The sequence below is a fragment of the Wyeomyia smithii genome, chromosome 3 (genome assembly GCF_029784165.1).
Source record: "Wyeomyia smithii strain HCP4-BCI-WySm-NY-G18 chromosome 3, ASM2978416v1, whole genome shotgun sequence".
Taxonomy (NCBI): Eukaryota; Metazoa; Arthropoda; class Insecta; order Diptera; family Culicidae; genus Wyeomyia; species Wyeomyia smithii.
The window spans coordinates 196,427,396-196,499,119 of NC_073696.1; the positions used below are offsets into that span (position 1 = coordinate 196,427,396).

The 71,724-nt window shown below is 38.8% G+C and overlaps 9 protein-coding genes and 2 pseudogenes across 9 annotated transcripts; 5 read left to right on the forward strand and 6 right to left on the reverse strand.

The window, feature by feature from the left end:
- Positions 1-7,174: 7,174 nt before the first annotated feature.
- LOC129726812 (histone H1B-like) lies at positions 7,175-7,831 on the forward strand. Its single transcript, XM_055683935.1, has one exon. It carries the CDS (start codon positions 7,175-7,177, stop codon positions 7,829-7,831), a length of 657 nt encoding a protein of 218 aa, XP_055539910.1.
- A 1,362-nt stretch (positions 7,832-9,193) lies between these two features.
- Positions 9,194-9,846, reverse strand: LOC129728980 (histone H3-like; annotated as a pseudogene).
- Positions 9,847-9,998: 152 nt separating this feature from the next.
- Positions 9,999-22,360, forward strand: LOC129726809 (uncharacterized; annotated as a pseudogene).
- Positions 11,259-14,094, reverse strand: LOC129726811 (histone H2A-like). Its single transcript, XM_055683934.1, has 2 exons — positions 13,734-14,094; positions 11,259-11,786 (listed from the first exon to the last, which is right to left on the reverse strand). The coding sequence occupies exons 1-2, from the start codon at positions 14,092-14,094 to the stop codon at positions 11,416-11,418; spliced, it is 732 nt and encodes a 243-aa protein (XP_055539909.1). The 3' UTR covers positions 11,259-11,415.
- Positions 12,027-12,753, forward strand: LOC129726814 (histone H2A). Its single transcript, XM_055683937.1, has one exon. The coding sequence runs from the start codon at positions 12,043-12,045 to the stop codon at positions 12,415-12,417; it is 375 nt and encodes a 124-aa protein (XP_055539912.1). The 5' UTR covers positions 12,027-12,042; the 3' UTR covers positions 12,418-12,753.
- LOC129726816 (histone H2B) lies at positions 14,331-14,721 on the forward strand. Its single transcript, XM_055683938.1, has one exon. The coding sequence runs from the start codon at positions 14,347-14,349 to the stop codon at positions 14,719-14,721; it is 375 nt and encodes a 124-aa protein (XP_055539913.1). The 5' UTR covers positions 14,331-14,346.
- LOC129726818 (histone H4) lies at positions 15,784-16,132 on the reverse strand. The gene has a single exon (XM_055683940.1). It carries the CDS (start codon positions 16,112-16,114, stop codon positions 15,803-15,805), a length of 312 nt encoding a protein of 103 aa, XP_055539915.1. The 5' UTR covers positions 16,115-16,132; the 3' UTR covers positions 15,784-15,802.
- Positions 17,817-18,473, reverse strand: LOC129726813 (histone H1B-like). The gene has a single exon (XM_055683936.1). The coding sequence runs from the start codon at positions 18,471-18,473 to the stop codon at positions 17,817-17,819; it is 657 nt and encodes a 218-aa protein (XP_055539911.1).
- On the reverse strand, positions 21,223-25,828 carry LOC129726819 (histone H3). The gene is made up of 2 exons (XM_055683942.1): positions 25,817-25,828; positions 21,223-21,645 (listed from the first exon to the last, which is right to left on the reverse strand). Exon 2 carries the CDS (start codon positions 21,631-21,633, stop codon positions 21,223-21,225), a length of 411 nt encoding a protein of 136 aa, XP_055539917.1. The 5' UTR covers positions 21,634-21,645; positions 25,817-25,828.
- LOC129726817 (histone H2B) lies at positions 23,379-23,789 on the reverse strand. The gene has a single exon (XM_055683939.1). The coding sequence runs from the start codon at positions 23,787-23,789 to the stop codon at positions 23,415-23,417; it is 375 nt and encodes a 124-aa protein (XP_055539914.1). The 3' UTR covers positions 23,379-23,414.
- LOC129726820 (histone H2A) lies at positions 24,030-24,416 on the forward strand. Its single transcript, XM_055683943.1, has one exon. The coding sequence runs from the start codon at positions 24,042-24,044 to the stop codon at positions 24,414-24,416; it is 375 nt and encodes a 124-aa protein (XP_055539918.1). The 5' UTR covers positions 24,030-24,041.
- Positions 25,829-71,724: the final 45,896 nt, after the last annotated feature.

The following is a 71,724-nucleotide window of genomic DNA, read 5'->3' on the forward strand; positions in this document are numbered from 1 at the left end:
CCCAAGAGACTTTGATAAGAAGACAGGCTTTCCTTACTTCTGTTCAGCCTTGCGCTGGAAGATGTTATGAAACGTACGGCCTTTGACATGCGGGAAATGATTGTGGGATATGAGTCGGGTTAAAATAAATTGGTGTCTCTTCATGTGGCGTGTAGAATGTGTTAACATTAATTCGCTATTTACATAGTTCGAAGTTCGTGTAATGCTATCGCAAAATCGACAAAGAGTGCGGTCGTGCTATTCAACACGAGCGTTAACGAGGTGCCACTGAAGAATGTCGTCATCAAGAAAACTTTTACAAAAGAGCTCTTACAAAAGTAAAGGAAAGAGAGAGTGCGTGTGAGAGAGAGTGAGAGTAGCGTTGAAGAACGGACAGTAGTGTGGAGAGTGTACATCTGCTGATGGGAACAAGATAAAAGCAAGAGAAAGCGGAATGAGCTAACAGAGGATATACACACCAGGTAGAATGATCTTCTCTTCATTCTGTGTTCGAAATTTGGAGCGATCAGTCGGGCTACGCGAATTTGGGAAACGCAACAAGATGGCTTCTAAGCGTCACGACAACGATCTCCAATAAAGCTAGCTGATGACGTGAACCTTATCGGAAGGACGTTCAAGGCGGTTACTGAATAGTTCACGAAGCTGAACGTGAAACAGAAAGGGTTGGATTGAAGGTGAACACGCCGAAGACCAAATATCTGCTAGCAGGGGTCGCGATAGGGCTTGCATAGGCCGGTAGGGCTCTACGGGTATAAATCATGGACAATGCTCGAGGAGGACTTGTCAGGACTGGTCGTTTTCGAACGACGTGTGCTTAGATCATCTTGGGCGGAGTATGTGAGGATGGCGTATGTAAATAGATTCGAAAAAAGTTTGCAAGCTATGCAAAAAGTAACAACAAATATTTGCAATTTGAAAAAAAAATAAAATCGGCCACGGACTCTGAAAATCTGCATTTCACAGACAATTCTGTAAATCTGGTATCCCTGTTTCGTGCTGCCTTTTAGTTGGTCTAACGCTTGCATTTTTTTGCCCTCTCTGAGTTTTTGGTTTGCGATACAATTTTACGATTATCGGAACACTCACTCACAAGGTGATTCAAACCAAAGATTTTCGTTCCATGGCTCGATCGGATCGGGAGACGATAATGAATTACCGATTGGAGCAAATGAGACAATCGAATCATCGTATTAACGAGCGCCGATTATCTCGCATGCAGTTAACAGGCTGTGAAGTTCACGGAGCATTCTTTCGGCAATTTATTTGTCACTAGGGTTGCCACCTGATACGGATATCTAGCCCGGAGATTTTCAAATTAGCGGTAGAGGGGGTGGGGGTGTATGTGCATTGACATGCTTGTTGTGATTTATTTCTACCGAATGATGTACACTATTTACTTAGAGTATCGAACGTCTTCGTCAGTGGTTTTCTTCGTATCTCAACCTTTTATTGTCTCCGTACCCCTTGACGATATTTTCCAAATCAATTGTACCCCCTGGTTCGGAATGTTCTCGCAGAGTGGAAGAGCAGTGGTAGATCATGTTGTGGTAGTCTAATTTAGGTTTCAAATTGAATTCTGATTTGTTTGATTGCTGCAGTCATGTTTTAAGAGCAAGTTTGCGCAACAAATGAAATATTATCAAAAAATTGCTTTGTCAGCCATTACTGTTTGTTCTCTTCGAGTACCCCCTGAAGGCTTTCGCGTACCCCTAGGGGTACGCGTACTCCAGGTTGAGAACCGCTGCCCTACTTTATTTATTTTAGCAATTCTTAGCAGCCGATCGAATTCGGTGATTTTGGTTACAATTTCAGTAAAATATTTCAATGAAATTTAGTCAACGATGAAGATTCACCGTAAACTCGACAGTCTTGAAATCTCCTTTGGAGAAATTCTCAAAATCAATCCTGAAATAACTTCGCTAAATTTCGTAGGACTTGAAATTAAATTGTTCAATTTATGGTTCCAGTGCGAGTTGTAAATAATATCGCTAGCTCAGAGAAATTTCGCTTTCACCCAGAGACCCGGAAATGACCTCCAAGACCCGGAGAAAATTCGCGTTCACCCGGAGACCCAGAGATCACCTACCAAACCCGGAGAGGTGGCAATCCTATTTGTCACATTGCTTTTCTTCACGAGAGACGGTACAAAACATCGCGTATTATGCGTGATCAGAATCCAATAGGATTTTCTCATGATAATTCTCTGATACGATTTTAACCATCCTTGGTCTGATGTACGTCTCCATCATCTTCTTAAAGGCTCGTGCTACGATATCGATGTCATCGACGGGACTGAAAAGCTCCTTCTGTGCTACCTCCTCCTCCCAAATTTTGCCAATAACGCAGTGTAGCGCCTTATCTAGTGCTTTGCCATCGCATTCCAACGTTCACTGACGCGTCGAAGTAATGATTCATAGAAAATTTCATTCACTAAGATTGTTTAATGAAAATGTATTCTTTGATTCAACAGTTGCGTTCAATAATTTTCGCTCGCGTGCAAGTTGCTATACAACTCTGCCGATTGTTTTTACCTAAGGGGAGACAACTGGGTATAGATTTGCATCCACTTTGGGAACCACTCGCTGATTGGTTGAAATTGAAAACCCCGAGTGCGTAAAAATTTATCATCAGGCTTGCTGGCCGTGTTGCTGAACAACATGTTTCGTTGTGCCGTGTCAACATGTTTCGTTGTGCCGTGTCATATTGTTGTAAATAAAAAAAAAACCATGTTTCATTGTTCTGATTTATGTTTTTTTATGATGTCACCTGTTATTATCTAAATTATTATCAAGTTAGCAATTAAAATAAAGTACAAAGCGTACAAATACGGGTGAAGTAAGAGATACGCCTTGGATCATCACTGATATTAATTACCAAAAGATCTAAAAGTGCGCAAGGAGCCAATACGGTTTTGCATAAGAACAGCACCGCTGCTCAATGTCGGTAGTAAATAGTGTAGTGTAAGTTTATTCCTACTTTTGAGTCCGTTCTGGATTAAGTTTGAAACATAAAAGGCATATTGCTTGTGCGGAGAGTACAATTCAGATGGGTCAATGAATGAATCATAATCATTGATGGATGGCACGTTTGATTTTAAAGATGCAGATTCTCCGGTAACCCCAAGACGGTAAAACTATCGCCTGCAGGGGGCATTGTGCATAATACTGATAAAAAGCATTAAAAACATTCAAGTATTTTCCGAGTTAATGGCATCACTTATAAAAAAACAACAGGGATCATCGAGGTGGTTAGGAAGAAGAGTAAGAAGCCAAATGTCTTCCCTTAGGTTTTTACCCCTGATTGCTATTAAAAACCATAAAAAGACACTGAATGCTTCAGACACAATAATATCTGTTGTAGCCAAGTTCACTTGCGTTATCAAAATCGCGAGATTGTTTGCGAGAAATTCGTCAGTGAGACAAAATTATGAATGTAAATGAACAAAACTCTGGTAATTTGCCTTAAATTTAACATTGCTTTGCTTGAGCTTGTCCTAATTTTACCGTATAATTGAGAACTTAATTTTGACTGACCATTCATGGTAGAAATCTCGCAACCTACCGCCAGTGTCAAAGACGATTAAAAGAGAAACGCAACGATTGGTCTCTCAGGACGGTATCGTACCTCACAGCCAACCGAGAGGAAATAAATGTTACAGTATTAGTCGTCAGCGTAACGTGCTTTTAATTCTAGAACAAGTGAGTAATGGTTCCCAGGTGCACAGCACCCACCGTTGGGTTTTTATGATGCTAGTGACCTTTTAATAAAGTTAATGGATTGTGGTTTGAATGTGCATTAAGATTGATTTTCAAACGAAAGAGTCTTAACGAACGGATATAATCAGAGGAGTCGCATATTACGTGAGAACCAAACTACCATGCGCTTCCACCAGTTGTTACCACAATAGAAATCAAAATTGAACAATTGGTATTTACGATTAAATTTATAGTAAAATTTATTTGAAGTTAAGTATCCTTACTCATACTAAAAGAGTTTTCCGTACCTGCCATATTTGCCAATCAGCGTCTTCGAATATAAAATGTATAAATATATTGGATATCGTAAAGTTGCCGTTATTGCGCATTATGTTATCATCCGTCGCTTCAGTGTGGCTCCGAGTTTTTTTTTCTATTACTCGTCTCAATCGATGACTAAACGAGATACAAGTTCAGGCGTTTCAAAATACACCTAAGAGAGCTTAATCGAATTTTCTTCTTATGTGCCGCGTACATTATTGTCCATTATCTCCTGTATACAGCAAATAAGGCGTCATTCGGAGATAATCTCGTAAAAAATCCTTGCCGGGAGGCCAATTTCATCCCATTCACTATCTATATAATCGAACTAGTCATTGGATCGTCAGAAGCGACAAGTGAGCAGAATGAGGTGCCACTGACTGCTACTGGGATCTACATACATACTCCTGGGCAGACGATGCTGCTGGTTGGTATTCCAGCGGTCGGAAATGTACAGGATGCTTCGTATCGCTTGCAGGAAGGACCCCGGATCGACCGAAACCAGCCGTTGTTGTCGCGGAGAGTCTGCATCGAAAGAAGAACGAGTGGCTACATGTAGCCGATGTAGCCCATTTCGCATCGGGTATGGCATTCTGGATACTAAATTAGATTTCCGGTGGTGAACTGGGTCAATGGTTTTACACTGCTGTACGATGCGGGATTCTAATCAAAGCCAAGATTTGTTTGCATACAGCAGAGAGCAGTCGAAAATTCAGTCACTGTATGTTTGGATATGATTTTCTCTCTCTTGCCGATAAAAATTGGCTTTTTTTTCAAGTCTGAATTGGTTTTAAATTGATTGACATGGCGGATTCAATTTTTCGTGCTTTTCACTGTGCTGCTGCTGATGTCAGCACTGGTATTAAACAAATCCCTACATTTAAAGACAGAGCATTGAATATTGAGGGTCGTTAAAAAACTTTTTACTATCGATTTTGATTGTCAGTGGAATTTAAATTCAACTATGAAGCTTTCTAATCCCAGCTTAACTTTCGATTCCTTATCGTTGTCATTCCCGTTATACACCGGTTGGCAGCTTTGTCACACCGGAATGCGTGAATATTAAATTAGTTCAATTCGCTTGCTCCGCCACAGGTTGCGAACATTCCGGGAAATTGTTACGTGATTTTGGATAATAAGCGTAAATTTGCAGTAATTGTTATTGTTGCGTGCTGCTAAAGCGACATTCAACGGTTAGGATAAGTGATGAAGGCAGCGCTAAATTAATTAGTGAGACCGATTTGTATGACCATTGAATGGGATTTTAATTGATAAAATACGTTGATACGTAAGCGCCATATCCGGATGAAATGACTTTTAAAATACATTCAACTAGTGTACTTTGTATGATGAAACTGACGGTATTGATTCTTTACATTTTCTATGAAACCAAATAAAAAGTGTTACTACGAATAAGTACCTATGTAAATTAAAACATAGTTTGGCAATGTGTTTTGAACTTATTGATCATTCGATTTTTAATTAACTAATGATAATTGTTCGCAAGAAACATGTCATAAAACACATTAATTAGTGTCATTTCGGGTAGCATATTGTTTCAAAAATAATTAAAAATAAAATAAAAGCAACTGCTTGCATAATTGGCACAAACTATATTGCATGTTGTAGATCAATCTGTTCAATCTGTTACTAGTAACAAGTTACAAAATTATATCAATGTATCAATTCCGGGCCAACCAGAGTTCCATAAAATTCACTAGTTCTTCACTAGTTCTTATTGTTTTCATGATAGAATAGTAGAGTTATAGTTCAATCAGTTCAAATTTTTCGCCTGTGCATTTTAAAACGCTTCTCAAAATTATCACAAGCCGCACGCACCAGATTAACGATTCTCAAAAGTGTTCTACTTCGCCCAGCATGTACCCCCGATAGATTCAAGCCGGTGAAGGATGCGGGTCATTTGTAGGTGCTGAGTAAACACGATCAATTTTCTTTGTACCATTTCTGCACAACAGTGCCTTATGCGCATTGAAGATGGCAATAGTTACTACTATCTGTCAAAATAAGGTATTGATAAAATGAAAAACAAAAACGGTATGAACTTCTGAATAATTTGATATTTTCACTCAGATTTTTTTGAGTATCCAGACACAGTTTGGATAGACTTTTTTGAAACAGCAGTTTAGAGTCAAAATGAAGAACTAAAACGTTCTCCTTATTCAAAATGAACAACAGTGCAAGGTTTCAGCGACCCCAAACATAGTTTAACTGTTCATAGTTATTGAGAATAACTCTCAGTTATCTGCATTGAAAAAACACACATAAATCATGTAACCTGGACAAACTATTTGTGTTTAATTTGAAAATCTTGTTCTGGAGTATTTTTGATGCTATCTGGAAAAATAAATAATAAAATAAATAAATAAATTCTTAAGTCAACCTGGGTTTTGCTCAATTAAATTCCCAAGTACCGTGACAGTGCAATTTATGCACTCAATACTCTGATTTGTTTAGAATTAGTAAGCAATATTTTTTATCAACAACTGCATGTAGCAACACCACCCGAACAGGTTATAACAACTTTTAGAATTCAGTTAATTTATATTTTATTCAATCCAATTTCGTATCGGAAATAAAATGAGTTTTTTATGACACATTTTCCAAATCAATCAGTATAGCGAGGCATACGTGTGCTGCCAATAACGATTTCGAATTCGGATGGGTATAGCTTCAGCATAACATTATATATGTGAAATATTTACTCACGAAGGATGCAAATATATTCATTAATCGAATGACAATTACTTAACTGGCAAATAAATTGATAAAATACGAAAAAATAACTATTTTTTTACAACACTCAAGTTGCTGTTTCGGGATCAGTTACTTACAAGCAATTTTTCATGACGACCAGAACAAAACATTCATTTTTTTATTCAGCTATAAAAAGTTTTTGAAAGCTAGAAGACATATAGCGATTAAATATATTCTATAATAGCATATCTTCTAACAATTAAGGTGTTTTAAATAGCAATATCAGAAAATGGTGTTCTACGTGTTCGTAACAGTTTTTCTACCTATGTCAATGCTTTCCCTAGCACGGACGACAGAAATGTATAACTATTAAACTAAGGGTGAATGATTCATAATTCGTTCTTCATCACACTTTCGTAAGATTTCGTAAACTTCAAAGCATAATGGCTGATACTGCAACTGCTGCTGCTGCTGCTCCGGTCGCTGCCTCACCGGCAAAGGCACCAAAGAAGGCCAAGGCATCCAAGGGAGACGCCAAGAAACCAAAGAAGCCAGCAACTCACCCTCCAGTGAACGACATGGTTTTGGCCGCCCTCAAGACCCTCAAGGAACGTAACGGATCCTCGCTGCAGGCCATCAAGAAGTACATCGCCGCTAATTACTTATGCGATGTTGCCAAGTTGGCTCCGTTCTTGAAGAAGGCTCTGAAATCGGGTGTCGAGAAGGGTACGCTAGTCCAGACTAAGGGATCTGGTGCGTCCGGTTCTTTCAAGGTTAAAGCCGATGCAAAGAAACCAGCTGGAGAGAAAAAGGCCAAGAAACCCAAAAAGGAAACCAAAGCCAAGAAACCTGCTGGCGAAAAGAAGGTTGCCAAGAAACCAAAAGCCACCGCTGCCAAGAAAACCGGTGAGAAAAAGGCCAAGGCAGCTCCTGCTAAAGCGACCAAGAAGGCTGCTGGAGTGAAAAAAGCTGCTGCTCCCAAACAGAAAGCCGCAAAACCATCGAAGACCGCGGCCAAGAAACCGAAAACCCCGAAACCGAAAAAGGCTGCTGCTCCGGCTAAAAAGGCTGCCCCAAAAAAAGCCGCTGCCAAGAAATGAACATCGAATAGAATTACCAGAATTCAATACAATCAGTCCTTTTTAGGACTACCAAAAAAGTACTTGAAGAAGTTAGTTTGATTTTACTGCACTGCCCATAAAAGCATATCTGTTCCAAACGGAAAAACATGGAGGGTGAAAAAATGCGATGCTTTAACTTTCATCCGTTTGTCAAGGTAAGAATTATTTTACTTTGTTCGACGATAATAATTCATTACCTTCACAAATTAACTATGAACCTACTTTGATTGTGAAAATTAAGAAAATAGCTTCTTAATTCATAATTTTTAAGACGGGATTGTTATACATTAATTCGCACACACCAGCTGCAAAATGAATGCATATCAGTTACATAGCAATAATTTTGACCGATGTTTTGCACACGGGCTTGAAAATACAACATTTAAAGTTTGTAAGTATGAAAAATTGACAGAATTATTGTCTTATTAAGGCGTGGTTGGTAACGTCTCCGCCAACCACGCTCGACGCCTGGGTTCGTATCCCACCGCCGACATAGGTGTCGATGGTTGTGAGGTGGCGTGATCCACTCACAACCAACCCAACTGGTCTAGATTAAATCCTAGCCGACACCGGGAGATTTTCTGAGGCGAAAAATCACGGATCACGCCATCCATCGCATGAGGAAGTAAAGCCGTTGGCGCCGGTCCGTTAATAAACGGGTCGTGAGTTAGGGTCCTGGGTGTGGAGTCGCCTCCCTGGGCGTCGGTGATTGGCCACAACAGTGGCGGAACTAGACCGACGGAAAATAAGCGAGAAAAAAAAATAAAAGGCATAAAATAAATTTTATCGTTAAAAAAGAGCCAATTTATGTTATCGTCGGTTTCGTGCAACACTGGCACAACTCGAAAATCAAATTTCGAGAAAAACGCGTTGGAAAATTAACGTCGAGAAATTATTTTTAAATTTTCAAGAAAACGTTGAAGTTTAGGATTTCCAATCTATATCTAACACTTTAAGGTATGTTATGCACATATTATGAGCACGTTGTACAAGCTAAAACCTTATTTTCACTAACTATATAGTGAAATTTTGATTTGTGCAGCAAAGGCACTTTTACTCATAACTCTGGATTTTTTGGGAATTTTAAAACGGGGTTTCGTGGGAAGAAACTTAACAATATTTGGCATCGTTTGCCACCAAAAACTCAAAAAGGCAAAATATTGAGTTGTGTCAGTATTGCACGAAACCGACGATATCAATATTTTGGCAGCAACAATAACTATATTTCCTTTTTCAGATAACGTCAGTTGAATTCAAGCATATCTTCATTCAAACAGTTTGTGGCCCTGAGAAGGGCCGTTTGTTATGTAAGATGAGATCAAACGAAAGCCGATAAACGCCTTAAGCACGTTCACCACGAATGCGACGAGCCAATTGGATGTCCTTTGGCATGATGGTTACACGCTTGGCATGGATGGCGCACAGATTGGTATCTTCAAAGAGACCAACCAGATAAGCTTCGCTAGCTTCCTGCAGAGCCATAACGGCAGAGCTCTGGAAACGCAAATCGGTCTTGAAATCCTGAGCAATTTCACGAACCAAACGCTGGAACGGAAGTTTGCGGATCAGAAGTTCAGTCGATTTTTGGTAACGACGGATTTCACGCAGAGCGACCGTTCCTGGACGATAACGATGAGGCTTCTTCACTCCTCCGGTAGCCGGGGCACTTTTACGGGCTGCCTTTGTGGCCAGTTGTTTACGGGGAGCCTTTCCTCCAGTGGATTTACGGGCGGTCTGCTTGGTACGGGCCATGGCGAGTAAGTTTTACAACTTCGGATAGCTTTGCAAAGCGGATAAATTCAAACTGATGATGCCAACGCAGGCAACTGACCCTATTTATAGTCCTAACAGTAACGTTTTTTTCGCACCGATTTTCAAACACATCTGCTATCCTTTTACATATACTAATGTGATATAGGGGAACTAGAGATAGTTTGCCTGTATGTATGCATAAAACATACACAAAGAACAAAAACTACTGTAAGCTGTAGCATTATGGGGAAATGGGATAATGCTGCCTGTATGTACGTTACAATACAAAGAAACAAAAACATAACAGGTAGTTGAAAATGTTGATTTGAAAACATATAAAAGCTCAACCAAACTTTGTGCTGGCATCTCAGTTTGAAACATTCATTGAAGAACAAACTAACTCTAGCTAAAAATGACTGGTCGCGGCAAAGGAGGAAAAGGACTCGGAAAAGGAGGCGCTAAGCGTCATCGCAAGGTTCTTCGTGATAACATCCAGGGTATCACTAAACCCGCCATCCGTCGTCTGGCGCGCCGTGGAGGAGTGAAACGTATCTCCGGTTTGATCTACGAGGAAACTCGAGGTGTGCTAAAGGTTTTTCTGGAAAACGTAATCCGTGACGCTGTCACTTACACCGAACACGCCAAGCGAAAGACCGTCACTGCCATGGATGTCGTCTATGCGCTGAAACGCCAGGGACGCACTCTGTACGGTTTCGGAGGTTAAATTGATTCGACTTAAGATATTCCCATAAACGGCCCTTGTAAGGGCCACCAAATGAATAAATGAAAGTTAGTTGTTTTTCCCATTTTTAAACTACGGCGTTGTATCACGATCGGAACAGAGCATAATCGGAACAATTTTTTCATATTCGAGATTGCTCCACCACTCAATGAAAAGTTACTTCTAATATTTACCGGTATTATCAAACAACTTCTGTTGATGATGTCCAAAAAGTTTCACTGAGATTTTTTTTAATTAAAAAAAGCTAATAGAAAAGTTTTAAAAAATTATCTATTTTCGAGCACAATTAGCCCTTACGATTGCTATCACGTCTTGTTTTCAAGTAGTATTAATGGAATTAAATGCTCAAAAATTCGGTATATTTTTCCGTAAAATGCTTTTATAATATCTAAACTTTATGCAGGAACACTTATTGTGCGAAATACATTTTTGCTTTTAAGTTGAAATTATTGGTGGAATACGAATTCCTGATCTGTATCATGACCAGAACACGTTACTTCTGAGACTTCACCGCTCCACTTTTCCTTCTGTTTATATAATGATGAATTTCACATAGGTACAATTAACAGAATAGTTTTTGTTATAAAAACTTTTTTTCTTGAGTGTTTTTATTTTGAAAGGTCAGAATAGTTTTAGACAATTCAATTGTTTACCTTAAAATACTTCATTTCAAAAGGATCTAAAATAAAATCCGATCATGATACAAGTTCTTGTAAACACAGGTTTCGCCCTAGAACACAAACTAAAAAAAATGAAAGATTATGACTTTTGAAAGCATTCTTATGATTTTTGTGTCACTAGCAAAGATAACTTTTTCAGAGACATAAATGAGTTTTCCCGTCAGCCAACGCAAAAGCGACGAACCCGGCGAGCAATTACTCTGCGGCCTTTTGACACAATTTTACAGGAATGGTTAACAAGCTTTGCGGCAACATATTTTATCGCTTTTGTCATCATAATAACAATGATGAAATAAAATAAGAAATTCAAATTCTTCTTCGAGTATCATTTGTTGGCCCTTAAAAGGGCCGATTGGTGTACGATAATCAATGCATGGCATCCGAAACATTTACTTTGAGCTAGTGTACTTGGTGACAGCCTTGGTGCCCTCCGAGACGGCGTGTTTGGCCAATTCTCCTGGCAACAACAGACGGACAGAGGTCTGAACCTCGCGAGAAGTAATCGTAGAACGCTTGTTGTAGTGAGCCAAACGGGAGGCTTCAGCAGCAATGCGCTCGAAAATATCGTTAACAAAGCTGTTCATGATGCTCATGGCCTTTGAAGAGATTCCGGTGTCTGGGTGGACTTGCTTCAGGACCTTGTAGATGTAAATGGCGTAGCTTTCCTTACGACGTGGCTTCTTCTTTTTCTTGTCGCCCTTCGTGATGTTTTTCTGGGCTTTGCCAGATTTCTTGGCGGCCTTTCCACTGGTTTTTGGTGGCATTTCTCAAACTGTTTACCTTCGTTTACTGATAGAAAGTGATGTTGTTTGCCACAATGAGTCGCCTTTTTATACTCAGACAAAACAGATCAGAAGCGCGTCCCCTTTTTTGAATTCTACCATTCCGTTACCTGCGAGGTCCAACCCTCCGATCAGCAACTGCCATCTGCTGCGGTATATAAAGAAGGTTGATCCCTGCATTTGGCATCAGTTTAACGCTCTCTCAAACAACATAAACTTAAACCATACTACAACATGTCTGGACGCGGTAAAGGAGGCAAAGTTAAGGGGAAGGCAAAGTCTCGTTCGTCTCGTGCTGGTCTCCAGTTCCCGGTAGGCCGTATTCACCGTCTGCTGCGGAAGGGAAACTATGCCGAACGTGTCGGTGCTGGTGCTCCCGTATATCTGGCAGCTGTGATGGAATATCTGGCTGCTGAAGTGTTGGAATTGGCAGGAAACGCAGCCCGTGACAACAAGAAGACCAGAATCATTCCCCGTCATCTTCAATTGGCCATCCGTAACGATGAGGAGTTGAACAAACTTCTGTCCGGTGTCACCATCGCCCAGGGAGGTGTCCTGCCGAACATTCAAGCCGTTCTGTTGCCCAAGAAGACCGAGAAGAAGGCTTAAACAATCATATTATTCAAACAATCAAAAACCGTCCTTTTAAGGACGACCAAGTTTGTGCACGATGAGTTAAAAACATTTTTTTCTACATCAGCTATTGACGAGGGACTACGGTTTGTTTTCTATACTGGGCTACATTTTATAAAATTGGAAATAAAAGTGGCAAATATACCGTCATGTTTCAAACGATGATATCGTCGGTTTCGTGCAACACTGGCACAGCTCAAAATTTTGCATTTTTAAGTTTTTGATGGCAAACGATGCGAAATAATTTAAAAAAGGGCAATTTTTCTATCTAAAATGTCCTAAACCCTATAAAAAAACTCGAGAATTTGTCCAAGGGATGTTCGGCAGAATGATGTATTTATTAAATATGAAAAAATATCTAGAATATAGTTGGCCTCTAAAATCACATGAGAAAAAGTTATTCAGTATTTTTCAGTTTTTAGAAACTTTAAGAATGTCTGTGTATAGAACTACCTGTATGTGGTCGATTTTCAAGAGGTAGAACCAAAATGTCTGCAGCAAAGTTTTTCTACATAAAATTGTCTACAACTTTGCTCAAGACTTCGTTTCGATTTGATAAGTAAATAAAAAAATAAATTTTTTATCTCACTTTTTGGTGAATTAATCAAAAATTTATTTGCATCAAAAGATGCCTCTAAAGGTCTACAAAAACTTTGTCGAATACACTTTAGCGTTTCAATGGCATTTTTATATTCAAAATGCTGACGATCACGTTTTTCGCGTTTTAAACCACTGTGCGGTGTCGGCTAAGATTGAATCTAGACCAGTTTGATTGGTTGTGAGTGGATCGTGCCACCCCACAACCATCGACACCTATGCCGGTGTTGGTATTAGAACCCAGGCCTTTAGCGTGGTTGGCGAAGATGTTACCAACTACGCTAGATTCCCGTCCGATATTTACTTCTACTGACGATAAATCGAATTCGCGAAACACTGGTACCTACAACTCTAAAATCATAGTGACGCGAAAAACGCGTTTTAAAATTAGCGTCAAAAATTTATATATCAATTTTCAAGAAAACTTTAAATATTAAAATTTCCAATACTCATTCAAAAATGCAAAATTAAAATGAAACCGGCATCATGCATAAATGTGGTTATTATCGTTACCAATGTGGTTATTATCGTTACCAATTTTACAGAATGTACCCCAGTATAGAAAACAAAAGCGTAGTCCCTCGTCAATAACTGATGTAGAAAAATTGGGTTTAACTCATCGTGCACAATTTTGGTCGTCCTTAAAAGGACGGTTTTTGGTTGTTGGTATAGGATGATTGCTTAGGCCTTCTTCTCGGTCTTCTTGGGCAACAGAACGGCTTGAATGTTCGGCAGGACACCTCCCTGGGCGATGGTGACACCGGACAGAAGTTTGTTCAACTCCTCATCGTTACGGATGGCCAATTGAAGATGACGGGGAATGATTCTGGTCTTCTTGTTGTCACGGGCTGCGTTTCCTGCCAATTCCAACACTTCAGCAGCCAGATATTCCATCACAGCTGCCAGATATACGGGAGCACCAGCACCGACACGTTCGGCATAGTTTCCCTTCCGCAGCAGACGGTGAATACGGCCTACCGGGAACTGGAGACCAGCACGAGACGAACGAGACTTTGCCTTCCCCTTAACTTTGCCTCCTTTACCGCGTCCAGACATGTTGTGGTAGAGTTTTAGTTTACGTTGTTTGAGAGAGCGTTAAACTGATGCCAAATGCAGGGATCAACCTTCTTTATATACCGCAGCAGATGGCAGTTGCTCATCGGAGGGTTGGACCTCGCAGGTAACGGAATGGTAGAATTCAAAAAAGGGGACGCGCTTCTGAATTGTTTTGTCTGAGTATAAAAAGGCGACTCACTGTGGCAAACAACATCACTTTCTATCAGTAAACGAAGGTAAACAGTTTGAGAAATGCCACCAAAAACCAGTGGAAAGGCCGCCAAGAAATCTGGCAAAGCCCAGAAAAACATCACGAAGGGCGACAAGAAAAAGAAGAAGCCACGTCGTAAGGAGAGCTACGCCATTTACATCTACAAGGTCCTGAAGCAAGTCCACCCAGACACCGGAATCTCTTCAAAGGCCATGAGCATCATGAACAGCTTTGTTAACGATATTTTCGAGCGCATTGCTGCTGAAGCCTCCCGTTTGGCTCACTACAACAAGCGTTCTACGATTACTTCTCGCGAGGTTCAGACCTCTGTCCGTCTGTTGTTGCCAGGAGAATTGGCCAAACACGCCGTCTCGGAGGGCACCAAGGCTGTCACCAAGTACACTAGCTCAAAGTAAATGTTTCGGATGCCATGCATTGATTATCGTACACCAATCGGCCCTTTTAAGGGCCAACAAATGATACTCGAAGAAGAATTTGAATTTCTTATTTTATTTTATCATTGTTATTATGATGACAAAAGCGAGAAAACATGTTGCCGCAAAGCTTGTTAACCATTCCTGTAAAATTGTGTCAAAAGGCCGCAGAGTAATTGCTCGCCGGGTTCGTCGCTTTTGCGTTGGCTGACGGGAAAACTCATTTATGTCTCTAAAATAGTTATCTTTGCTAGGGACACAAAAAATCATATGATAAAAGCAAAAGCAAAGTCATAATCTTTCATTTTTTTAGTTTGTGTTCTAGGGAGAAATCTGTGTTTACCAGAACTTGCATCATGATCGAATTCTATTTTAGATCCTTTTGAAATGAAGTATTTTAAGGTAAACAATTGTATTGTCTAAAACTATTCTGACTTTTCAATATAAAAACACTCAAGAAAAAAAGTTTTTATAACGAAAACGATTCTATTAATTGTACCTATGTGAAATTCATCATTATATCAAACAGAAGGAAAAGTGAAGCGGTGAAGTCTCAGAAGTAACGTGTTCTGGTCATGATACAGATCAGGAATTCGTATTCCACAAATAATTTCAACTTAAAAGCAAAAATGTATTTCGCACAATAAGTGTTCCTGCATAAAGTTTAGATATTATAAAAGCATTTTACGGAAAAATATACCGAATTTTTGAGCATTTAATTCCATTTATACTACTTGAAAACAAGACATGATAGCAATCGTAAGGGCTAATTGTGCTCGAAAATAGATAATTTTTTAAAACTTTTTTTTTAATTAAAAAAATCTCAGTGAAACTTTTTGGACATCATCAACAGAAGTTTTTTGATAATACCGGTAAATATTAGAAGTAACTTTTCATTGAATAGTAGAGCAATCTCAAATATGAAAAAACTGTTCCGATTATGCTCTGTTCCGATCGTGATACAAGACCCTAGTTTAAAAATGAGAAAAACAACTAACTTTCATTTATTCATTTGGTGGCCCTTACAAGGGCCGTTTATGGGAATATCTTTAGTCGAATCAATTTAACCTCCGAAACCGTACAGAGTGCGTCCCTGGCGTTTCAGCGCATAGACGACATCCATGGCGGTGACGGTCTTTCGCTTGGCGTGTTCGGTATAAGTGACAGCGTCACGGATTACGTTTTCCAGGAAAACCTTCAGCACACCTCGGGTTTCCTCGTAGATCAAACCGGAGATACGTTTCACTCCTCCACGGCGCGCCAGACGACGGATGGCGGGTTTAGTGATACCCTGGATGTTATCACGAAGAACCTTGCGATGACGCTTAGCGCCACCTTTTCCGAGTCCTTTTCCTCCTTTGCCGCGACCAGTCATTTTTAGCTAGAGTTAGTTTGTTCTTCAATGAATGTTTCAAACTGAGATGCCAGCACAAAGTTTGGGTTTGCTTTTATATGTTTTCGAATCAACAATTTTAACTGCCTCTTATATTTTGGTTTCTCTGTATTGTAACTTACATGCAGGCAGCATAATCCTATTTCCCCCTTATGCCACGGGATAGTTCTTGTTCTTTGTGTATGTCTTATGTTGTGCATACAGGCAAACTATCTCTAGTTCCCCTACATCACAATAGTATGTAGAAGAATGGCAGATGTTTGTGTTTGGTAATCGGCGTGTAAAAGCCGTTACTGTTAGGACTATAAAAAGGGTCAGTTGCCTGCGTTGGCATCATCAGTTTGAATTTATCCGCTTTGCAAAGCTGTCCGAAGTTGTAAAACTTACTCGCCATGGCCCGTACCAAGCAGACCGCTCGTAAATCCACTGGAGGAAAGGCTCCTCGTAAACAGTTGGCCACAAAGGCAGCCCGTAAAAGTGCCCCGGCTACCGGAGGAGTGAAGAAGCCTCATCGTTATCGTCCAGGAACGGTCGCTCTGCGTGAAATCCGTCGTTACCAAAAATCGACTGAACTTCTGATCCGCAAACTTCCGTTCCAGCGTTTGGTTCGTGAAATTGCTCAGGATTTCAAGACCGATTTGCGTTTCCAGAGCTCTGCCGTTATGGCTCTGCAGGAAGCTAGCGAAGCTTATCTGGTTGGTCTCTTTGAAGATACCAATCTGTGCGCCATCCACGCCAAGCGTGTGACCATCATGCCAAAGGACATCCAATTGGCTCGTCGCATTCGTGGTGAACGTGCTTAAGGCGATTATCGGCTTTCGTTTGATCTCATTTTACATAACAAACGGCCCTTCTCAGGGCCACAAACAATTTGAATGAAGACATGCTTGATTTCAACTGACGATATCTGAAAAAGAAAAAAAATATTTTCTCTATTATTGGAGCCAAAATATTGATTTCATCTCAAATGAATTTAGAGATATTGATTGTTATAACACACTGGATCTAACATTCGGGTAATGTAACTAAAGCTGCAGTAAATAGTATTTCAGTTAAAGTGTTTGCTTAGAGCGATATGGATTTTTATCATTTATAATTAAGCACAAAGTAGCTTATTTTCATCTTAATTAATCTAAAAACCAAAATATGGACTTAACTGTCCCTTATTGAGTCTATTTCATTACCAACGTTTTCTTTTTGAAGGCGGCAACCAAAAATCATTATTATTTTGTAAGGATTATGAATGCATGTGAGAAACAAAAATGCTAGTGAATTGGCTTCATTCTTAACGATAAAATTGATTTTAAACTGGAATTTTTAGACATTTTTTTGGAAACTTCTTATACCAATAGTCTTCAAATGGTGTATTTTTGAGTCCGTGTGCAACTCATTGATCCAAAATAAAATATTACTTACTTTACTTTGTAGCTGGTGCCTTGGAATTAATTTAAATCATAATCAAAGTATGTTTATAGTTAAATTGTGCAGGTTATGAATTATTATCCTGAAATCCTGGATGAAAGTCTAACATGAACATCGCATTTTCTCGCTCTCATTTTTTTACATATGGGACAGTTATGCTTTTATGGGCAGTGCAGTAAAATCAAACTAACTTCTTCAAGTACTTTTCTGGTAGTCCTAAAAAGGACTGATTGTTTTGAATTCTGGTAATTCTATCCGATGTTTACTTCTTGGCAGCGGCCTTTTTCGGGGCAGCCTTTTTAGCTGGAGCAGCAGCCTTCTTCGGTTTCGGGGTTTTCGGTTTCTTGGCAGCTGCCTTCGACGGTTTTGTGGCTTTCTGTTTAGGAGCAGCAGCTTTTTTCACTCCAGCAGCCTTCTTGGCCGCTTTAGCAGGAGCTGCCTTGGCCTTCTTCTCACCGGTTTTCTTGGCAGCGGTGGCTTTTGGTTTCATGGCAACCTTCTTCTCGCCAGCGGGTTTCTTGGCTTTGGTTTCCTTCTTGGGTTTCTTGGTCTTCTTCTCTCCAGCTGGTTTCTTTGCATCGGCTTTAACTTTGAAAGAACCGGACGCACCAGATCCCTTAGTCTGGACCAGCGTACCCTTCTCGACACCCGATTTCAGCGCCTTCTTCAAGAACGGAGCCAACTTGGCAACATCGCATTTGTAGTTAGCAGCCATGTACTTCTTGATGGCCTGCAGCGAGGATCCGTTACGTTCCTTGAGGGTCTTGATGGCGGCCAAAACCATGTCGTTCACTGGAGGGTGAGTTGCTGGCTTCTTTGGTTTCTTGGCGTCTCCCTTGGATGCCTTGGTCTTCTTTGGCGCCTTTGCCGGAGAGGCAGCGACCGGAGCAGCAGCAGCAGCAGTTGCAGTATCAGCCATTATGCTTTGAAGTTTACGAAATCTTACGAAAGTGTGATGAAGACGAATTATGAATCATTTACCATCAGTTCATTAGGTATACATTTCTGTCGTCCGTGCTAGGGAAAGTATTGACATGGGAAAAAAACGACAACGGATACGTAGAACACACTTTTCAGGTATTACTATTTAAAACACCTTAATTGATAGAAAGTATGCTGCAATAGAATATATTTACCTGCTATTAGTCTTCAAGCATTCATAAACTTTTCATAACTGAGTAGAAAAATGCATGTTTAGTACTGGTCGTCATGAAAATTTGCTTGTAAGTTACTGATATCGAAACAGTAATTGGAGTGTTGTTAAAAATAGTTAAGTTTTTGTGTTTTAGCAATTTATTTGCAAGTTGAGGAATTGTTATTCGATGAACAAATATATTTGTGGCCTGAGTGAGTGAATACCCCACTCCCAGAATGTAATGCTAAAGCTATACGCATTCGAATTCAGAATCGTTAACATGACATTGTATGCCTCGCTATACGGGGTTCATAAGAAAACTTATTTTAGTTCCGATGCGAAACTGGATTGAATAAATTTTAAATTTATTTAAAATTTTTTAAATTGGTTATAATCTGTTCTATTGATGTTGCTAATGCAATTGCTGATTAAAATATTGCGTACTAATTCCATGCTAATATCGTCGGTTTCGTGCAACACTGGCACAACTCGAAAATTATAACCATATAACTATACAACTATATTATAAATTATAACAACTCGAAACGCGTTTGAAAATTATCGTATTTTTCAATTTTCAAGAAAAGTTTAAGAATTTTAATCCTTATTCAACATTCTTGGGTATATTTTGCACATTATATTATTATGAGCACGTTGTACAAGTTAAAACTTCATTTTTACTCTTACCTGATGGTCTATATTTTCCGAAAATTTCTAATTAACTATAGTATATTTTTCAATCACTTCAATCACAAATTCAATCGGGCACTTCTACTCATAGCTCTGGATTTTTTGTTAATTTTGGAACGGGCTTTCGTGGGAGGAAAGTTTGAAGTCTTTGGCATCGTTTGCCTTCAAAAACTCAAACTAAGAAATTTTGAGTTATGAGTAGAAATGTCTTTGCAGCACAAATCAAAATTTCTTCATAAAAAGCAAAGCCTTGGTGCTACATTCCGTATCGGAACTCGACCTTCTGTTTTACTATACACAGACTTCGCAGCCGACTGTTAAGTGTACAGGACAATTGCGGGGCTAGCGCTACGATCCTACTGACACTAACAGTCTCTCCCGAGCCGGGACTCGAACATACGACGACTGGCTTCTTAGGCCAGCATCGTACCTCGAGACCAGCTGGGAGATAAAAATTTCTTCATAAAGTTAGTAATAATAAGGTTTTAACTTTTACAACGTGCTCATAATATGTGTGAATAGAAATTTTTGAATTTTCGAGCGCTTTTCGTTCGAAACTATGATTTTTGAGTTGTGCCAGTATGTACGAAACGGACGAATTGATCAGCTTCCGACTTGAGATAATTTCAAATCTGATTTTCATAATGTAATTGTTTGAATATAGCTCCTCATCAACAGACTCTATGGTATTTTCTCAAAATATTCAACAGCATAACGGACGAGTGGTGGATTATAACATTATGTAGGTTTTTTTTTGCAATGTCCATCAGAAGTAGGTGCAGTATTTTTTGGAAAAACTTTGTGTAATCTTTGCATGGAGTTTTGATTTGCTTGGAAATGATACATTCTTGAAATTTATTACTCGTAACTAGTACTAGTTAAAATAATATAACAATAATGTGAGTGTAGGTAAACATTAGGGTGGGGCAAAAAATAAATTCTAGCTCCCATGCAGTTTTCGTGTTCCTTATGGGTCCTATAACAACCGGGTAACTTTTCAGATCGATCGGTAGTACTATATTTTTGCGCCCGACTTCAAAAGTTTGCATAACCCGGGTTAAATGCGCAAGGACTTGCATGCAAGTCAGCTTTCAAGTTACGTAGTGAAAATTTAAAATTTCTTTTAATGAAAAACGATCTCTAATACATCAGAAAACTGTTAAAAAACCAATTTCATTTTTATCTGGTGAATTTATTTAAGAAATTTCTGGTAGCGACCACAAACATTCAATGTGTAGGTCACAAGTATATAAGGCAAATTATTAAAAAACACGAATTTCCCAAAAACGGCCGGCCTAGCGGAAAATTGTGAGTATTAGCGAATGTTTGTCAAAGATTGAATATTTTGTGAATAATTTCAAAGTTAAATAAAATTTGTAAATTTAGGTCTCAAGAGTTCTTCTATGCAGATGTCTCAATGGCGTTATTGCAATATAAGCAATTTTCACAGTCGGTTCTTTCAATCCGAAACATCAACTTTCTTGGCTCAAAGTTTCTGTTGATCAATAGAAATAAGACACTTCTTTCATTCTTGTGAAGTTAAAGAGCCTCAAAGAAATTCCAAATCACCCGTTACGCACACGAAACAATGAAAACGAGAATGTTTAAAATTTGGGGAAATAAAAAACAAATGATACTTATCTTCGGTAATCGTTTCTCACGAAACTATCGAGTTCGAGTTGTGCCAATCTTGATTTAAACTTACGATATAGACCCACAAATGAGTAATACAGTGAATACAAGCTACAGAAATTCGAATCTTCATTCAAATTGTTTGTGGCCCTGAGAAGGGCCGTTTGTTATGTAAGATGAGATCAAACGAAAGCCGTTCACCACGAATGCCTTAAGCACGTTCACCACGAATGCGACGAGCCAATTGGATGTCCTTTGGCATGATGGTCACACGCTTGGCGTGGATGGCGCACAGATTGGTATCTTCAAAGAGACCAACCAGATAAGCTTCGCTAGCTTCCTGCAGAGCCATAACGGCAGAGCTCTGGAAACGCAAATCGGTCTTAAAATCCTGAGCAATTTCACGAACCAAACGCTGGAACGGAAGTTTGCGGATCAGAAGTTCAGTCGATTTTTGGTAACGACGGATTTCACGCAGAGCGACCGTTCCTGGACGATAACGATGAGGCTTCTTCACTCCTCCGGTAGCCGGGGCACTTTTACGGGCTGCCTTTGTGGCCAGTTGTTTACGGGGAGCCTTTCCTCCGGTGGATTTACGAGCGGTCTGCTTGGTACGGGCCATGGCGAGTAAGTTTTACAACTTCGGATAGCTTTGCAAAGCGGATAAATTCAAACTGATGATGCCAACGCAGGCAACTGATCCTTTTTATAGTCCTAACAGTAACGGCTTTTGCACGCCGATTTTCAAACACAAACATCTGCCATTCTTCTACATACTATTGTGATGTAGGGGAACTAGAGATAGTTTGCCTGTATGTACAGCATAAAACATACACAAAGAACAAGAACTACTGTGGGCTGTAGCATTATGGGAAAATGGGATTATGCTGCCTGTATGTACGTTACAATACAAAGAAACAAAAATATAACAGGTAGTTGAAATTGTTGATTCGAAAACATATAAAAGCTCAACCAAACTTTGTGCTGGCATCTCAGTTTTAAACATTAATTGAAGAACAAACTAACTCTAGCTAAAAATGACTGGTCGCGGCAAAGGAGGAAAAGGACTCGGTAAAGGAGGCGCTAAGCGTCATCGCAAGGTTCTTCGTGATAACATCCAGGGTATCACTAAACCCGCCATCCGTCGTCTGGCGCGCCGTGGAGGAGTGAAACGTATCTCCGGTTTGATCTACGAGGAAACCCGAGGTGTGCTGAAGGTTTTCCTGGAAAACGTGATCCGTGATGCTGTCACTTATACCGAACACGCCAAACGTAAGACCGTCACCGCTATGGATGTCGTCTATGCACTGAAACGCCAGGGACGCACTCTGTACGGTTTCGGAGGTTAAATTGACTCGACTAAAGATATTCCCATAAACGGCCCTTGTAAGGGCCACCAAATGAATAAATGAAAGTTAGTTGTTTTTCTCATTTTTAAACTACGGTGTTGTATCACGATCGGAACATAGCATAATCGGAACAATTTTTTCATATTCCAGATTGCTCCACCACTCAATGAAAAGTTACTTCTAATATTTACCGGTATTATCAAACAACTTCTGTTGATGATGCCCAAAAAGTTTCACTGAGATTTTTTTAATTAAAAAAAAAGTTTTAAAAAATTATCTATTTTCGAGCACAATTAGCCCTTACGATTGCTATCATGTCTTGTTTTCAAGTAGTATTAATGGAATTAAATGCTCGAAAATTCGGTATATTTTTCTAAACTTTATGCAGGAACACTTCTTGTACGAAATACATATTTACTTTTAAGTTGGAATTATTGGTGGAATACGAAGGCCTGTTTTGTGTCATGACCAGAACACGTTACTTCTGAGACTTCACCGCTTCACTTTTCCTTCTGTTTGATATAATGATGAATTTCACATAGGTAAATTAACAGAATAGTTTTTGTTATAAAAACTTTTTTTCTTGAGTGTTTTTATTTTGAAAGGTCAGAATAGTTTTAGACAATTCAATTGTTTACCTTAAAATACTTCATTTCAAAAGGATCTAAAATAGAATTCGATCATGATACAAGTTCTTGTAAACACAGGTTTCGCCCTAGAACACAAACTAAAAAAAATGAAAGATTATGACTTTTAAAAGCATTCTTATGATTTTTGTGTCCCTAGCAAAGATAACTTTTTCAGAGACATAAATGAGTTTTCCCGTCAGCCAACGCAAAAGCGACGAACCCGGCGAGCAATTACTCTGCGGCCTTTTGACACATTTTTACAGGAATGGTTAACAAGCTTTGCGGCAACATATTTTCTCGCTTTTGTCATCATAATAACAATGATAAAATAAAATAAGAAATTCAAATTCTTCTTCGAGTATCATTTGTTGGCCCTTAAAAGGGCCGATTGGTGTACGATAATCAATGCATGGCATCCGAAACATTTACTTGGAGCTGGTGTACTTGGTGACAGCCTTGGTGCCCTCAGAGACGGCGTGTTTGGCCAATTCTCCTGGCAACAACAGACGGACAGAGGTCTGAACCTCGCGAGAAGTAATCGTAGAACGCTTGTTGTAGTGAGCCAAACGGGAAGCTTCAGCAGCAATGCGCTCGAAAATATCGTTAACAAAGCTGTTCATGATGCTCATGGCCTTGGAAGAGATTCCGGTGTCTGGGTGGACTTGCTTCAGGACCTTGTAGATGTAAATGGCGTAGCTCTCCTTACGACGTGGCTTCTTCTTTTTCTTGTCGCCCTTCGTGATGTTTTTCTGGGCCTTGCCAGATTTCTTGGCGGCCTTTCCACTGGTTTTTGGTGGCATTTCTCTAACTGTTTGCCTTCGTTTACTGATAGAAAGTGATGTTGTTTGCCACAGTGAGTCGCCTTTTTATATTCACACAAAACAGATCAGAAGCGCGTCCCCTTTTTTGAATTCTACCATTCCGTTACCTGCGAGGTCCAACCCTCCGATCAGCAACTGCCATCTGCTGCGGTATATAAAGAAAGTTGATCCCTGCATTTGGCATCAGTTTAACGCTCTCTCAAACAACGTAAACTAAAACTCTACCACAACATGTCTGGACGCGGTAAAGGAGGCAAAGTTAAGGGGAAGGCAAAGTCTCGTTCGTCTCGTGCTGGTCTCCAGTTCCCGGTAGGCCGTATTCACCGTCTGCTGCGGAAGGGAAACTATGCCGAACGTGTCGGTGCTGGTGCTCCCGTATATCTGGCAGCTGTGATGGAATATCTGGCTGCTGAAGTGTTGGAATTGGCAGGAAACGCAGCCCGTGACAACAAGAAGACCAGAATCATTCCCCGTCATCTTCAATTGGCCATCCGTAACGATGAGGAGTTGAACAAACTTCTGTCCGGTGTCACCATCGCCCAGGGAGGTGTCCTGCCGAACATTCAAGCCGTTCTGTTGCCCAAGAAGACCGAGAAGAAGGCCTAAACAATTATCCCATTTCTGAAATCAAAAACCGTCCTTTTAAGGACGAACAAATTTGTCCACGATGAGTTGAAAACAATTTTTTTATATCATTCAATTTTTATTGAATTTTAACTTATATTTCTCAGCACACGGAATTGGTAAATATTCTGGTTCGTTACTGAGAGCTATATTCTAGTTAATTTTTGTTAGTTACAATCAATTTGTTTATGATTCCATGCGATATTGATGGTGAGAATGCGACAAGAAAATCTGTCTACCATGGAAATAGTTTGTGAATTCCAATTTTTTATTTTGATTTATCGTTATAACTGGTTGACAAAAACGAAAAAAATTTTGTCCGAAAGCTCAAAATAGTTGCCCTAAAAAGGTTATTCTGTGAATTTTTGAGACCCCAGTTTCGTTAGGAATGCGTCAAGAGGCCGCAGAGTAATTGATCGCCGGCTTCTTGCTTCTGCGTTAGCTTGTGTTTATCGGTGTTACTTAATCTTTTCTCTATCAGGAGGTATTTTGACAAGATGTTTACATGCTTTCGCTTTCGTGCAACACTGGCACAACTCGAAATTTTGCATTTCTGAGTTTTTGATGGTAAACGATACAAAATATTGTTAAGTTTCATCCTACGGGACCCCGTTTCAAAATCACCAAAAAATCTGGAGTTATGAGTAGAAGTGCCTTTTTTGCATGAATAGAAATTTCTGTACACAATTAGTAAAACAAAGGTTTTAACTTGTATAACGCGCTCATAATATGTGCACAATAGACCTAAAAGTGGTAAATGAGGATTGGAAATCTTAAACTTCAAAGTTTACTTGAAAATCGAAAAATAAATCTTCGACGCAAATTTCCAAACGCGTTTTTCTCGAAACTATGATTTTCGAGTTATGCCAGGGTTGTGAAAAGTTTTGGTTGTCAATCAAGCGAATGGAACCAAAGTTTTTTTAAAGCAGGAAAAAGTTCGATGGACACCGCTCACTTTTTTGAAAAGGAGAGCTCCAATACAAATGAAAAACAAATTTCTACATAATTCTAGAAGTCATCAAGCAAATGGCACCAAATTTGGATTTTAGAATAGTGCAGTTCCACAAAAAACGGGCAACCAACTTAATCGACAATTTTTGTTTTGGCTGGAACTTTGCATGAACGTTTCATTGGGCAAAAGATGCCATTATGTGCCACTGGTTTAGTTTTTTGAAACACGACTCAAGCTATTGAAAAATGTTATGTTGGGAGAGGCATTGATAATTTCAAATATTTTTAGAGCCAGAACGGTTTGTTTGATCGGTGTGACGCCTTGGGCAAACTTGTAGATAGTTAATTTAACTTTCAAAAAATACACTGCAAAAGATTACGTATACATTTAAAACTGTCCGATCATAAAGAAATCAGAAAAAAAAGTGTTAAAAGTTTGAAAGAAAAAATTTGTTTGAATTGTTTGTTGTAGAGGAACTGCTTCGTTATTCATCTCAGCCCACATATTCATTCATCATACAACATGAAAACACAACTGAAAACAGGAAATAACGCATATTTTCTAACTAAACCAATCTGCTAATCCATGGAATGGATTCTTCTTAGTTCACTTTAGATTTCTCTGAAAGTAGAATCCTCAAAAACTCACTCAAAAGCTCTAAATTTTATATTATAGTCGGGCATCTGCACTCGAAAACTTATTTAATTCATTCACCTACCTCAGAAAACAAAATCCAAGCCTTGCTCTATTAGGCTACAACGGGACTCGTTCAGCAGCCAACCAAAGTTTTTTTTTTCATTACTAGCGGACCACTTTTTATTTCAACCACTAAACAAAATCACTCACTACACTAAGAATACTTAAATCTTTGAAATGTTCACCTCAAATTTCCAGAAACAAGCTTGAATTAGCAGAAATATATGAGATGAATCTCTACAATTCTTAAATTTCAACTGTATGTATTTTCAGCTGTTTTACTGCGTTGAAGAAAATCAAAAGTTGCCAAATCAGTTTCTGTTAATACGAAAAAATCATACTGAAAATGTTGAATTATTCCGACACAATTGACATAAATCTACAGCACTGTAGTGGTTACCTAGGTTACCAATTTTGCACGTAAACAACTAGAGCGGATATCTAGCCCAAGTAACAAAACTGGTTTCATGAAAGTTTTATAGCGTTTTTTTGGCTGTATTAACCGCTAAAAAACTTTCATAAAACCAATATTGTTACTAGGGAGGTAACATACTACGACGGACTGCGTCTACGTTCATTCATGATAATGTGATTCATTCATGATTACGTGTGTGTTGAACATGAGGGCGTCGTGAGATGAATAACTGAGTAGTGATTCAAGTTTTGAGATGGATATGGAAGCGTTGTGAAAAAGGGTTTGTTTTATAAAATTCAGGATAAATCTAGCTAAGTTTGCTAAATGTACAATGCTGAACGATTCCATAAGAACATGTAAGCGAATTTTGCTTATTTGTTCAATGATTTCGTAAAAATTTGCTTTTAATCCGTGCATTCTTCGTGAATATTGGTTTAATGAGATAAAAAATGGATCAGTTCCCCTATGAAAAAAAATTTACCTTCGAATATCGCTTAAATTAGTGCTCAAAAGTTTCGTCTTCTCGCAAAGAGCACCCATGCAAAATCTCAGCTCAATCAGACTTTGGGAGAAAATGCCTCTGAGCGGTCAAAGTTTCACGAAAAATAACGATGGAAAAAGCACAGCTGGTTCATGAAATTGTCGGTATCGACATTCTGTAAGAAATGCATGAAATGTCGAGGGTTGGTGTTATCTCGAAAAAGATTTTTTTTCTAAAAATTCGACTTTCTGGGGCTTTCCCAAAATCCGGTTGAGCTTTGCATGAAGGCTTCATTCGAGAAGACAAAACTTTTGAGCACTATTTCAGCGAAATTCGAAAATTCTATTTTAATTGCCACCCTCATGTAAACTTATAAACGTTTCCGAGAATTTTTTTTTTCGAAACAATTGTTAGCGAGGCAATGGAGAATAATCAGTTGAGGTTTTCGTTTGATTGATTTCACTCCCGCAGTATTTCTGAGATTAATATCAACGAAAGAGAAACTCATCACGAATGTGTTTCCGAATAGCTTTCAGATCATGTGAATCATGATTAGGTGCATTTACAATCTTGGTGGTGAGAAACAAAGATGCCAATGATTTGAATTATATCTTTCAAAAGAAATTCGTGAAAATCAACATATCGTATGATAGATCAGTAGATTGTAAGAATAATCACGAAGAAGTAACCAACCATTCAACAGACCATGCTTAGAAACTTGAACCAACCAAAATTATAGAATGGGACTAGATTGGATATAAAGCATCCAAAAGCAACGCAACGATACTTTAACCCTCTAGTGCCCAGTGCCGCCTTTAGACGGTCTTCAGTTGAACTTCTAAAAAGCTTCAATAAGGACTTAAAAAATGTTCATAATGCTTAATAGTGATTATTTCGAAGTCCGTCTAAAAATTAATTTGGGCACAAGAGGGTTAAGCAAAATTCAAGGCGAGGATGCCCTCTTTCCGATAAAACTAATCATTTCCAGCGATTTGCTTTTTGAGTTTGAACGTCCAATATCAGATTCTTCTTGCATTCGTAGACTATAAATGAATCGTAAGGTATGTGAAATCAATGAAGAATGCCCATGTCTTTAATGTTTTAAATTAATTGAATAAGGAGAAAAATATACGCGGGACGAAGTTTCCCGTGCCAGGTAGTTTTTATGATTATTTCAATTTCAGTCTCACTATTTCCTGTTCTGTTTTCTGTGGATATTATTTTGTATATTCGTATATTTGTCCTTCATCTTCGATAATATCGTACAGACTGGTTTTCTTACGCTACATTTTTAATTCTATTTTAAAACTATTATTGGTTATGTTGAAATCAAAAAAATCACAGACGTCGTTGAATCCTCTTAGGCAGGAACTGAGCGGATTATTATAGCCATACCATGTCCTGTGGCCTTTGATCGAATAAGTAGATTTTAAGTTTGATCTGATGGATTTTAGAGGATCGATTCAGAATTGTGATCTGAATATCAGTTTAACAATTTCATTTGATTTTTCGTATAACTTGATGCATCTTTTATGGCTTTCATATATCTTAATTTTCTATAATAAAACTCTGAAACTGCGTTTTCCATGCTCAAAGTGTATTGAGCAGTAAAGCCGGTATACATACACAACTGTTAAACAACAGGGAAACAAACAAACTGCTTCCGTAACTCTCCGGATGCGATTCTTATTGAGGAGAACTCACGGCTGTCTCACGAACACGAGCGATTCAGATGCTGTCAGTTCTCCTGGCCTAATTCACTAGTGAACAATGAACACCACGTGTGTCTACCTGGTTGCTAAGCGTCTAAACGCAACAGGAGAAGCACGTGACCTTTTTTTTCTCAACCACAGCCGCTCATGGCTGTCAGACGAGCGGGCAGAAGCATTTTCGCTCTGGCCTCCACCCTCTGCTAGTGAACACTGAACAGGCAGTCGAATCATCGACGGAAGCTCGGAGCATTATCCTGGCAAGCACACCTCGACTGTTTTTATATTTTTTTGGAAAGGTATTGTAGTTACTATTGATAAACAGAAAAAAGCATTTTTGAATTATTAAGAAGTTGGTTGAAAATTAAATATTATTTAATTACCACTGGAAATAAAACCCTAACGCTGGTATGTCACACTGCAATGTGAATTGAGTTAGGTTTAAACACACACTCGGTTTCTCTCCCCGTTCGACTACCCCTCGAGTCACATGACACGGCATGGAGCATTTTGATTGCTTCCTTAGTGCTGTGAGGCATTCTAAAGGTTGTCAACCACGTGCTCGTGGTGGTTTACTATAAATTGTTGGCCTCTTTATGATTTCCGGCGGGCCTTTGTCTGTCTAGATAATGTGTGCACTCATTATCGTTCATTCAAATCGTGTCCTTACAATTCGCTGTGGGATGATTTTTGGGCTCATTACAATTCCCTAATTGTAGGTCCCTTTTTCTTGGCTCACTTACTGGTTTTCGAAAACATATTATAAGAACAATGTAATATCCCTGTACTGTACTTATTGTGTACAATATCCCAAGAATAAATTAAAAGGAAACTATTGGACTATTGAGTCAGTTTGAGAGTTGTCTGTAAAAATGGAATTTAATAAAACGCCCAAGACGAATAGAGCTGCTTACCGATACTGCTGAGACAGTCATCCGTGAGCGATGGAGAGCACGTCAAGATATGATTGAAGCACATTTATTTTGCTTCTCTTGCCTCAGCAGAATCAATCAACGTCATCATTGTCGTCTGCTTCGTCGTCCTCGCGCGCGGCAGTATCTTTTCATATCCGCTGCTGCAGCGGCTGAAATGGGTGGATCGAAGTCAGACGGCAGGATTAACTTCAACCAAGCAGTCCAACCCTGATCTTAGCTTTCACGACGAGTGCTTCCGCTGAGTCAACCACGATGACGACCACGTGGGTAGAAGCGTTTCCAGTTGCTTCAATCTGCCGGTTTATCCCATGCGAGCTCAGAAACACTGCTTGGAGATTGCTTTGATCAAATTGTGTAGCCGATTCGTACTGCCAGCTGAGATCTGTATGGTAATGCTTTCGGTAACGGCAACCGCGGTGAAATTACCGCCGGATGCTGGGAATAGCAAGTTGGTAGGGATGAAGGTCCGTAGTAGGGGATAATTAAATTGCAGCTGTTTCCTGCAAGTTTCTTCGATATGAGAATGTGTGGCTCATATCTTCAGATGTTGTTAATGTGAAAGGGATTATTAGAGGTTAGTGTAGTTGTTTGCGCTGGTAAAAGGGAATTCTTAGAATTATTTTGGACAAATTCGTGATATTAACGAAATTAGACGGTGTTTCGCTTTTTTTTTGCTTTTTTCTTGATGTGCGTTGAACTTGGCTAGTGCCATAACTATTCGTTGTAGAAAGCGAAATTATATTGTTCTATTTCTGGGAATCATATGCTATCAAGGTTTCTCGTGTAATTTTATCTGATTTAAAATTATTACAGATATCGTACAGGGGCTGTAAATTATTGGCAAAATAAAGAATTTATAAAAGTTGATTTTGGTGTTAATGATTACTAGCGGTTTAAATTATTGTTCTATCATTCTATCAAATTAACAAGGTAATAGCTATAGTCATACCCTGGGTAATAAAATAAAAAAGACGTCTGTTTTATCATTAATGCTCAAAAGCATCTGTTTTATTATTAGGCTTATCTGGATGAGCTTATGTTACTTTTATTTTTGTGGCAACGGTACAGCTGACTAATCTATAAAAGCGTCGTTTCTTTCTGATTGACTTTGCTCTAGTTAATGTTCTGTTAATACCAGTGTACCCGAGTAAAGTTGGACAACTAAATGATTACATGATGTTATGTCCAGTTATCAGGTAAGACAAGTCTTATAACCTGATATCCTATATTCAGATATCAGAAAAAAACAAAAATGATTTCAAAGTGCCAAGATTTGTTGTTCAGACGCGCTGAAAGCTGTTATCTTACTTTTTTCGGGTAAGCATTCCGAATTAGGTCTCACACTTAGGTTATCGCAATCAAAATTGTTAAGAAAGTAACTTTCATGTACCAGAAGGACTTTATTTTCAAAGTAGACGTGTTAGTAAAAGGTTATGTTTCACATCTGTTTTGGACATATTTTATTTTCACGGTGGTGTTCTGCATTTTATAATTACACTTAAAAATTTCTTTTAATTCATACCTCAATTGTTTTGTTTCGGGATTTCTCTTAAGTCCAGTACTAAACGAGTTTTTATTCATTCACAATAACACGTTTTTGATTTTTTTTGAGAAACAGTTGAAGAGGTCGTTTGTAGAACACGACGGAATGGTTAACGTAGAATAACAATAACTTGTCAATGAATTTTTTGGCAAAAGGTTTTTTTTTCACACAACATTCATTTGACACGGCACAATACAAATTAATGTTTTACGGAGCCAATTAAATCTAATGCCTTATGGTCTAAAATATCTTATAATCTAAAGGCAAATTTTTTATCCTCGCTGCCGACTACGAGCTGAAACTAAATCTAATACTAAAACTAACATGGTTTTTTTTTATACGAGATTAGTTTCACTGTTAAATGGGCACCTTGATGCTCTTCAAATAGCTATAAACAAGTAGCATGTATGGCAAGTTTCGCTGAGCGAGGATATTTGGCAAAAGGATCATATACAGAGGCTACCAGCCTCTCACAGCTATTAGCAGTGACAAAATGGTTGGAAGTGAATGCGACCCGACAAATCCGGACAAAATTACTTACAAGTCTAGACATGTTCAGCAATGCTATGCAGTACTGTGGTCCGCCGGTTGGTCCGTCTGCTGTAAACATTGCGAACGAATTTGTACTGCTACGAGTAAAACAATAACAACAACTTCAAATCGGTTATAAAGTCAAATCGTTTGTATTAGTGGCGTAGTTTGTATTTTCTTCTGTTATTTGATAAAAAATGTGAATTCCAATACGAGATGCAGGTTAATAGAGAGAGACTTTCATGTAGCAGAACAGGACTAGAAAAAAGTGAATTGCCGCGCTCTTGTCACTCACTCTCAATACGGGTTGCTTTGTAGTAGGGGTAAGAGTGCGGGATATTATTAAAGAGATAGAATAGGAGAGAACAACCTAAAAGATGGAGTGTTTTCTGCTATCTTTGGTAATAACGCTTATCGTGTAACGTACGGGCTGTTTCAGTAAACTGTTGCTTAATTGAGTCAATGGTCAATTCAAGAACAACATTCTAATTGTTGTTTATTGAATGACATGAACAGTAGAAAGCAAAGCAAAGCAAAGCCTTGGTGCTACATTCCGATTCGGAACTTGACCTTCTGTACACAGACTTCGCAGCCAACTGTTTACTGTACAGGACAATTGCGGGGCTGGCGCTACGAACCCTACTGACACTAACAGCCTCTCCCGAGCCGAGACTCGAACCTACGACGACTGGCTTGTTAGGCCAGCATCGTACCTCGAGACCATCTGGGAAATTTGCATTTAGCGACATTTGGTTAAAAAATCGATTTCGACGCTTTAACACATCTGTGCATTTTGTCTTTGGTGAAAACTGAATTTTAAACGCTTGTGGGCTCCATATCCCGATGTCCAATTGAACTGACTAAGGACACCGCGACGCACACTGAAAAGCACTGTGGAGACCTCCGCTCAGATCGGGACAGTCCGGCCATATGCAGCCAGCGTTCATCATAGCCGTCGCGGTCCTGTTGTCGATTCTGTAGCCGAGGTCCTCCAGCCTGCTTTTTCAGGCAAGCATTTTAATCATGTTGAACTTTCTCTCCCTGATGACCCTCCCGTTTCCAGAGTTAGTCCGCTTATTGACGCTACCAGTTATTGCATACCAACATTTCCTATTTCGAACCGCCCTTCAAGACGACCGCCATTCAACCCGGGATGCATACAACAAAGCTCTATGGAAGATCCTTATCTGCCTAGCTCAGTCGTGCTACCTGCTGTTATCGATCCATCGGTGTTTAATTTTAATTTTTAATTTTAATTATATTCAATAATTTATCTGACAATATGTAGTCTTAATAAATAAAAAAATAGTGTCAAGTTTACAAAATATTCGAATTTTTCAACTTATTCACAAACTTGCGGGATGGTTCGCCAAACTCAAACAAATCTTCTACGCTTGAGAGATCCTGATTGCAGCGGTTATAGGCTCGTTAAATCCAAACGACGTCCGATGGAATGCGGTTTGTAGTAGGCCAGTTGAACGTAAGGAACGTTGAGAAGCACGGAAGTTTAGCTGGAACAAGAGCGTTGGCGAATCTATTTCGCCATTCAATATTTTGGCAACAGATGCAGCTTGCTGGATTTTGCGGCGACAGCGGTCAGGATACGGAGGAAGATTTTCCGGATCACGCCAGGGAAGGTCACGTAATGCCAGTCGGACAAATCTCTTCTGAACACCTTCGATTCGTAGACACCAAGTCAACTGATGAGGGTACCAGATCGAGCTACAATTTTCAAGAAGCGGTCGTACTAGAGAGCAGTATAAGGCTTTGAAGCAGTGAGGGTCTTTGAAGTCAATTTTTGCAATGAATCCCAGCTGTCGACTCGCTTTTTAAATTAAGCTGGCATGATGTAAATGAAAAGTGAGTTTAGCGTCGAGCAGAATACCAAGGTCGCAAACACGGTCAACTCTTCTCAGCTCAAGTCCATCAATGTGGTATTCGAATATGATCGGATTTAAAATGCGGTGGAATGTCATTACCTCACATTTTCCAATACTAATTATCAGCCAGTTCTTATAGCACCACTCGACGAATATATTCAGCAAATGTTGCAAACGACGACAATCGTCGATTGTACGAACTACCAGATATAGCTTTAGATCATCCGTAATACCAACCTACAGCCAACATCTAACCGTAGCATTGCATCATTGAAGAATATAGCGAAAAGCAAAGGCCCCATATTGCTACCTTGCGGAACTTCCGATTTATTAGTGAATTGCGACGAGACACAAGAACGAAGTTTCACACGCAGTATCCTTCCACATAAATACGAACTTAACCATTCCACAAGTGGACGCGAAGCTCCAAGCCGTGACATTTTACGCAAAAGTATGTTATGGTCAATACGATCGAAAGCTGCCTTGAAATCAGTGTAGATGGCATCAACTTGCGCTTTTTGTTCGATATGTGAAATGCACATCGAAGTAAACTCCAGTAAGTTACTATGAACTGAGCGGTTCGGCATGAAACCATGTTGCGCGGTAGAGATGTAATTCTTAGTGGAATTGAGCATTACGTTACTAACAATAATCTCGAACAACTTAGAACCAGCTGAGAGACTAGTTATGCCTCGATAATTTCTGACATTTTGACGATCACCAGATTTTAGAACTGGGAGATTGAGGACTGGCAACAAGGCCAACTAAGTGTTGTGCGCGTTCTGTCTCAAAGTAAAATTGTAGTAATAAAGGGTGTTTTCCGCCGAGTAATAATGGACTAATTAGTGAAACTGTAAAATTCGGGTGCATCTTTTATCTAGGAAAGTGAAGAGAAGAATCAATGGTCCGCTCTAGGCAGGATAAGTATCGTTATATTTTCGAAGTTTCTTATTTGTTCTAGGATCACATAAACTAGCCACAAAACTCATCGACCAAGAAATGAATTTTGATACGCTCGCAGCGCCACCGCCGTTCGCTGGCGGGTAAACGAACTAACTGCCATGGCAAAGTTGGGCAGATTCGTACACTAATAACGAAATAAATTTTTATTTTATACTCAACGGTGTGCTTAAATGCATAACAGAAGGAAGGAAGAAGAAGTTGGTAAGATCGTTCTCATATATATTAAAGGAGTTCATATGATCAAGTTTTATTAAATACGCGCCACTAATGCAAATTAGTATGGAAGTGTGAATACAATGTTATATCCAATAGATATAACAACGTATTTATGCGGGGCTTAGTGTTTATGAAGGCGACCTCGTAATGTACGTGTATTATCAGGCATTCTTTAAATGGGTCGTTGGAAGAACATTAGAGCTGTCACCTTTCATCTCCAGGGCTAAAACTATTTGCACCTTTATATTATGTAATGTATTAAAAATCAAAATAATAATCAGCTTCAAATAGAAATGGATGCAGATAGGTTTTTTCTATAAAACCACTGCCGGTCAGTGGGAGATGAATTGTAAACACACACACACCCACACACACACCAGATTTTAGAACTGGGAACATAAAAGATTGTTTCCATATCTCGGGGAATTTCCGTTGTTCGAACGACTTGTTGAAAATGCAGCGAAGTGGGTTTACTAGCGCATTAGCACAACGGCTTATAACTATAGCGGGGATGCCATCGGGCCCCGGAGTATAAGATCGCTTAAGTTTCTTTGCGGCATCCATTATCAAATCAGTGGTAATTTCAAATGTTGTCAAATCAATCAAATCGGCCGGAACATCATGGTAATCATGGTGTTATCTCGTTCCTGCTATTCAAGTCGTCCCGGCCCTGAGTCTAGTGCTAAAGATGGGATATTCCAGACGGTTTATCATGGCAAGTATGTTATCGATAACAACTCTCCATGTCCTGATGGCTCTTCACCTCCTAGCACTAAACATCCCATGAGCAAAGCCGCCACAACATCGTGTACAATGCTGATGTACTACCAGAACGTCGGTGGGATCAACAGTTCTCTATCGGAGTACCAACTGGTATTCAGCGACGGTTGCTTCGACGTCTACGCTTTGACGGAAACGTGGCTCACCGCTAACACGCTATCGAACCAACTATTCAACGACTCGTACTCCGTTTATCGCCAGGACCGATCGTGCATGAACAGCAACAAATGCTCTGGAGGTGGCGTTTTACTCGCTGTTCGCTCGAGCTACAAATCGCGTTTGGTAAACCCTCCCGAAGGCGCGTTAGTTGAACAATTAAGGGTTGCGATTGCTACTGCTGATGCAATGCTCTACGTATGTGTAGTCTACATCCCTCCTGATCGTGTATCCGACGACGCTTTGATTAAAAACCATCTTGATTCTGTTTATTGGGTTGTATCGCAAAGGGGACCCAGAGATAACATTGTCGTATTTGGTGATTTAAACTTGAGCGGAATCTCTTGGCAAAGCAATTCCTGCGGATCCTTTATCCCGATTACCTCTCGTTCTTCGATTGGCCCGACGTCACGTAGGTTACTGAATACCTATTGCACCGCAGGTTTGAAACAGATGAGCGGAGTTGAAAACGAGCGCTCTCGCATACTCGATCTGTGCTTCGTTAGCGATGAGCTCTGTGAGGTCTGCACGGTTTCACAAGCTCCATCACCGCTGGCTAAAATGATCAGATACCATTCTCTTCTACTGGTAGATTTGAAAGTCAACCCACAACATCGTTTCCGCGATACTGCCGATAGCGTCTTCTACGATTTCAACAGGGCTGATTTTGATGGCATGAATGACTTCGAAGCTACGATGTTAACGTTGCTGCGTCAACCGTCTCCGCTGTCCTTCTATATGCTATCGACCAATTTGTTCCCATGAAAACCAAGCGTGAAGCAGCTAAACCTGCTTGAACGAACGCCGATCTCAAATACCTAAAAAAAATGAACGTCGTCTCGAAGCGAGTCGTTTCGAATTATCGCGGAATAGCCGCGTTGAGTGCTACCTCTAAGCTGTTTGAGTTGACAGTGTTGCGCAGTATATATCACCGGATCAGCACGGTTTTATGTCTAAACGTTCTACAACGACTAACTTAACCTGCTTCACATCTTCAATATTTGGTATTTTCGTGCAACGTAAGAACTAACATCACTCATACGACATACGACGAGCGATTTCGAAGAGGCCGCGGGAAAAGAGAATTATTTCCCACGAGTATGGAAAAGATACGTGGATGATGTTTTTGCCCCGGTGAAAGAACGCTACCTACCCCAAACATTAGATCTGCTCAACTCCCGCCACAACTCAATCAAATTTACGGTAGAGCGGAAAGTTGAGGGTAAATTGCCCTTCCTAGACCTGATGATCACCCGAAAGGAGGAAAGGAGGATGTCACATTGAATCTACAGAAAACCGACGTCTACCGACCGTTATATAATGTCCGATTCCAACCACTTTGGGGGACAGAAACAAGCAGCCTTCCATGCCATGGCCCACCGGTTGTTCAATGTGCCAATGGAAGCCGAGGAGTTTGCCAAAGAACAGCAACAAATATACAAAGCAGCAGAAATAAATGGCTACGACAAAAGATTCGTGGACAAAATTCTAGGAAAACACAAACGCAAACAAAAGAAACAACAAATCACCACACTATTGCCCGGAAGTAGTGAAATTAAAAGGATCGGTTTACCATTCTACCCCAAAGTAACCAACCGAATAAAAAATACACTGAGAGGACTTAATTTTCAAATCGTGCACAAAAACGAAAACACATTGCGGGACTTGCTATGCAATTTAAAAACCAAGTTCCCCCAGATGAGCACTCCGGAATATACCGGATTCCATGCCAGAATTGCCCCTCGGTGTATATCGGGCAAACTCGACGCAAGGTAAAAGTGCGAATCAAAGAACATAAACACGCCGTTGATAATACAGTCCTGCGAATCTAGTGTAGCCGCCCACACCGTAACTTTAGACCACCAAATAGACTGGAAAAACGCGAAAATTATTAAAAACGTAAGGAAAACGTCCCACTTAAATGCTTGGGAATCGCTTCACATCAGTAATTCGACAGAACCGCTGATGAACGAAGACGATCCCCCCATCACATCCTGCCTATTTAACATACTGAAGCGGAAAATCCCGTAGCATCTCTTTGCTCTCTGACGTATACGAACAACGTATAAAGAAGTGTAACCAGTCGGACTCTCCTCCTGAAGATGGGCAGTATTACGCCCGAAACCGGTCGAGTTTTAAGGTAAAAATTTTAAAATGTTAAATGTAGTAAGAACGATAAGTGTTGTGTTTTGTCCCGCGTCGCGTCGTATGACTGCTTCACATCGTTTGAAATTCGTCAATTAGAAAATGGCCAGCAAGTCGATGCTATCTACACTGATTTATCAGCGGCGTTTGATAAAATGAATCACCAGATTGCCATAGCCAAATTTGACAAACTTGGCATGAATGATAATTTGTATTGCTTGTATGGCTCGAATCGTATCTAACCGGAAGAAATATGTCCGTCAAAATCGGTGACCACATTTCCTCACCTTTTTCCGTTTGGTCCGGTGTTCCTCAGGGAAGTCATCTTGGACCATTTCTATTCTTGCTGTACATGAACGATGTCTTCCTTACCCTCAAGTGCTCTAAACTCTCCTACGCCGATGACTTGAAGTTATATTACACGATAAAACAGCCAAAGGACGCGTTGTTCTTGCAACAGCAGTTGGAAGCCTTCGCTGACTGGTGTCAACTTAACCGGATGTCGTTGAACGTATCCAAATGCTCGGTCATTTCGTTTAGTCGCAGAAGCCCCAACATCAATTTCAACTACACTTTGGCAGGTGTACAGTTAAAGCGCGAATCAACGGTGAAAGACCTGGGAATTCTGCTCGATACCAAACTGAACTTCAAAGATCATGTTGCATACATCGTTTCGAAAGCCTCCTCGCAGCTAGGATTCCTGTTTCGCTTCGCAAGAAGTTTAAAAACATTCACTGCCTGAAAGCATTATACTGTACAATTGTTCGGCCGTTACTGGAGTATGCATCTGTGGTTTGGGCACCCTATAATCAGGATGGGAAGAACCGCGTTGAGGCTGTTCAACGCAAATTTGTCCGCTTCGCTTTGCGCCACCTCAGGTGGGCGAATCCACGCCACCTACCCTGTTATGAAAGTCGTTGCTTGCTGTTTAGACTAGAACTATTGGAGAATAGACGCAACTTGGCTAAAGCGTGGTTCATAGCTGACCTCCTTCAGGGTAATATTGACTGCCCTTCGCTACTTAGCTCTTTGAACATCAACATACGCCGCCGCAACTTCCGATCGCATCCGTTCCTGAGAATCCGTCGTGCAAGGACTGATTATGGCCGTCATGAACCAATGAGTTATATGTCTCGAGTGTTTAATAGCTGTTACCATGTTTATAACTTTAGTGTATCTCGCGAAGCGAACAAACGTAGTTTTAAGCGCATTTTGTGTTAATTTTAAGCTGTTATTATTAGTGAGGTCATTGGGGTAAACATATTATCTGTTGACTAAAATAAATAAATAAACTGTGATTTTGCATATTGGCTTTAGTCAAGAAGATAAAACTTTAAAACCATATCACTGAACGAGATTTGAAGGTCTTTCTTCCCATTCAATCCATTAATAAGCCGTAACACAAAACCGTTATGTTGAAAAAAAAAATTAGGATTAAAGCTCTTAACCCTCTAGTGCCCAGTGCCGCCTTTAGACGGTCTTCAGATGAACCTCTAAAAAGCTTCAAAAAACCCTTAAAACATGTTTATAAAGCTTCATAGTGATCTTTTCGAAACCCGTTTATGAACTTATTTGGGCACTAGAGGGTAACTAATACTGAACAGATTGTAAACGCCAATGTCCTGATGGAAAGGTGACAGTTGCCCCGAATTTGTGATATCATATTCGGCATATCTTTCCAATAGTAAATTCATGAAAAGTTGAGTTAAAAATCAATAATTTTTGGTTCAGTTTCGCATCGTTCAACCAATCTTCTATAGCAGAGATCAGGATGGTATAGTGTAGAGTCGTACATGCAATAAGCCGTTTTGAATGCATGTATTCTTATCTTTTCTAGTATCGGATGGAAGCAAATAGCAGGAGTGCAGCACTCTCAGCCATGCAACAATATATAACGCTGTTGCGTGTCGTATCCTGCGGCTGCGGTTCATTCCTCAACGCATATGTCAAGATGGCTTGACAAAATACGTGAACTACGTGAACGATAAAACACAAATTTACGTGAAAACACTTGTAATTATGACCTTAAAATTACATTTTCGTGAACAATAAATTAAGAGCTTTCGATTGATGTATATATCATCGTTGTCCGATTCATTTGAAGCAAAATCATGTTTTTTTTGAAAATTTCTTGGAAACCACTTAACCACAAATTACCACAAATTGGATTTCGAACTCACAAATTAACCACTAAATATTGGTGATTTATTAAACTATTAAGTCAAGCCATTTTGATATATGCTTCCTCGCATTTTTCTCAGTTCGAAATGGTGCTGTGAAGTCATGCTATAACCGTCTTTCTTAAGACGTTTCAATATTTTGTATAAAGTGTAATGAGTTTCCCAAAACGAAGGCAGCATTTTTACAGTCACAACATCGCTTTTAAAGCAGAAAGAAAGATTATAGCTTTTTAACCATTTCCGTGAACTTTGGATAACTTCTTCATAGACTTCAATGAGTAGCAAACGTAGACGCGACGAATCTGGCGAGCAATTACTCGGCGGCCTTCTGATGCCCTTCTACGTTTGTTCGGGGCACCAAAATTCATTAAAATTGTTACAAAGCTAGAATCTTGCATTTTTTTCGATTTGAGCTTCAGCGTAATTTTGTCGACCAGTATAGTCCAGCATTTCTTCCTAACTATGAAACTATATAGATAAAGCGGCGTGTATACACCGACTTGTAAACTCCACATGGAGGGGGGGAAATTGTAAAAACAAGCCCGGTTTGCTGTTACACTTCCTACAAAAATGAAAATGAAACATTAGGACATCTAAAGAAGATCCTAATTGAAGTTCTTTCGCAGCTTGAAATTTTCAAAATTGGATGAAACAAATGCCAAAAAGTAGGAAGAAATGCTAGGGTAACGGGGGTATTTTGGCCCACATGCATATTTTGACCCACCCGGTAACATTTTACGCATTTTGTCTGATAAATTCAATGAATATTAGAAAACTATGCATGCAACATTGAATAACACACCTAAGAATCATACTACACTATAATTGTCGGCGAAAAACTGGCTCTAGGTAGTAGGGGTGTGCGAAACTGGCTTTTCTGGTGTCGAAACGAAACGAAACGAAATTAACCCTTAATTTCGGTTTCGCCAAATTAGTCGAAACGAAATCAAGGTGGATTTCGAGTTCTCGAGACGAAACGAAATTGGTCTCTAAATTTCGCGAAATTTCGCGAAAATTCGAAAAATAAAATAAATGTTTCTGAAACATAGCATTACAATGATTTGAAACGTTGGAGCGTACGCTAACGAAGTACCCTTCAGTAGCTGATCGCAAGGTGCTTAACTGGTCGACGAAGAGTAACGTAGGTATTCAGATATCGATAAACCGACAATGACGAGAAAATCAAAAATGTTAAAAACTAAAATCTTGATGCATTCATTTATACAGATTATATTGCAGGTAATAGTAACGCGATAGATACAAATGATATAAAGGTCAAACTCGAAATGTCTTTGTAAATAATAATTTAATAAACTTCTGAACTGATTCTTTTGGTTTGAATGCAGCTATGTTTAAAATAGTAATCCTTCTTTCATAGCACTTTCATAATTCAAAATCCAAGTTTTGTCCTAGAGCTCGCACTGGAAAACATGAGAAATGGTAGGTAGGTTTTCAACCATTCCTGTGAGTTTTGGTGTCCCTAGCAAAGATAACTTTTCCAAAGAGTTGTTCCCTATGCAAACGTAAAAGCGACGAATCCGATAAGCAATTCCTCGGCGGCTTTCTGATGCATTTCTGCATTCTCTAAAAGCGGCAAAATTCACAGGAATGGTTAAAAAGCTGTAAAACCTTTGGGGAGCAACCATTTTGAGGTTTAGGGCAACTTTTTTTTCGCTTTTGTCGACCAGTGTTATTGAATTTTTTTTAACACCGTTTAGTCAGACTAGACTAAGTGACATCTTTATCAATTCGAGGAAAACAAAATTTAAGTTAACTATTCTGTAAACTTTGAAGTTTTCAATATGTTTGCACATTTTTTAATATAACTTAAAATTACTTTTTAACTGAGCAGTTCCAAAAAAAATGTCCAAGTTTCAATATTTTTTGTCATTTTAGATTTGGCTTAAACTTTTCATAATCGTTTCTATAGGCTGAGAAGCTATTTAAAATGCTATTTTGGGAGGATTATTGTGATTATAAATTTTTTCAGAGCCAAAAGTTTTTTGATCAGTGTGACGTCTCTAGAAAAGTTTTAGATAGAAATTTTATCTTTCCGATAAAAAAAAATCAAGTTTCATTTTTTTAATGTAAAAGAAACATTAAAATTAATATAAAAAAGCTTATTTTCAAAAATCTTTTGTTTTTTGTATAAAAATTACAAAAAAATTACCGAAGCGATGTCTTCAATAAAAAAAAGTTAAATTTATTCAAAAAAAAAAAAACATTTTACAACATGTTTATTTTTGGAGGGACAATATTTTTATCTACAACTTTGCCAAAGGCACTATGCCAATCAAACCAACTGTTTCGATTATAAAATTATTTTAATTACCCACAGAGTGCCCAATTGGAGATAAAATTATTTTTTCAGCTAAATCGGTTTGTTTGACTGGCGTAACTAGTGTCTCTGGTAAGGTTGTAGAAAATAATTTTGTCCTAAAAAAATATGCCCTGTGAGTTTCGGCGACACCAAAAAAAATTCATTTGGGACCATTCCTAAACTACGTGGTCCCCGTGGTTCTGTGGTTAGCGATGTCGGTCGGCTAGCTCACCCACACGGTTGTGATGTCGGGTTCGATTCCCGATCAGGTCGAGGGTCTTTTCGAGCTGGAAATTTTCTCGACCCAGCACTGGGGCACGGTGTATCGTTGTACCTATCCTACAACATGCAAAATGTGCCGAAAACAATATCGATAACGTATTCTCTCAACTAATCTAGTTGTTCGAGACCGCATTAGCCCCCCAGGCTAGCGTGCGATATTGTGTGTCCTAAACTACGTGGTCATATTTTGATCCCTTTTATACCCTCCTACTCCCCCGTGTTCTTTCGTGGTCTTTTGTTTTGTGATCTTATTCTGCAAATATATGTGGGTCATTCCATGTCAAGTGATCAGGCAAATGCAACGACCCTCTCCGATTCGCTTCAAAATGACTAAAATGACTTGTTCTAGGTCGAAACTGAAAAATCCAGAGTTTTGGGTTAATCGGACAACCCCCCTCCAATTGCGGGGCCCTCCAATTTTGTATTTTTTGATAAAAAGTCATTTTCCATGTTTTGGAAACATCATATCTCAGAGGCCGTAAGAGCTACAGACAATATTAGATACTCTTTTTAAAGGTTATTAAATTTACAATCGAATGCCATCATCAGATTTTGCAAACAGTGTTGCCAATGCTTCTTGCAGCAGCGAAAGACCGATTCTCCAGACCTCAATCTAACTTCATTCCTACGATTCAATTTCAAAGAGGCGAAACTCTTAACCCATACCCGGCGAACGACGAGTTTTCACTTTCTCAACCCCAGATGATCAGCGATCCTGCACACCTTCCTACTTCACAATGCATTGCGTGCTCATCTAGGCACTCGTGTCTTCAACGCAATTGACTCACTCATCAGAGGACCGTTGCTGGTGATAGTTTTGTTCAACCTAGAGATGTAGGAAATGACGCGACCTGCTCTGCTCTTGTAAACACTTCTGTTAATAATGACTCTCATTCTTTAGATTCTACACCCGAACACTCCACCACTACCGAGATCTCTGTATATTGCCAAAATTTTAACCGCATGCGAGGCGCTCACAAAATTAACGAAATTCAAAAAAATGTACTATCCTGTTCATTTTCTGTTATTTTAGCAACCGAAACCAGCTGGGATGAGGGTGTTCGCAGCGAAGAAGTCTTCGGTTGCCGATATAATGTCTATAGAAATGACCGTAACTATCAATTATCTGAAATGAAATCCGGTGGTTGTGTGTTGATTGCGGTGTCAGTAGACTTTAATTCAGCGCTTATCGACACCATTCAGTTTAAACATGTTCGAACATGTTTGGGTGAAAGCAGAACTAGCAGGAGAGACACACGAATTTGTCTCTGCCTATTTCCCTCCAAATAATGCGCGGAATGAAATCTTTGAAAAGTTTCTTCATGTTGTTGAAAATATTGCATCTAAGCTGTTACCTGAAGTAAAACTCCACATATACGGTGATTTCAACCAACGCAACATTGATTTTATTCCGGACATCCATAACCATAGCATTTTACTTCCTATTATTGGCGAAAATGAAACGCTGCAACTTCTTTTTGATAAAACCTCTAGTCTTGGTCTTAATCAAATAAATCATGTGAATGAGCGGGGGCCTAGTGTGGTTGGTAACGTCTCCGCCAACCACGCTCGACGCCTGGGTTCGAATCCCACCGCCGACATAGGTGTCGATGGTTGTGAGGTGGCGTGATCCACTTACAACCAACCCAACTGGTCTAGATTCAATCCTAGCCGACACCGGGAGATTTTCTGAGGCGAAAAATTTCTGGGATCACGCCTTCCATCGCATGAGGAAGTAAAGCCGTTGGCGCCGGTCCTTTAATAAACGGGTCGTGAGTTAGGGACCTGGGTGTGGAGTCGCCTCCCTGGGCGTCGGTAATTGGCCACAACAGTGGCGGAAATAGACCGACGGAAAATAAGCGAGAGTAAAAAAAAAAAAAAAAATCATGTGAAAAATGGACAAAATTGTTATCTAGATCTGTTAATGGATTATGGAAGAACGAAGTTTATCATACAGCAATAGAGTTTTCTTTATTTGTGCATGTGAATAAAAGACCTGACGAATATGAATTCGAAGATGTTTTTGACTTTCAGTCAGCAAACTATGATGAATTAAAACATAAACTAAATAGTATCAACTGGCAAGATGTATTGTTTGAAGACGGAAGCGTCGATTCGGCTATAGAAAATTTTTATAACATATCATCTGATTTATTTATAAGCGAAATACCATTGAAAAGAATAAGACGTCATGGCAATTCCAAATACCCAGTCTGGTACAATAGACAAATTAAAAACTTAAAAAACAAAAAACAAAAAGCACATAAAAATACAAAACTCATAAAAATCGTGATGCTTTAACAACTTATCTTAACATTTGCGGCGAATTAAACGATGCCATTAGTAACGCGTTTAAAGAGTTCACATTGAAGACTGAGCTTGAAATCAAATCCTGTCCAAAAATTTTTTTCAAATATGTTAAATCAAAGTTAAAATCTGAAAATTTTCCTTCAAAAATGCAACTGCATGACAAAGTTGAAGAGAACCCGGCATACATCTCTGATCTATTTGCTGATTTTTTTCAACAAAATTATACAACTTTCTCCGAATCTAATCGTGACTATACATTCTTCACCAACTTTCCTGAGTTTCCCAACTATTTCAATATTGAACATGTCAGCGCACGCGAAATTGAAGATACTCTAAAAGCTCTGGATGCGTCTAAAGGTCCGGGACCCGACGGAATTCCGCCAGCATTCATGAAACATTTAGCTAAAGAGCTAACTTCCCCACTGTTCTTGATTTTCAATATGTCGCTGGAATCCGGTTGCTTGCCGAAATTCTGGAAAAACTCATATCTAGTGCCTGTGTTCAAATCTGGTAAAAAAAACCGACATTAGCAACTATCGAGGCATAGCCATTCTTTCCTGTATACCTAAGCTTTTTGAAGCAATAATAAACAAAAAGTTATTCCACCAAATAAAAAATAGTATTACCCCAACGCAACACGGTTTTTTCAAAGGGCGCTCAACAACAACTAACTTACTCGAGTTTATTAACTTCTCTTTGAACGCAATGGATAAAGGTAATTATGTTGAAACCTTATATACTGACTTCAGTAAAGCTTTCGATCGCATTGATATACCCCTGCTTCTCTTCAAGTTACGAAAAATTGGGATTCATTCACAATTACTCAAATGGATTGAATCGTATTTGACAGATCGTCAACAAACAGTCAAATTTAAAGGTAGAATATCGAAACCTATTCAGGTAACCTCAGGAGTTCCTCAAGGCTCTCACTTGGGCCCTCTACTATTTATATTATTTGTAAACGACATCTCCTTTATTCTAAAACATGTAAAAATTCTTATTTATGCTGACGATATTAAACTTTTCATTGAAATTAAAAACGCTGATGATGAAAATATTTTTCGTAACGAGATAAAATATTTTTACATTTGGTGTAAAAAAGCCTTCTTCAGCTAAACGTTAAAAAATGTAGTTAGATGGCTTTTGGCAGAAAAAGAAACATGCCAAGCGATATGATTTCCTTAGGAGATCAGTTAGTAGAGAAAAGTGAACGAGTTAGGGACCTAGGAGTCATACTCGACTCAAAATTAACATTCACTGATCACTACAATACAATTATTGATAATGCTAGTAACATGCTCAGTTTTATAAAACGTTTCTGCTATAATTTCCAAGCTCCATACACAATAAAAACACTTTATAATTCCTATGTCAGGTCACTTTTAGAATACTGTAGCATTGTATGGTCTCCGTTTTCTGCAACACATGTAAACAGAATAGAATCAGTGTAAAAACAATTCCTGTTACAGCGGGGGCCTAGCGTGGTTGGTAACGTCTCTGCCAACCACGCTCGACGCTTGGGTTCGAATCCCACCGCCGACATAGGTGTCGATGGTTGTGAGGTGGCGTGATCCACTTACAACCAACCCAACTGGTCTAGATTCAATCCTAGCCGACACCGGGAGATTTTCTGAGGCGAAAAATCTCTGGGATCACGCCTTCCATCGCATGAGGAAGTAAAGCCGTTGGCGCCGGTCCGTTAATAAACGGGTCGTGAGTTAGGGTCCTGGGTGGAGTCGCCTCCCCGGGCGTCGGTGATTGGCACAACAACAGTGGCGGAACTAGACCGACGGAAAATAAGCGAGAATAAAAAAAAAAAATCCTGTTATATGCACTTCGTAATCTACGATGGACGTCATTTCCCCTACCATCATATGTCGAACGCTGCAGACTTATTGACATCCAATCATTAAAAGCCCGTCGTGAACTCGCAATGATGTCATTTGTTAACGATATCGTATCTCAACGTGTCGATTCACCCGAAATATTATCAAAACTCAATCTTTATGTACCTTCTAGAAATTTACGAACTCGGACTTTGTTTTCTTTAAATCATCAACGAAACAATTATGCTAAATACGGGCCAATTAATCAAATGATGTTAGTGTATAACCAACACTGTGAAGCAATTGACTTTTCTATGTCGAGAACTAAATTAAAACAATATTTCAATTCAACGCGCAATTTAAATCGATAGAAAACATTCATTGTAATAATCCGTCAAGTGAAGAAATTATTATTCAATTATGTATAAACTCTTTTTTTTGCTCCCACTAGTATAAATAGCATATAGCATGTAAGTTAGTTTTAAACATATGTAGTCTACTTTTGTTTGACGAGATAAATAAATAAATATTGATATTTTCACGTTTAAAAACTAAAACTTCGTTTATCTCAAAACATCCCCATTTTTTTTAATCTGATAGCACCAATGTGTTCAGCGGAAAATTTTACATAAGAAACGTGAAAATATAAATATTGGAAACACTGTTTGCAAAATCTGATGATGCCATTCGATTGTAAATTTAATAACCTTTAAAAAGAGTATCTTATATTGTCTGTAGCTCTTACGGCCTCTGAGATATGATGTTTTTCCAAAACATGGAAAATGATTTTTTGTCAAAAAATACAAAATCGGAGGGCCCTGCAATTGGAGGGGGGTTGTCCATTTAACCCAAAACTCTGGATTTTTCAGTTTCGACCTAAAACAAGTCATTTTATTCATTTTGAAGCGAATCGGAGAGGGTCGTTGCATTTGCCTGATCACTTGACATGGAATGACCCATGTACAATAAAGTATGAAAAATTTATAAAAAAAATGAAGGTTTAAGAAAACGGATTATTAGAATTTTCAGTAATATCATTTTATCAAAACCAAAATAACAAATAGATAATGGTTGTTTAATTTTTAATAATATTCCATTGTCTTTAACAAATATAACAATTTCCTTACCTGAACGTAATTTAAAATACGCTATTCTGTTGAGTATATTCAAAATGATTTTTAATTTGTTGTTGAGTATCAAAATAAATGAAATTTGTTTAAGCATTTTGATATTAACTTAGTTTTTTTTGATAAATTACAAAGTTTTGGAATGTCGAACAATATATAAACATCTTTCTTTCATCCTTCAGTTCACGAACATCCAGGTCTTATATATTTTTTTGAGGACCAAAACGTTGATTTTTTTTACCGGGCGTTGAGTATTGAATTATACTTCCAGGAAAAATGTCATAAATCCCGACGCATTGCAAAATAGAACTATTATTCTAAAGAAGCAAATGCCATATAAGACAAAGCCTGTTTAAATCAAAAAAAAAAATTTCTTTGTTCGGATAAAATTGAAATATGTTTCAAAAATTTGATTACAGTTGATTGCTGACAACTCTCAAACTTTCCGTGACACTTATTAATTATTAAGTCGTGTCAAATGAATTTATTAATTAAAAAATTGCGAAAGCTTCGTCTTATGTGGTCCCCGTGGTTCTGTGGTTAGCGATGTCGGTCGGCTAGCTCTCCCACACGGTTGTGATATCGGGTTTGATTCCCGATCAGGTCGAGGAACTTTTCGAGCTGGAAATATTCTCGACTCAGCACTGGGGCACGGTGTATCGTTGTACTTATCCTACAACATGCAAAATGTGCCGAAAACAATATCGATAACGAATTCTCTCAACTAATCTAGTTGATCGAGACCGCATTAGCCCCCAGGCTAGCGTGCGATATTGTTTATTGTTGTTCGTCTTGACTGAGTGGCAATAATAAATTATGTGTCAGAAAAAAGACTACGTGGTCTATTCGTTAACCCCCACACCCTCCGCGTGATTTTTCGTGGTCTTTTGATAACCCCCCCCCCTCCCCCCGTCTCCCTATATATGGCTACGTGGTTTGGGAACGGCCCCTTTGAAACAAACCAAAGATTATTTTTCTTTCAACCAATCAACAGTTAGAATGGAATGTTGTAATGCAACAAACAAATAGTTTTCTCTTTACTCAACTAAGTTGTTCGTAATCATCCTCGTTCTCTTATTTCTCGTTCTTTCTAACCTTTCTTTTCTTCTACCTTGTATATTCGTCAAGTGCAAAGTCAGAATCACTTTTATGCTATAATCTGAACTTGTTTTTGTAATTGTAAAATTTTGTGTCCCCTAAAACGAGAGTAACATTTCTCAGTTATGTGTTCAACGAGAGCGAGCCATGTACTTTTTATTCATTCATTAATAAAGTATACTTTTTTGGTTACACGTTTAAAACATTTTTGATGAGGTACCTGGCAATTTTGAAGCCTATGCTGACTTTGAAGTCAGAGTGTTTTGAAAAAATACTAAAAATTCAGGCAATTACAACTTTTTCTGCTTGACACATCGATCACTCTGTCTGCACACTATAAGGCATGATATCTGGTCAGCCTAGTGATAGCAATGAACTATTGAAAAAACACATTTAAATACACTACGGTGCGAAGAGGAGTCCTCTAACACAGAGAAATCCGAAAAAACGCTTAAAAATTTTTACAAGTCGAGTAGCATAGAACATTTGGCCTGTAAGATAGAGCTTCAGAGTTTTAGTTTTGACAGAAATTGCTATGCCCTCCTAAACGAAAGACAAAAAGTGACCTCTTTAATCTTGTGCGCTGCAAATATAACCACATTTATGTACGTATGTACGTGTAATGATGTACGGAAAAGATGCGTAAAATTTATTCCTACAAACAAATTACTAGATACCTTGTAGCGCATTTGTACGGCTTCATATTCCTCGAATATGACTTCAGTGATGACATGAATTTTATGCTCTGCGTGAATAAAAAATACCTCCCGCATGATGTTACGGTTTTGTCTTTAGAAACAAAAATTACCGGCTGAGAGTTTATTCTTCTATGTCTGACTTAGTATACCAGATATCTGTTGAGATATATTCAATTTAATTCATAGTCGCAATGAGCACAAACCAAAGTAATGTAATAATCTGCATCGGAAATTTGGTCCGAAACTTCGCGAAATTTCGCAATCGTCGAAATTGGAAGAATAATTTCGCGAAACTTTAGGCGGAATTTAGCGAAATTCAACGAAATTTTGCGGCAATTTCGCGAAACCGAAATTTCGCGAAATTTCGGGAAATTTCGAGTTTTGCGAAATTATACGAAATCATTCGAAATCTCGCACAGCCTTACTAGGTAGTGTTATTTGGGAATTAGTTCATACATTTTCAAAGTCATGGCTGCGTCAACCCAATGTCAAGAGGAAGTGGTAATATACAAGTCAACGTCCGGAAGCTATTGTAACAAATATGTATGCTTTTAAAACAATTCGTTGTTGTAAAAACACCAATAAAATGTCATAGAAATAGTTTGTATACTGAAATATGTTGGAAAAAGTTGAAAAAGTGGTTAAACGCATGGCCGAAATATGTTTGCCTCTTTCTGAAGCAAACATATTTTCGTCATGCCAAGTTTTGACATCTCCCTTGATTACCGTTCGGCCGTTGCACGTGAACAAAGAAGCAGCTTGTGACAATTTACAGGTAATTACTTCTTAATTTATCAGATTTAACAATATGAACTTGGATGAGAATGCCTGTCAAACCGCTATAAGCCAAATCATTTTATTTTTAGATGCCTGAAATTTACAAAAATTCACAGCAGAAGGATGTTCACCTCAAACCCACTATTTTTGCTTTAAAAATACCGATGATAATTTTAAACATAATTAGTCCGAACTATTTCCATATACGTCTGTCGATATAAAGGTGGGCCAAAGTAAAAATTTGGTGGACCAAAATATGTTTTTAGTACTTCGTAGAAATTTTGATATTTCTAGGATATTTTTCAATATATTGCATTGTTGAACGGTGTATATTAAAATAGACACTTAGCTTTTAACAATGGTATTATAGAGTAGGTATTTATGTTGAAAAATTGTATTTGTTTTTAATGAACAGTGCGAACACTTCCCAAAGCTGGCCAAAATACCCCCGTTACCCTACATGGTCGTTATGTTATATTAAAATCAGTCAAATAAATTAATATGAGATAAATTTATAACATGTCGAGAGTGATTGTTGTATTGCTTTCTTCGGCTGCAGGCATGAATTGAAATAAGTATTGATGTGGCTCGGCACAATTTAACTTTTGCGTGCACTAATAATGTTTCCCTAAATGATTCAGGACGAAACAGAAATCAGGTTCAATCGTTTTTCTAGGTTTACTGACTCTTAAGAATTATCCCTTAGTTTAGTTTGAACGAGCGACATTAGTGAGGGAAACATGCATCACACACAATAGAATGTTATGAGACGATGTAACGGTTGTCTTTACTACAGAAACACAAAACGCTCCGCTAGGTTGAGGCTCTGCTCTTGTCAAATGTTCAAGAAGTGTCAGATGGTTTTATTGTGGTACGTGCTTCTTTTCCAAAAGCTATGACGCTGTTCTTCGATTACTCTGATCGACAGAAGAGAAAAAATGCGTTGCTTAGAACGCTGTCCAGTTTTCGACTAGGCGTCTCCACCGATTCCCAAAAATGGTTGAACAGCTATCGTTTTTCATTTTCTAAAATGTGAGCATTGGAGCTGTACTTGTGTCGACCAGTGTGATTAAAAATATGTATCGGAAGAACTATACATAACGCAGCAGATGGAGCAGTAAGCGTAACAAGTTAACTTTTTGTTCCGGAGTTTTAGATGGTTATAATTTTGGAATAAAAATGATTTTCAGTTGTAATTATTTTGAATTGACTGAGATGAGTGAACATTTATACAAAAATTCATTGAATAAAATTAAATGTAAAAAAATGATAGTTTGAATTACACTGATCAACACAGGTGTGACCCCAAAGCTTAAACTAGAGAAAAAAGGAAAGCTTCTAAATTTTTAGCCATTCTTTTGAATTTTTATGCCTCCAGCCACAAACATAACGTTGAAGCGAAGATCCCTGCGAGCAATTACTTTGTGAACTGTTACGTAAGTTGATGCATTTTGGTAATGGCTAGGAGCACCAAATTTCACAGGAATGGTTAAAAGATTATAATCTTTCTAGGGTAGCTACCTCGAGCTTCAGTGCAGCATTTTTTCGCTTTAGTCGACCAGTGTAATATAAGCCTTGATGAAATTTTGGTTTCCTTAAATGTGTTAGATGTATCGAAAGGTGCGAGACCAGACTAGTTACCACCATTATTTCTCAAAGCACAACCTTTTTTAAGAATGCGGCACGATCCCGCCAATCTGGAGAGAGTCATTCTTGATTCCTATTTTCTAGAGTGGTGAAAATCAGATGTTATAAAATATCGCGAAGTTGCTATAATATCGCCCGAAAAAATATAACATAAAAAAAACCCTAAAAGTTGCTGTTACTGTACATAGTTTTAAAATGTTTTTCATTGTAAATACATCAATTTTAAATTAAAAATCATTGTCCAGAACAATAAAAAACATTGTTTATGCCATTTTTACCATGAAAAAGAGCGGTTGTTATGTATCTTACGAGCATTTTTGCGTACATTTCTCTCGTGCATTTAGAAGTCACCGATAATGTTTTTCATGCTAAAATTATTGCGGGTGGTAGATTCAACAATAAAAAACGCTGTTAAAACATGATAATGACCAGAAACGTTTGCAAGCTTACAGTAAAAATACCATGCGTTTTTTTGGTTATGATAAAAAACATTGTCCATTTACTGTTCACACCGCAAAATACATCGTACAACAAGGTGTACTTGTTCAACGGTCCCAAACGAGTTTAATTTTGTAACTTTTACTATTCGAGCAATGGACAAAGATAACCAAGTTGAAGCATTATATACTGATTTGTGTAAGCCATTCGATAGAGTTGACATCCCTCTCCTGCTTTTCTAATTAACTAAGATAGGGCTTAATCCGAGACTTTTGCAATGTATCCAGTCATACTTGATCGAAAGAACACAAAAAAGTAAGGTTCAAAATTAGCTTATCATCACTAGTAAATGTAACACTGTGCCACAAGGATCTCATCTAGGTTCACCACTATTTATTTTATTTGTAAAAGATGTAGAGCATATTCTAAGCTTGTTGAATAATTTGATATACGCAGATAACATAAAACTTTTCCTTGATATACCCGATAAAAAGACCCTCCTATTTTTCTCCATATTTAGTACATTCTCGTAGGCACAATTGCCCGATTCCGATTCCGACGAATCAACTGATTGTTGCAACAACTCTTATGGGAGTTTAACAGGGGGGGTTTACCGATTGATCAGTATACGAAACCGGTCGACGAAAACCAACCAAATCGAGTGGTTTTAGGGTGATTTCGTTCGAACCCATATACGAAACCAGACGAAACAGGTAGATTAGTCTGGTGATGAAATTGCCTGAACCATACGAAATAGGTTGAGAAATCGGAGGATCATATTCTAAATCCAATTAAATCAGACTTAATATGCAGATTAGTAGAGATATTATTTTTATTCAAGCATACTAAATAGGCTGATTAATCCATGTATAGAGTTGAAAAACAAACAAGTAATTTGGAAGTTAAGTTTTAATTTGACCTTATATTTTAACTTACATCACAGCCGATCCATACCTTCAGTAGCACCTCTGGACCGGGAAATCCTCCTATTAAAGTTATCAAAACAGCCGGTTGAGCTTTAGCTGTTGCTCGTGCAGCCGGGGAGTTGGTAACTTTTCAGTGCCCTGTCGGTGAACGGTTTCTGTTCCAAGCATCTGAACAAAACAAAACAATTTATTCGGTTAAAGAATCATCAAAGGTTTCCCAATATTCAGATTGTTCTTGTTTTAGATTATTAGATCACAATATTACTAATTATCATTACATAATAAATTCTCTTACCTGAGATGAAACACAAAATAAATCTTTTTCGAAATGTAGAAGTGCAACAGGAAATTTGTCTGAAAGTTAAACACAGTTGCTATCATCTGGTAATGATTAAAGAAGTCACATGAACGATTCATGCAACTGTGAGAAATTGTAAAATACTCAAGAATTTTTACTTACCTGAAATATATAGAATTATCCGACGAAAAATCTTATGCTGCTTCCACTCCCGGAACCATTTTGAAAAACACTACGAAATCCTATTTCGTTTGCTTACTAATCAACATAAAAAATATCATCCGGTTTTTCTTTATATAATAAAGCGATCTTATAACAGATTTAATTCACATCTTACGAGAACTGATTTAATTATCCAAGAAATCAGGTGACAAAAATAGTCAACATACGTGGTTTGACGAAATTGACTGATCAATATGTCGATTGCACAAACACCCGATTTAGTTGATACATGCGTATAATACCATCTGTCAAAATTTTTTATTTGGTATGTAAAGATGCTGATTTTGAGGTATTTCAACGTGACGTTGATAATTTTCACACATGGTGCTTAAATAGCCTGCTGAAAAACTGAAAAAGTGTTACTCCATTACTTTTACTAGGAAACATAGCGTAAGGCATAGAGCAATAACTATAAACATGAAAACAATTGAAAGAAGCATTTGAGCTAGAGATTTACAAGTTACACTCGACTCCAAATTAACCTTTGTTGATCATTACAATGATATTATATGTGAGGCAAGTAATATGCTCGAATTGTCCTAGATTTAGGAATAATATTTCCGAATTACTGATATTGTGTTGAAAACTACAAATGGTCTCGGGAGTTACATTTGAATTTACACACTTTACAGTCTTGTTATTTTTATTGAAATCAGAGAAGGGTAATGTCTTACTTTAAAAGTATTTTTTGCAATAAACAATAATACTAATAATGTTTCCCTATACGGACAAGACAGAAATCATCTCTGTACACGTTCGGTCGTTTAGTTTAGTGACTCTTAGCGACTATCCCCTAGTTTGGTTCGAACAAGCGACACCGGTAAAAGAAACATGCATCACAAACAAAAGAATCGGCTGCGAGTGTATTTCATGAGACGAAGAAACGATATTTTTCACATCAGAAACACGAAGTCTCTGGCCTTGTTGAACGTTCAAGAAGTGCCAGATGGCTTTATTGTGATACGTGCTTCTTTTGGAAAAGCTGTGTTGCCGTACTTTGATTATTTGAAAAAAATATATATCGGGAGGACTATAAATAGCGCAGCAGTTGGAGCAGTGAACACATTTACAAAAATTTATTGAATAAAATTAATCAAAATAGAAAATCGGTAGTTTGGTTTAAAAGAGAAAATTTTGTTTTTTGTGGAATTATCCTCATTTGGTTGATAATACCAGAAAATGTCAAACTCAGTCAATCTGGGATTTTGATCGGTGAAAAACAATGTAACAATGTTTTTTTTTTCTTGATTTGTTGACAGTAATATTTAGTTCAGATGTCTAGTTTATAAGCATTTGCTAGAAACGTTAATGGATTTGCTCACATTTGTTGAACACGAGAAAGAAACTTTTTAAATAATGTAACAAATGTTTCCTGCACCACCACGATATATAAATGAGACAAAGACAAGCTACGATACTAAAACAATTGAGTATATTTACGATATGCAAACATGACTCTTCGCAAAAGTGCCATTTGCAAATGTTGGGTTGCCGCAACTTGTTGCTTACGAAAATTAAAAGAGGCCGATAAAGATGTGAAAATCGACTCCCCACGATCGCATAAATTAATCATAAAAGTTTATGCAAACAATTTCAGCGAGATAATCGTGTGACAGCTCTTTCCCGGAAGACGGTACGAAAGTGTTTACGTTAGCGAAGGAAATTAATGTGCAGCGTTTCATGCGCTGTAAATTTTTGTGTGAAATGGTAACAAATTAGGTCATAAAGAAAGGTGAGGCGTTCCTAAGAAGCGGAAGGATAATTGCGCAATCATCTTGGTCAACAGAGATAACTTCGGTGCGTAAGTTAACTGTGGCGCTTTCAGAATTTTGTAGCTGCTATGAACAACACGTGTTTCTAAGCTTCGTTTTCATAACCTAGAACGAAACGAGTAAAATATGAATTATAACCTCACAGTCGTTTTGTACAACATTTTCGGAATGAGCACGTCACGCATAATGCATTTTCTGAATGCAATTGTTCGCAACAGTTCTGTCATACGAACGAAACCAAAAAGCAAACATCAACTGAATTATTGTGCTGCAAAACAATTGCAGTTACATTTCATTATGTACCGTTTGTCATCTCCCGGCGGTCGTGCAGGTCGTGGTCAACGGTTGTTTTTGAAAACAAATGAACAAAATGAATCTTGAATAACATTGCTGCTTGTGACAAGTGCTCATTATATGCGAACATAAATTAATTGCATCGATTGTTCCGTTCTCGTGCTTAAAAAAACCAGCGAAGTATTTTAAAGGTTAATTAAATTAGTTCAGCTGGTAGCATTGATTTATTTAAAATTTTTACACACATATTTCTGAATAACCCTGAATTGGGAGCATATTGGAATCGATTGAAAGTGAAAACACTGTATTCTGCACGAAAAGTGAAACCTGGACTGTATGGAGGAACATCGTTTGTACAATACCCATATATCATTACAGCCTAGGTGACGACAGTGAGAGATTAGTTAAGTGACACAATCAATCAAATAAGCAGGAGTTTCTCCATTAATTCTGCTATCGCCAATCGGTGCTACCACTTCCATCATCAGCGAATCATTTATATTTCAACCGCAAAGCTCTTTTTCGATATTGCTTGCTCTGTATTTTTCTGTTTTTCCAATGATTGCGGGTGGCTCATCATTTTTCAAAAGCGTTGAGTGTCGTTCAAGAAATACAATTTCGCATTCAAAAGTACACTTGGGCACGCATTTCTTTCAAAGTTGTTTCTCTTGTGCTGTAACAGTTACCGCAAGAAAAGCTCCCCACCGAACGGGTCCGTTCCATTTCTCACGAACGCCGTGAGATCCAGACCAGCTGACTGCTGAGTGCCACTCGTAAACCATTTTCCTTGCTGAGCGGTAACACTCGGAGATCGTGGGAGCGGCGACCACGTTACCATCCAGACGGCGGTATTATCGTAACGCTTTTCCACCCAAACTACGGACAGATGAAATCAGTCTGGCGTAGGGAATCACATGATACGGTTCGGTTAAATTCGGCCTGCTGCATGTGGGCACACCGCAAGGAGACGCATGGTGGTTCTTTGTTGAATATATTTTTTTTGGCTGTGAAAGAATCGTGCTCGTGGCAAACATTCTAGTTAGTGGAACGGGGTTTCCTTATTGTTCTGTTGGAGGAAGTGTAAAACACAGTAATCAAACCTGGTGATATAACGCGATAGGATAACGAACGTCGTAGAATTGACCCAATTTCCCACGTCTGTGTGAGGTGTCAACAATGGTTCTGCAACACAATGTGTATTGATTATGGGTTGTCTTGGAAAGGGTTAGAATTAAGTTCCGGGGTGCCGTGATAGAGTGAACCGTCAACGTCGTTATTGTTCATTGCGGACGAAAGCTAGTCCTGGGAACGACTTTCTGCCAGCACGAGCCAGACCGAGGAATCGATTCGACGCACGGAAAATGGATAAAGGCTCGCTGACAATTCCGCCTAATAGGTACGCAACCAAGTGTAATGAAATATTTCAAACTCGTTTCATTATTCCATTCCTCGGAAAGAAAAATTCAATTAATTAGCACACGTGACTGAATCTGCTTTCACTTGTAGACAAGACAGACGCTTGTTACTCTTAGAAGGGAGTTGTTGCTTTTGGTGAATTAAGTTTGGTATTAAATGATGTTGATTTTCTTTGCGAATAATACATTCTGTGGAAACTGCATAAAAGAACTTGTACAACAAATATATTATCTATGCTTCACTTCAACTTCCGACAATATTTGAGGGCAATTTTAATAATGTTTCGTGATATATCAGCATCAGATGATCAGATGGCGATATGACAGGTAATAAAGCGAACGCGGTTATTGCGAAGTTGAAAGCAGTTATTTCTTCCCCCCGGTTAATATCTGTTATATAGGAAGATGCCCATATAAATAAAACTTGCTGTCTGTTTGCTCAATATATATTGCTATGTGTTATCGAATCACACGTCAATGATCAGAAAATTAACCGTATTGAACTTTTATGGAAAACTGGTGCACATTTTCGGTATTGAATACTAGAGTCGTTATACTGGAGAAGAGCGTGAAAGTTTTATTATAAACGGCAATTATAAATAATTATAAATAGTAGCTGCATATGGTGAAATGGAGAAAAAACTAAGAATAAGTGAGCTTTGTAGAACCGGAAAAAATATTGTATTGTTTCTATAAAATATTGAAATTCAATTCGAAAACCTGAAATTACGTTGTAAAAAAATGACGAAGATCTTGTATGTAGAAACTGTCAGACATGATACGACCGAAAAAATTGTGATGATGTTTATTGATTAGTGTCAATTCTAAACTGTTAAACCTCTGTCGATAATCTTCTTCGAAACATCCGTTGTTTCGATGATGTTTTTTTGAAACCGAAAGAAAAATTACTTTTTAAAGTTGCTCGTAATTGTGAATTGTATTTAATATTTTCTGAAAAACTTGTTTTTATTTTCCGTCGATTCCGGATAACCAATGAAATTGTGAAATAATGAAATAAAAAATGTATTGAATGACACTGAAAAGTTTAAATAAAAAAAAAACAAAATGATGAAATCGCTTGGAAATTGCTTGTCGGGTAACTCCTATTACCAAAGCAAGCTGTTCCTGCGGTTGACATGGATTCTCATCGAGCGATTCCCTTAACTCGGCGACTTCAAAGGTTTTTGGCCTCCCTAGAGTAGCATTTCGACAACTTTTTTTTAAATTCTCCCACCGTTTGCATTTCACCCACCGTTTATCGAATATTAAAGTAAACCGTGATCATTTTTAACGAAATAATCCATTTTATGGTTTTTTCGTTGAAGTAAAATATTCCGCTCTCACGTAAAAACACGTTTTGTATTACATTTCACTCTAATACACTTTTCTGTTGTTGCAATATTGCGAAGTTTGTTAAGAATGAATAAAAGAATTTCGCTCACAGCAAACAACTACACAGAAAAGTTTTTGTAGACATCTTTACTTTCTTCATATCCACCTCACCTCTAACACATTCTCTCTCATTGTCGTGCCAAGAGCTCTTGATGCCTGTCTTTCTTGTACTTTTTCTTTTCTATTTTTCTCGCTTTCCCTTTCTCTTGTTGTTTCTTCTATTTTCCCCTCTCTCTCTCTCTCTCTCTCTCTCTCTCTCTTTTCTGTTTAGCCGCTCACTCATAGCGCATTAACTTCTTTATTTCTCTTTATCATAACCCTTTTTTTCATCAATGATTTTTTCAAACCACAATGATCTGAAAATGCGCAAAAAATTTTCCATGATGTTTAATTTGAATGCATACGCGGTCAGCAAACTCAGCAAACTGAGTATTTTTTAGACTCAAGAAGAATTTTTCAAAAGGACGTATGTATTTCGGCATTGGCTTTTTTGACCCCCCCCCCTCCTCCCCCCATTATAAGGCTTAGTAAGATTTTGCATTGCCCCTCTCCCCCTCACGAATCTTACGTAAGATTGTCTTTTTAGGTAAAAAAAATATTTTCGAAGGTAAAACATTTTTTTTACACATAGCATATTCGTAGAGGATAAAACAAAACAAGTTATTACAGTTAATACTATGTTAAAGTAAACAAAATTCAAAATTAAGTAGAAATGAAGTAAAGCACGCAATCACCCAGCGCCGGCGAATTCACTGCTTTTCCAAGGTTCAACTGTTAAGATCGCAGCGATAAATAATTCAACTAGTTTAATTTTGTTTGAGTTTTTTAAACTCTTTTTAGTTTTTTTTTTAATTTTTCAATCTTACGTAAGATTCTCTTGATTCCCCCTCTCCCCCTTCGTAGGCATTCGTAAGAAATTTGGATACCCTCCCTCTCCCCCTAAACCCTTACGTAATTTGTGGATGACCTTTTATTGCGAAAAAAATTTTTTTTTCACGACGAAAAATTCTTATAAACACTAAGTTTTAATTTTAATAAAAAAAATTGAACTTTTCCTTATTTTTTTTTATTCATTTCAAGGTTAGATTCCGTCAATTTCAACATGTTCAAGAATAATTATGATTCATTGATGGTTGATAACTTGAATTAAAGAGAACAGTAAGCCGAAAAGTCTTGCAAGGTAAAAAAGTTGCGGTTATTCTTCACCGAAAAATATCATAGCAAGAAAACGATAGCAAGTAATTTTTTGATGAAACTTGATATTATTTCAAAACTTTCGATACAAAGTACTGGATGGAGAAATATGGGACAAATTTCTATTTATAAGTTATGTTTTAGCGTTGTTTTTGAAGTAGAATACTTCTCTCAGGACGTTCGGCTACATAGGGATGTGAAATGAAAATCTAAAACCGAAAAAAGTGAAAAATATGTCCAATTTCAAATGCTAATAAATCGGTTAGTATTCGATGGATTTCCTTCGTTCTTGCAGCAATAGATTGGAAAATCTTCTAAGATTCTTCCCAAAATAAGATAATTGTAATTTTATTATTCACACTATTGTACTATTCAAAATAGTCAAGCCTTGTCAAAACGAAAATTTCGACCTCTGATTGGTCGTTATATGATTGCTTCCCAAGCACAGAATCATAGACCTTGCCATTTGAAATGTACAATTTGGCCTATATAAGTGCCTGTTTCACTCGAAGCCGCTCATTATAATTCTAGACTACAACAGGAGCAGTCCGCCCTTAGCAGCAGCAGTGGATACAACAGCAGTAGCAGTGCAGCGGATAACGGCCACAGCTGTGGTATGGCAACGGATAGCGGAGCACGCCTCAACATCGATAGCAGGACCAGGTGGTGCAGGGCAGCGGATACCAATGGCAACGGAAGCGTCCACTACTGTGGCAACGGGGATAGCGCAGCGGTTGACGTTGGTCTCAGCATCAATATAAGCAGGGTCAGCTGATGCAGTGTGGCATTTTAGTGAAATGTTGTTTCTGAGCGATAGCAGGCACACTAGCAAATGCATCCAATGAAAAGAACGTTCTGGAAAGTTTTCCAGTGTTTATTTTCCCCCAAGAAATACCTTATTCGCACTGCCAGTGATAACGCAAAGATGTGATCGGCATCTTATCAAACATTGAATTAAACAACAAATTGTCCTTTTCAGGATGAAATAAAAACCTAATTGAAGAGTTAATATTTTCTCTTGAATCTATTTGCACACTTTTAAGAAATTTGGAACAGATATATATTTGGCTTCATCTCCGTGTCTCAGAACGTACTGAATTATCTTCTCCTTCAGTCATGAGCACGACTTCCGAAAAGCTTTCATTATCAGCATAAAAATTTATTTTTCGCATAATCAAAATTTAAAAATTATCAAGTCCAAATCATGATAAGCAACTATATAATTGAGAATTGTCAATCCTTGTTGAAGCGCAAAATTCGACTGATCTGACTAGTCGTTAATATGATTGCTTCCCAAGCACGGTTGACAGAATCATAGACCTTGTCATTTTAAATTTGCTTTTTGTCTGTATAGATATAGGATGGGAAATATCGACTGAAATGGCTATCGATAGTTATCGATGATTTCCTACTACTATCGGTAACGATACATAGGATTTTCAATCCTATATAAGAGCCTGTTTCACCCGAAGCCGCTCATTATAATTCTAGACTGCGACATCAGCAGTCCTCCCTTAGCAGCAGCAGTAGCAGTGCAGTGGATACCAGCGGATAGCGGCCACAGCTGTGGCATGGCAATGGATAGTGCACTAGTTGCAGCGGATCTCAGCATCGATAGTTAAATCAGCTTTTCACTGTTTATTTTATCACAAGGAATACTTTATTCGCACTGTCAGTGATAAAGCCAAGATGTGATCGGTATCTTATCCGATATTAAATTGAACAACAAATTAAAAAATGACTGACACGCAAGCAGCCGGGTTTGCTTGTAAAAGTATTCTACTTCATCCTTGCGGTCGTGGCTTTGCACACAACCCTCCTGTGATTTTTTTAATTTCAGCTTTTAAACAGTAATCAAATTCCAGTGATACAATTAGATTCTATATGAATGTAAAAATCATGAAGCAATTGACGACTAATATTTCAATACATCTGTTTTGAAATATTTAAATATTAACCTTTCAAAATATTAGTTGTTCATGAAAATACGCTCCTCCAAAAAACATAAATTTTTTGAAATATACAATAAATATTATATAATTCATTCTTTCACATTAAAAATTGGATGAATATTTTTGGATAATGTAAAATATGGTGTTGGTTCTGTTAATATCTTAGAATGGAAATGATGGTGAAATTTCTGCATGATACTTTTTATAACAAAGATTCTTTTGCTGCAGTAATTGGTTAAACAAGGAAGACTAAATTTCTGCATGTTAGTTTTTATACGTGACTGCTGAGAGTTAAACTTCCGTTAGGAGTGTGGAACAGGCAAAACAAAAATCCTAAACCAGGGAATGGCCACGGCCACGGTCGAGAAATGAACACAAAGAAAAGCAAGAATTCAATTGCAAACGCAACGCGACAAGTATAAACAAGATTGCTAACATATCCGGACATGTTCAGCGATGCTGTTCAGTGCTGCGGTCCGCCGGTTGACTCGTCTGCTGTAGAACACCGCTATTATAACTACCAGTAGAGTCAGTTTACAGTAAAAGTCGACCTTTCTCTTACTTCAGTAATCGGTAATACAATGCAGACCAATTTTTTTCTAGTAGATTTCAGTTTATTCCATTATACTAATTTATTATTCTTCCTGCTTAACCTACTGTTTACAACTTAATTCTAAAGCTCGTGAACAGGTGGAGCACCTGTCTCCATATTAAGACATTTGCGGTCAAATTTGACTGCTATTCTGGTTTGCGAGCCCGCTTGTTCTCATCTAGGGGGAGTAAGTTGAGGATCTATTTTTAAATTTTATTTTGCACGTGCTTAGGCTCCAAGTTTGTGCGTGCGGGCACAGCCCTTTCACCATGTAACTGCGTACTTTGACCTAAAATAGATAACTTGTTTATAGACAGCCATGTTATTCTCCAGGCACAGCTTGGAAGATTTGCAAATCAAGGGGTACAAAGCTCTGATTAAAAGACTACATTTGTTCGCAGTTTTATCCATATATGCCTTAAAAATCAGATGACTTCAGGATCCAGGTAGGCCACCACGTTAGACCACTCAATTAGGGAGCCCGTATTCTGCAATCTTCAGTAGGAATAAGCCTGGGCGATCTCGAGTGTGGGATTATGTTTTGGGTCTTTGCTACATTGATGTAATACTCATTCAGAGCACCCAGGCGCTCTTGCAGTCTGCGTGTCAGAGCTTGGATGACGCGACCCTTTGTACATGATCGCGGTATCATCCGCAAATCGGGACAATACAGCACCACCAAGAAGTTGTGGGATATTCGGGGTGTAGATGGGGGCACTCCTGCGTCGATGGTGAATTGCTCTGAGCACGCATAGTCTGAGGAAACCCGGAATGCTCTCTCAGATAGTTCGTGATGGTCTTAATCAGATTTTTTTTCTACGGTGACAGACCGACTATCGATCCAATGCCGAACCCAGAATACGTCGTCATGTCAATCGGTCTGCTATCCTCCAATCTCCCCTAACACCTATTTCGCGGGCATCCTCGTCGACAGCACACATCCAAAGACGACGGGGCCTACCTCAAAGTCGACGGCCTCTATCGGGATTTCTGCTAAATATAGTCCTTGCTGGTCGTTTTTCCGGCATTCTATCCCACGGCAACCTGCCGTGTTTTATCCGCTTGACTCTATCCGTCGATTTGTGCACCTGGTACACTTCATGGTTCATGCGTTTACGCCAGACACAATTTTCTAGTTTGCCGCCGAGGATTGAACGTAAAATTCTACGCTCAAAAACACCAAGAGCTCGCCGATCGGCCCCTTTCAACGTCCATGCTTCAATCCATGCTTCATGGCCGTTGAAAGCCACGGGAAGAATTAGTGTTTTGAAGAGTGCAAGTTTAGTACGGGTTTGCAGGCTGCGGGACCTCAGCTGGTTACGTAATCCGTAGAAAACCCTATTAGCTGCTATCCGCTTTTCCATCTCACGGTTAACCTCGTTGTCACATGGCAATAATATTACCAGGTAAATAAATTCGTCGACTATTTCAAAAGTTTCTCCATCTAACACTACGTCAGCACCAACATCTGTCGGACTACTACGCTCTCTACCAGCCACCATATATTTCTTTTAAGCAGCGTTAACTATGAGCCCTATTCTCGCAGCTTCCCTCCTGAGAGGTCCGAAGGCCTCTTTCCCTGCTCTACGGTTGATACCAATGATGTCGATATCGTTCGCAAAACCTAGAAGCATGTGAGACTTCGTAATGATGGTACCGCTTCTTTACACGCCAGCGATGTTGAACAATAAGTTTGACAACCCGTCTCCCTGCTTCAAAACATCTAACGTTACGAAGGAGTCCGATATCTCACTGGTTATCCTGACGCATGATGCCTTCAATGATGAGGGTTATGCCCCGATAACTACTACAGTCCAGACGGTGGCCTTTCTTTCAGATCATTCATATGAGACCTTCCAACCAGTCCGAAGGTAATTCTTCATCGGACTCAGCATGATCCGGTGTAAAGCGTAATACAGCTGTTCGCTCCCGACTCCCGCTGGAATGCCGTTCTTACCAGCTGCCTTCTTCAGCTCTCTCACTGCTTTCTTAACCTCGTCCATGGATGGTGCTTTGCCATCATCCTCAATCACCATTCTCGTCTTTTCGACTACGCTGTTTTCTTCAACATTCAACAGCACACTAAAGTGTTCCTTCCAACGCCTGGCCACCTCCGTTCTATGGGTAATCAGGTTCCCCTCTCTATCATTGCACATGATAGGGGCTGAAACGTTTCGGTTCCTGATTCCATTAATCTTTTTGTAGAAGCTTCTTGCATCGTGCCTGGAGAAGCAACCTTTAGTCTCCGCAAGAATACGCTCCCAATGCTGTCGTTTCTTCCGGTGATGAAGTCTTTTCTCAGTAGCTCTAGCTTCCGGTATCTTTCCACATTCTGACGAGTCATTGCCGTGGCTAACATGTAAACTCTGGCGCGGTTCTTTTCATTCGCCGCACGATGGCACTCAGCATGGAACCACTCATTGGACGTAGCTGTCAGGTCTTATTCAGATATATTGAAAAATTTTGTCGATTCCGCTTGTACACTAGGTCATCATGTCACTCATTATCGACGCCTTTTCAATTTTCAAGCTCACCACTGCTGTCTTCCTGGAAACCGACTAGTGCTGCTGCATGATGTTGGTAACTCAATTGATTTGATGGATGGTGTACCTGGTTTTCCGGAACTTCGTTTCTCAGGGAGGACACCATTTCCATCGGTGAATGAAAGCAGACGGCTTGGAGAGGGACGAGAGTAAGCGGATTGGGTGATAGCTCCTGGAAACAGAGGAATCTTTCCCCGGTTTGAGCACTGGGATGACTTCAGCTATCTTTCACATAGAAAGGAAGAAGCCATGCTCGCAGCATCGATTGAAGACACGTGCTACATGAGCAGATATGCCGTGGCTTAAGCTCGAGGTTGAAGGAGTCATCAAAGCCGGGGGCTTTCATGTTCCTCGATCCTCTCGCAAGACTAATGAGTTCATTTGCCGTTGTTTCCGCATCCTCCGGGATCATGACTGTCTGAATTGTCGACGGTGGTGACTCCCTCAGAGACATCCAACTCGAAAGAGGTGGCGATGTTACGCCTTAAATTGTGTGACGACATAGACTGTCGCCCCAACGCGTTTGCCTTCTCGACAGGTGTAATTAGTAGTTTACCCTTTCCGGACAAGACAAGCGGGGAGATGGGTTTAGTCCTCTTTTTTGCGACCTTAGCCAAAAACCAGAAGGGTCTTGAGTTTGAAGGGATCTGGCGAAGCTTTTTGCTGAGCTCGTAGTTTCGCAGTTCTTGAATTCGTTCCAGGATAACCTAGGTTAGCCGATTGCTAATGGTGTTTTTGGATCGGTCACCAATTCGTTGGTATTGGCGCCGATATATGTTACGCAACCTTAAGATGTTTTTTGTATTGTTGTCGATATTGATAGCGGTATTCACCTGAAGTTGTTGTACGGGAACCGCCGAGTCACGGGTGACGGCAATCACACGCTGAAGGATGTCCAACGCCAGATCGGTCTCCGCTGTATTATTCAAAGGGCAGTCGATGTTGTTATTCTCATCGGGGTTTCCTACTAAAGGTAGAAAATCAAAAGGCAGAACCACGAAAAGCAGAATTACGAAAGGCAGAATATTTCATAAGGCAGAATAACGAACAGCAGAACCCAGACACCAAGGGTCAACCGATATTGTTTGAGTGCAGTATTGACAGTCGATTTTGGAAATTTCAGAAACTTTGTGATCTTCCCGCACACACACCAGAACATCACGTCACTTTTTTTAATGAGGAAATATCTCGTTGCGGGAGAAATATTTCACCTGTGTTGGTTATCATCGTGCAATCGATTTCATTTGATGGTGATATTGTAAAAAGATAAGAAATAAAAAAGAGGTTTTTGGTAGGTTTTGAAGCTCTCAAGCATATGCGCATGAAAATTTGTCGTGCATTTGAGAACATAGACGCTTAAAATTTATGCGCCATCAAAATAGTACGGGCTTACAAAAATGATCTCATTGTTAGCAAAAATGAATTGGATTGTTTTAGCTCAGGTTTTCAGAAAAAAAAATCTAGCCGTGTTCTTCAATACAGAGATAGATCAAAATCAACTTTGGATGTTCAATTTACTTGTTAGTCAGACGACGATTCGATTTTCGTTTCAAGATCATAAAAAGTTTCAAAAGATCAATATGGCGCGGTTGGTAATTAGTTGGTATCAATCGTAACCGCATTGAGCCTAGTTCAATGATATATATGTTGTAAGGTGCGGCAAAGGTTGGATGCCTGTATTATTAGAGAAAAATATGGTAAATCCCTGGGACCTAGACGACTTTATTTCTATGAAAAATCTGACATCACACCGACGATAATGAGGAATCAACGAGCTTTGATATAAATAGAGAGGTGCACGAAAAATGCAACGATACATACTTAGTTTAATTGAATGTTGAATATATTTCGAAACAGACTTGGTTTTCTCCTCCGGGCGACCGAAGACCAAGGTGTATTTTTCACTTGCACTACGAGGGAATCAAAGGACTCCGCGCGCGCGATTCATTTACGCTACACCTGACAAGCAACTGCTCACTCTCATGCATTCTGCACGGGAAAAACGAATCGTTTACACTTCAGCAAAAGAGAAAACCGAAGTTTTACACCTAAAACCGAAGTTTTGCTCCGCAAAGCCGAACGATGGCACGCGGCGTTCGTCATATAATTGCCATGGCTAGTGCGATTGATTTTTAAAGCCAAGGTAATTTTTTCCAGCATTCAAATGAATATTCTAAGCATTTTTACTGGCTAACGAGCCGACAGCAGCAAAATGGCTCCAGAGATTTTCTGACAAAAGCGCATTGGACATAACATGTTGGTCGCAAATGCAACTGACGTATGACGATAAATGTATATATGAAAACTGGGTACTGAACTTTAATTCGTCACTCTAGTTTTTCAGCTTTTTACAATCTTTTGCAAACGATCGCAGCTTTTCTTTGCCAGTTCTTCACATCTTTTATTTTGTTCAAGATGTCCTTTTCTTGGATTCTCAGGTCAGTGTATCAGGTTCCTGGTATGAATAAAAATATAGTGAGAGTAACGAAGGGGTAAGCACGTATGGTCCACGTTGTTAGATGCTCATTAGACTGGGACACGGTTTAAATGGAAAAAAAGCGATGGTGTTATTTTTTCGCTCCCATGCACTTTTCGTGTTCCTTCTGGATCCTATAACAACTGTGTAACTTTTCAGATCGATCGGTGAAACGCCCGATTTGCGCCCGATTTTTAAAGTTTCCATACGATTTTATATGGGAAAATTCACTTTTTCAACACTTATTCTCTATAAATTCCCAGTTGGGTCCTAAAAATATATCGATACATGATATTTGTAGGAAATTTTCCTGGAAAAAACTCTTCTGAAGACCGTAAGGCGCTACGATGCTTGTAGAAACAGTTATTCAGCCCAAACTGATTGAATGTCTGACGGACGGCTCACCATTGAAATTTTTCAGCAACATTTTAGGACCCAACTGGGAATTTATAGAGAATGAGTTTTGAAAAAGTGAATTTTCCCATATAAAATCGTATGGAAACTTAAAAAATCGGGCGTTTCACCGATCGATCTGAAAAGTTACACAGTTGTTATGGGACCCATAAGGAACACGAAAAGTTCATGGGAGCTAACATTTATTTTTTGTCCCACCCTAATGCTCATACACTAGAACAATAGTGAATATTCCTAATTGCTACTTATTTCAATTTTTTTTTAATTTCTTTCTACTTATTCCTACTGAAACCAGATAAATCCCATTTCTAGGATGTCTTATAAAGGGTAAGCGCAGTGTTATGAAAATGACTGCAAGACAATGACAGCAAATTTTTAACTGATCCGGCTCTCATTGTATTGCACAGCTCTCTCTGTTCCCCACACGTTCGGTAAACAGTCCGACAGCAACTGACGACAGCATACATGCAACTCCATACAGCCCGTTAGTTTTCGTCTCCTTATGTCTGTTGGTTATTCCAAGCTGTCTTAAATGACAGCCTTTAATCTTCCGACATCCCTCAGCACGAATCCGAGCGGGATGTCAGGTGGTTATGATACACGACAGTAAGGCCGATGAAAGAATGAAAGAGAGATGGTGCGAAGCACGTTTTTTCTTACGTGGGGAATGATATCAACAATGGAAACGGTTTGCTTTGTATTCAATATGCCACCGGCCTGTGAAAAAAGGAGAAACGAAAAAATGCGAGTCGATGACAGCCGCAGCCGAGCACACTGAGCAAACTAGGCTGTCATGTCCGAAAGAACAAAATACATGCGCAAGATCGAGCTGTCGTACGCAACACAAGACAGTTTCTTTGCCTTGTGTAAGCTGTAGCTGTATGTGAGCTCTCATGAACAGCTCATGCATGAGGCTGTTAGAGTGAAAAGAGAGAAAAGTCGTCAGTATAGTGTCGCTCTCCAGTCATTCTCCTGAGCTTAGGTAAGCGAATTAGAACTAAACCTAAAACTAAAACTAGCATGTTCTTTTTTAATTACCGCGCAGTTCGATTTGTTGTTTGATGAGCACTCCGTTGCTTTTCAAGTACCGTCAGGCGGGATCAGATTGTGAGGTTGTGACTTCTAACCCGTGACTTGTCAGCCATCTCCCCTGGTCAGAAGACTAGTCTTTCTTGATTGAATATTGGAGGGAAGTTATTCAAAAAAATTTGGTATTGTGATCGCCATGAGATGGCTAACAAACAATGGGTTTGTATGGCACAATTTCACCCCACTGGCACAATCTAAATAAATCGGGGTATTACGGAAGTCATTAATCAGCATCGTTTATGCCTTGTTTCCTTGGTCCAGGATACCACAAACTGGAACATGGGTATCCAAAAGTAACGATCTGGTGCCTCGGAGTTCAGCACCACCAAAACGTGCATATTGTCATTATGGTTCAATCCACAAACGCATTGATTACTATCTGTGAGCCTGATTCGCAGTAGATGTGCATCTAACCCGTAGTGCAAGGACGAGGTCTGCCAGTTTGACGGCGTACTCTGACGAGAAAATTGGAAAAACTTATTGTAGGCAATTGTAGGTCTATCATAAATATCACCATTTGTTGCGCCACCTAAGCCAAAGTGTCCTCCTTCTTATTAACCGGAATGGAACAATGAAAAGGGATCCACACTAAGGTAATCTAATAAGATTTTTCGGATAAAACATTCTGATGTTCCTGCACGTGTACGGAGAGTGTTTTGCAATTTTCACCGACGAAGAGCCTGAATAGAACTGAGACTGTCTGTGAAGATGAAATAATGGTCCGTGGGTATTTTTTGCGGCGTATAATCTCTGTAACACTTCTGTTTTCTAGTCATTATGGCACGAAAATCAACTACTCAACACGTGTGACTGAACTTTTTTTCCAATATAAAGTAGACAAAGCGTAGGTTATTAGTTTTATCATTTTTCATTCATCTACACTGTGCACCCGCCGTGTACTTGAGAAATAACACACTCGCACCTCCGAACCAATGCGTGTCACGGCGTGCGAAAAAAAAATCTCTTCGCGCGAATCGAGTAGTCTGCTCCTCGCGGACGTTGACGGGTACACTGCTTGTAATCGCATAATTGTAACATTCGACATTTTGTGGATTTCGTGCTTTTTATTGGGAAATGCTTAGAATAGTATGTACTTTTTACATCTGGAAAAATATGCTTATGTTTGTTTGAAAAAAGTCGTAAAAAATACCAAGTTGTTTTGTCACATAGCGTAAATAACCGCATAATTGTCACACTACTTGTCTTTTTCAACTTTTTTGTCGAAAAAGTTTCCATCCAAATCCACATCTGCATCTTTTGGAATTCGGAAGTAACTCTGGTCCGGTAACCAACCACCGGTGATCCGTTTCTGATGTTCAGCTCATGCTTGTTGAATACATGAATAACTTCATTTTCCCTGTGATATATTTCAAAAGTAACTTAAAAGTAACGGCTTAAATGTATCATTGCAAAAATTTCAACCAATTTGACTTCAAAAGTAATATTCAATGTATACATAGTGTAAAGTAGTGCTTTCTTCATGATACTAAGTTTAGTTAAAGTGTCTATTTGCAAGAATATATTAGAAACAATGCATTAAAGGTCAAAATATAAAAGTGCGATTTACTCGAACAACCAATTTTGCAAATGTTACAAATATGCGATTATGGGCAGTACACCTGGTGCAAAGAAATGCCAAGTCTGTTTCGAAATATATCAATAGTTTTTAACGACATAGGAAATTATTTTCAACCGAAACAAGACAAACTGGCGATAAAATTTAAAAAATACTACCGAACAGTACTAAGTTTGCCCTGTTACTTAATTAGATTTTTGGAGTTCTACGTCATCAATGTTCACAAATGCGCTGCAAGACGCTCTTAAGCATTTTACACTCATCTTACGGAGACTGCGACAGAATTCTGCATCACACTAAACTGAATAAGCCGGTTTTGTCTCACCTGTATGTATATCATTGCCTGCATATATTTGGTTTCTATGTTATTTGACAGTAAGCTGGAGTGGTTTTATGGGGCAATAGATAGTAATAATAAAACCAATAATAAAGCAAAATCGCATTGACTCTTGCCGGTTTTATTGTAAGTTTTATTAGAGTTTTTTCAACAGCTATCAGTGTTCATAACGACTTGCTATTTTGACTAATATTTATTGCTGTGACAAAACCGTTAGAAAACCAAGTAGCTATAGAATTGTTACTTGGGTTAATCTTAATGAAATATTCACCACTGAATAAACAAAACATCCGAGACAAAACACTGATTTTTCAGTTGGACTGAAAGCGAGTCTTTTACTCTTCCGTTTATGCTTGCTGCTCTACTGTACCGATCCTTATTCCTTCTAACCAAAAGTGGATATTCACCTTTCACTTCTTACCCAGCATGAGTGCTACCTTTAGCAATATATTGTACCAAACTTCTTCATTTTGCTTTGTGCTATGTTTCTGCCGCACGCAGAAAAATAATACACTAGCTGCTTACACCATAGCTGAGCGAAACAAGACTGGTGAATCACTCTACCGAGAACACACAACACGAATTCGATAGTATTTGAAGAACAAACATGCGGATGGACTTATTTTGTTTTTCAAAACCAAGATACAATGCAAACAATGCAATTAGAAGAAAAATATAGGCAGGACGGTGCCT

Coding starts and splice junctions, on each gene's coding strand:
- LOC129726813 (XM_055683936.1), bottom strand. CDS start 18,473: ATGGCTGATACTGCAACTGCTGCTGCTGCTGCTCCGGTCGCTGCCTCT.
- LOC129726812 (XM_055683935.1), top strand. CDS start 7,175: ATGGCTGATACTGCAACTGCTGCTGCTGCTGCTCCGGTCGCTGCCTCA.
- LOC129726820 (XM_055683943.1), top strand. CDS start 24,042: ATGTCTGGACGCGGTAAAGGAGGCAAAGTTAAGGGGAAGGCAAAGTCT.
- LOC129726811 (XM_055683934.1), bottom strand. CDS start 14,094: ATGTCTGGACGCGGTAAAGGAGGCAAAGTTAAGGGGAAGGCAAAGTCT. Junction 11,787..13,733: donor TCTGTTGCCCAAGAAGACCG/AGAAGAAGGCCT, acceptor TTTGAGAAATGC/CACCAAAAACCAGTGGAAAG.
- LOC129726817 (XM_055683939.1), bottom strand. CDS start 23,789: ATGCCACCAAAAACCAGTGGAAAGGCCGCCAAGAAATCTGGCAAGGCC.
- LOC129726819 (XM_055683942.1), bottom strand. CDS start 21,633: ATGGCCCGTACCAAGCAGACCGCTCGTAAATCCACCGGAGGAAAGGCT.
- LOC129726814 (XM_055683937.1), top strand. CDS start 12,043: ATGTCTGGACGCGGTAAAGGAGGCAAAGTTAAGGGGAAGGCAAAGTCT.
- LOC129726816 (XM_055683938.1), top strand. CDS start 14,347: ATGCCACCAAAAACCAGTGGAAAGGCCGCCAAGAAATCTGGCAAAGCC.
- LOC129726818 (XM_055683940.1), bottom strand. CDS start 16,114: ATGACTGGTCGCGGCAAAGGAGGAAAAGGACTCGGAAAAGGTGGCGCT.